This window comes from Mobula hypostoma, chromosome 2 (genome assembly GCF_963921235.1).
Source record: "Mobula hypostoma chromosome 2, sMobHyp1.1, whole genome shotgun sequence".
Lineage (NCBI taxonomy): Eukaryota > Metazoa > Chordata > Chondrichthyes > Myliobatiformes > Myliobatidae > Mobula > Mobula hypostoma.
The window spans coordinates 229,868,430-229,940,518 of record NC_086098.1 but is presented as its reverse complement, the minus strand read 5'-3'; positions in this window follow the sequence as shown (position 1 = coordinate 229,940,518).

Below are 72,089 nucleotides of genomic sequence, written 5' to 3'. Positions count from 1 at the left end.
TGAAGGAAAGTAACTGTTTATGAACGTGGTGGTGTGGGATTTCAGGCTTCAGTATCTTCTGCCTGATGGTAGCTGCAAGAAGATGGCAAAACCTTTATGGTGGGCTTCTCTGATGATGGATGTTGCCTTTTTGAGGCACCACCACTTGTGGATACTACCAGTGGTGGGGAGGAATAAGACCATAGCATATAGGAGCAGAATTAGGCTATTTGACCTATCGAGTCTGCTCCACCATTCAATCATGGGCTGATCCAATTCTTCCAGTCATCCCCACTCCCCTGCTTTCATCCCATACCATTTGATGCCCTGCCTAATTAAGAACCTATCTATTTCTGCCTTAAATACACCAATAACTTGGCCTCCACAGCTGCTCATGGCAACAAATTCCACAGATTTACCACCCTCTGACTAAAGTAATTTCTCCGCATCTCTGTTCTAAAAGGACGTCCTTCAATCCTGAAGTCGTGCCCTCTTGTCCTAGAATCACCTATCATGAAAACAACTTTGCCATATCGAATCTGTTCAGGCCTTTTAACATTCGGAATGTTTCTATGAGATCCTCCCTCATTCTCCTGAACTCCAGGGAATACAGCCCAAGAGCTGCCAGATGTTCCTCATCTAGTAACTCTTTGATTCCTGGAATCATTCTCAGAATATACCCATGATCTATTTGGCTGAGTCCTCCAGTCTCTTCAGCTTCTTACATTCCTGCACATTTGATTTTCCATCCCAGACCATGACACAACTAGTCAGGATAGTTTCAACAGTACATCTGTAGAAGTTTGTTAGAGTGTTTGGTAATATACCAAACTTCCTCAACCTTCTAGAGAGTGCTCTTTGACTTTATGTTGTCTCTCTGTGCATTGGCTGCTACAGGTCTCCCGCAATCCAAAAACTGCTATCAATTTTATAAATTAGCTGGCTGATGATTATTTGAAAAGAGAAATAGAAGGTTGCTTCTGTTCAAACTCAGCTAATCCACTGAGGGACTTTTCTATTCTCAATTTGATTTACTCTATTCAAAATGTTTGCTCTGTGAAGATTGAACAAGTCCAAAATGGCTTCAGTTGGGGGGATGGAGGAATTTAAAAAAATAATTCAGTCTGAAGTAATTTCACTAGAAGCAAGCTGACAATGAATACTTAAAAGACAAGGGATTAGGATTGAAGAGATTTAACACAGAGCCAACGGAATCAGAATGAAAACTGGTATTAACGAAACCAAGAGCTTGAATGATCAACCGTGAACATATCGAGATGAAGGATAAGCTTATAATCTTTCTGCAAGGGTTCATTTTAAATTTGACGGAGAAAAGGGTTGAATTGATGTGGAATTATGAATTGCTTTTTATTTTCAACCGCTTTTTGCCGCAAGACCTTGTATCGGTAAAATCCTTCATCAAACACCAGGAAATGTCTTCAGGTCCTGGCTGGAAGATGTCCTCTGAAAGTCATAAACATGGAGAAACAAGAGAATGGTGATATGGATTTCTTCGCTGTGTCACCAAATTGACTGGATTAACCCTGGAATTTTCCAGTCCACATAAGACTGAGAGCAAGATGATCACAATTGTTTCATTGTAAGCAAACATTTCAGCAGCTCACAGATAAAAATACAGATTTTTTTTTCAAGGATGGAAGGCAAATAATCCTCGTGACAAATAATAGGAAGCAGTCAGCCATTCTCCCTCCAAGCTGTGTTCTCATGCCTCTCAAGGAAAATGAAGAGCGGATGCTGAGCTGTTGATAGCCTAAGGCTGAGTCACCTAATAGGTATCCCTAGTCCAAGTACCCAGCTCAGTGTGCTGAGAATTCAGGTAACACTCACAACACGCTGGAGGAACTCAACAGGTCAGGCATCATCCGTGGAAATGATCAGTCAATGTTTTGGGCAGGACTGAAGAGGGAAGGGGCAGAGGCCCTATAAAGAAGGTGGAGGGAGGGTGGGAAGGAGAAGGCTGGAAGGTTCCTGGTGAAAAACCAGTAAGGGGAAAGATAAAGGGGTGGGGGAGGGGAAGCAAAGAGAGGATAGGCAGGAAAGGTGAAGCAGGAATAGGGGAAAGCACAATGGGTAGTAGAAGAAGGCGGAACCATGAGGGTGGTGGTAGGCAGCTGGGGGAGGGGGCAGAATGAAACTGGGATCGGGGAAGGGAGGGGGAGTAAATTACCGGAAGTTGGAGAATTCAGTGTTCTTACCAAGGGGCTGGAGACTACCTAGATGGTATATGAAGTGTTGCTCCTCCAACCTAAGTTTAGCCTCATCATGGCAGTAGAGGAGGCCACGTATGGACATATCCGAATGGGAATGTGAAGCAGAGTTGAATTGGGTGGCAACCGGGAGATCCTGTCTGTTGTGGAGAACTGAGCGGACGTGCTCGACGAAGCGGTCCCCCAATCTACGTCGGGTTTCACCGACGCACCGGGAGCACCGGGTGCAATAGATGCCCCCAACAGGCTCACAGCTGAGACTATGCCTGGACACAAGAGATCTCAGTGGAGATCCGATAAAAATCCATTGGCCCATGAGGACAGTAGAAGTTTTACTGCACTTGAGAAGAGCAAGGATATTTAGTAGGGTGTATGCAAAGAATAGGTTCTGACAAGTTGAGTTTGATGAGGAGGGCTCACATTTAATCTTTCAACACAGCACTGAGAAGGCAACATTGAAGTGGGGCATTGCTTGGAATAAACACAGCTCCAGGGGCATTTCAGCAAAGACTGGAGGCTAAACTATTCTCTGTGGTGTGAAGACCACAGCAGATGACATGCATGATGGCTTTTGGAGAACATAGGGCATAGGACAGTACAGCACAGCCCATAATTTTGTGCCAACCTTTTAACCTACTACAACCAACCTTCCTTCTTACATAGGTCTCCATTCTTCTTTAATCTGTTTGCTTATCTGAGTCTCGTAAATCTTCATAGTATATCTGCCTCCACAATGGCCCTGAAGCCATGTGTTCCACGTACTGGGCTCTCTCTCTGTAAAAAAACTACTTCTGATATCCTGCTTATACTTTTCTCCAATTACCTTGAAAGTATGTCCTCTTGTATTAGTCATTCTCAATCTGGGGAGAAAAGGCTGCCTACTATATCTATGCTCTTATCATCTTATACACCTCTATCATGTCCCCTCTCATCCTTCTTCACTCTAAAGAGAAAAGCCCTAGCTCATGTTGTCTAATTCAGGCAGCATCCTCTGTCCTCTGACTATCCATCCACTTCCTTCCTATGATGAGGCAAATACAGCACTCCAAGCACAGTCTAACCAGAGCTTTACGGAGCTTTCAGCATTACCTCGTGTCACTTGAACTCAGTCCCACAACTAACAAAGACCAACATACTATAGCCTTTTTAATCACCCAACCGACCTGAGAAGCAAATTTGAGGGACCTATAGATATAGACCTTATGATCTCTCTGTTTCTCCACACTGTTAAGAATCCTGCCATTAACTTTGTACTCTGCCATCTACTTTGACCTTCCAAAGTGTATTAATTCACATTTTTTTCCATATTACTCCATCTACCACTTCACATCCCTGCTCTGCATTCTGTCAATGTCCCATTGTAGACTATGACACTATCCACGACATCACCAACCTTCAAGTCATCAGCAAACATACTAACCCACCCTCTACTTCTGAGTCCAAGTCATTTATAAAAATCACAAAGAACAACGGTCCCAGAACAGACCACTATGGAACACTACTGTTCATTGATGCCCACAGAACATGCTGCACCTACAACTGATCTCTGCCTTCTATGGGCAAGCCAATTCTGAATCCACACAGCCAAGTTTCCCCGGATCCCATGCCTCCTGACTTTCTGAATGAGCCTACATTGGGGATTCTTATCAAAAGCCTTACTAAAATTCATATACTCCACATCCACTGCTCTACTTCATTTATGTGTTTTGTCACATCCTCAAAGAATTCAGTCAGGTTCATGAGACATGACCTGCCTCTCACAAAACCATGCTGACTATTCCTAATCAGACTATGCCTCTCCATATGTTTGTAAATCCTGTCTCTAAGAACACTTCCCAATAATTTGCACACCACTGGTGTCTCACTGGTCTATAATTCCCAGGATTATTCCTATTACCTTTCTTGAACAAAGAAATACCATTTACCAACCTTCAGTCACCTGGTACTACTATTCTCGTGCCAGTGAGGAGTCAGAGATCATTGGCAATGGTGCAGGAACCTCTCCCCTCACTTCTGGTAGTAACCTGGGGTATATTCCATTCAGCTTCAGGGACTTATTTTCCCTAATGTTTTTCAAAAGTTCCAACACAGCCTTTTTCTTAACCTTGACATGTTCCAGCAAATTAGTCTGTTCTCATTTGCATCCAGGTCCCTCTCAATGGTGAATACTGAAATAAAATATTCCTTAAGGACCTCCCTTACCTCCTGTCACTCTAGGCACATTTCTTCTTCTATCCCTGATCGGTTCTGCCTTCATTCTATCATCCTTCTGTTCTTCCTGCACACGTAGAACATCTCGGGTTTTTTCCATAATCCTATTTAATGAGACCATCCATTATCCCCTTTTAGCTCTCATAATTCACTTCTTAAGCTCTTTCCTGGCAACAGCTCTCAAGAGCCCTGTCTAATCTTTGCTTCCTAAACCTTAAGCATGCGTACTTCTTCCTCTTGACTAAATGTTTCACGTCTCTTGTCAACCACTTCATGCTTTCACTGCCTCAATAAGACAAGCCTATACAATACCTCCGCAATTTCTCCCAAAACAACCTCCACACTTCCTTTTTGCATTTCCTTGAGTACACTTGCTTCCAGTCTATGCTCCCAAGTGCTTGCCTAATGATATCATAGATAGTTTTCCCACAATTACTTACTTTTCCATGCTCTCTACTTCTGTCGCTGTCCAAGGCTATGCTAAAGGTCAGGAAGTTCTGGTCACTGTTTCTGAAATGCTTTCCAACCAAAAGATGTATCACTGACTGGATTTATTGCCTAGAAAAAAAAATCCAGTTTGGCTTCTCTAGCAGACCTGTCCATATATTGTGTCATAAATGTTTTCTGGACACATATAACAAATTCTGTCCCAACTAAACCTCTTGGCACTAAGGAGGTGTCAATCAATATTAGGAAATTTGAAGTCACCTATGACAAAAACCCTACTAGTTTTGTACCTATCCAAAATCTGCCTACTGATCTGCTCCTCAGTATCCCTGTTGCTTTTGGGAGACAAGTAAAATACTCCCTTCCTGTTTGGTTGATCCTTTCCTGTTTCTGATTTCTACCTATCATGACTCTGTAGATGATAACTCCACAATGTCCTCCCTTTCTGCAACTGTGGATTATACATATCTCCGATTATCAATGCCACTCCCCCACTTGTTTTATACTTCCCTCCCTCTTCCTTTTGGAACATCAAAATGTTGGAGAATCCAGCAGTTATTCATTCTTTGTGACAGATCTCTCTGTAATTATCATAGCATCGTAGGTCCATGTACTGATCTATACTCCAAGTTCATCTTCCTGATTCCTGGTACTCCTCTCATTAGACACACTTAAACCCATCCAACTGACTGTATTTATGTCCTAAACACTGCTCATCCTTCCTCACAGCATCTGTCTTTGGCACATTGAATCTCCCTTTAAGAAGAAGCAACAGTAGAAGGGACAGAGTTGGACAATGACCGGATGCTCAGAGCCTTGAGGAGGGTGAACAAACAAAAGAGCAAGTTTAAGATGAAGGAGATCGCTTTCCTAGGTCACATGTTCTTCAGAGAGAGGTTGAAGGTAGATCTAGTCAAATTCTCCAGTGATAGTTTGAAGGTAGGTCCAGTCAAAGCTAACTCAGCAAAGAGATGCTATGCTGGAGGGTCTTGCAGTTGTTAAAATATGTGATAAATGGAAAGATTTGTGTGGTACACCATTAGTCATGTGTTTCCAATCACAAAAGCAACCCTCAAACTTTCAAAAACACAAACACAAGGAAATCTGCAGATGCTGGAAATTCAAGCAATACACATAAAAAATGCTGGTGAACGCAGCAGGCCAGGCAGCATCTATAGGAAGAGGTACATAGAAACCATAGAAACCATAGAAACTACAGCACAGAAACAGGCCTTTTGGCCCTTCTTGGCTGTGCCAAACCATTTTCTGCCTAGTTCCACTGACCTGCACACAAACTATATCCCTCCATAAACCTCCCATCCATGTATCTGTCCAATTTATTCTTAAATGTTAAAAAAGAACCCGCATTTACCACCTCATCTTGCAGCTCATTCCATACTCCCACCACTCTCTGTGTGTGAAGAAGCCCCCCCTAATGTTCCCTTTAAACTTTTCCCCCCTCACCCTTAACCCATGTCCTCTGTTTTTTTTTTCTCCCCTTGCCTTAGTGGAAAAAGCCTGCTTGCATTCACTCTATCTATACCCATCATAATTTTATATACCTCCATCAAATCTCCCCTCATTCTTCTACGCTCCAAGGAATAAAGTCCTAACCTATTCAACCTTTCTCTGTAACTGAGTTTCTCAAGTCCTGGCAACATCCTTGTAAACCTTCTCTGCACTCTTTCAACCTTATTTATATCCTTCCTGTAATTTGGTGACCAAAACTGAACACAATACTCCAGATTCGGCCTCACCAATGCCTCATACAACTTCATCATAACATTCCAGCTCTTACACTCAATACTTTGATTAATAAAGGCCGATGTACCAAAAGCTCTCTTTACGACCCTATCTACTTGTGACGCCACTTTTAGGGAATTTTGTATCTGTATTCCCAGATCCCTCTGTTCTACTGCACTCCTCAGTGCCTTACCATTAACCCTGTATGTTCTACCTTGGTTTGTCCTTCCAACGTGCAATACCTCACACTTGTCAGTATTAAACTCCATCTGCCATTTTTCAGCCCATTTTTCCAGCTGGTCCAAGTCCCTCTGCAGGCTCTGAAAACCTTCCTCACTGTCTACTACACCTCCAATCTTTGTATCATCAGCAAATTTGCTGATCCAATTTACCACATTATCATCCAGATCATTGATATAGATGACAAATAACAATGGACCCAGCTCTGATCCCTGTGGCACACCACTAGTCACAGGCCTCCACTCAGAGAAGCAATCCTCCACTACCACTCTTTGGCTTCTTCCATTGAGCCAATGTCTAATCCAATTTACCACCTCTCCATATATACCCAGGGATTGAATTTTCCTAACGTTTGACAAAGGGTCTCGGCCTGAAATGTCGACTGTACCTCTTCCTATAGATGCTGCCTAGCCTGCTGCGTTCACCAGCATGTTTTATGTGTGTTCCTCAAACATTCAGTTTTTTAACTTATTATTATCAGGTCATTTTGATTACAAACAGCCTTTGGATGCTATCAACTATAAATTTCTGGACCAATGGAGGAGATTCTCCTCGATTGTATCTCATAGCAGCCTAAAATACATCTCATTATACTCTGTGAATTTATCAACATTTACTACTGCGATGATATCTAATACTTATTTGAAAATAAGCTTTTAGACTATCCACATTCCCCTCCCAAAATTCTCCAACTGCTATGCTTTTCTTTTTAGTGAATACAGATGAGAAGTATTCATTTAAGTCTTTGCCTTCCAATTCCTAAATGGACTTTGAACCTATGGACACTACCTCACTTTTCTTTTAATATACAGTATTTTTGTTTTTGCATATTTTTAGTCTATTCAATATAGATAATTGATTTACTTGTTTATTTATTATTCCTAAGTTTGATTTTATTTTTTTCTCTCTCTGCTGGACTGTGTATTGGATTGAACCGCTGCTGCTAAGTTAACGAATTTCACGTCACATGCCGGTGAGAATAAACCCGATTCTGATTCTGATCCTGATCACATCTGGCTCCAAACACAGATTAACCCTTTGGTTCCCAGTGGGTAATGGGTCCCACTCTTACCCTGGTTATCTTGCTCTTACTATGTTTATGAAATGCCTTGGGATTTTCCCTGATGTTATCTGCTGGAGGTACTTTGTGGCTGCCTTTGCCCTCCTAATTTTGTTTTAAGTATCTTTCTACACTGCCTGTATAAGGCCCCACCTTATTTACATTTATCAGTTCCCTGTTTCGTATTTCTTTATCAAACCCCCCATATCTCCTGACATCCCGAATTCCCTACATTTGACCGTAAGACTATAAAACTGTAGGAGTGGAATGAGACCACTTGAACCACTGGGTCCACCATCCATCATGTCCAATTTATTATCCCTAACCCCATTCTCTGCCTTCTCCCTGTAACCTCTGGTACCCTTATTAATCAAGAATCTATCACCCTCCTCTTTAAAGATACCCAATGACATATGTTCACAGCTATATGAGGTAATGATTTCCACAGATTCTGCACTCTCAGACTAAAGAAATTCTTCCTCATCTCTGTTCTAAAGGCTGATCTGTGCCCTCTGCTCCTAGACTCCACCACCACAGGAAACAGAATTTCCATATCCACTCTATCTAGGCCTTTCAATATTCAATAGGTTTCAGTGACTGAATCACCCATCCTTCTTCTAAACTCCAGTGAATACAGGATCAGAGCCATCAAAGGTCCTTATATATTAACCCTTTCATTCCCAGGCTCATGGTCGCGAACCCTCTCTGGAACCTCTCCAATGTCAGCATATCCTTTGTTAGATAGCGGCCCAAAACTACTCAGAATACTCCAAGCGTGGTCTGTGCAATGACTTGTAAAGCCTCAGCATTACACATTTGCTTTTATATCCTCGTTCTCTGGAAAAAAATGCTAACATTATCCTCATTACTGACTCAACCTGCAAGTTAGCTTTTAGAGAATTGCATGGGGACTCCCAAATCCTTTTGCACCCCTGATTTCTGAACTTTCTCCCCAGTTAGAAATTAGTCCATGTTTTTATTCATTCACCAAAATGCATGACCATATGCTTCCCTACACTATATTCCATTTGCCACTTCTTTACCCATTTTGCTAATCTGTCTAAATGTTTCTATAGACTATCTGCTTCCTCAACACTACATGCTCCTCCTTCTGTCTTTGTATCACCAAAAAACTTGACTTTTTATGCATCTTAATTGATGCTGCCTAAGTTGCTGTGTTCTTCCAGCATTTTGTGTATGTTGCTCTGGATTCCCAGCATCTGCAGCATCTGTACATCTGTACACCTGTTTGTTAATGCAAATTTTTAAATAGCCAATCATGTGATGCCAATTCAATGTATAAAAGCATGCAGACATGGTCAAGAGATTCAGTTGTTGTTCAGTCCAAACATCAGAATGGGGAAGAAATACGATCGTAGCGACTGATCGTGGAATGATTGTTGATGCCAGACAAGGTGGCATGAGTATCTCAGAAACTGCTGTTCTCCAGGGATTTTCATGCACAACAGTCAGTAGAGTTTACAGAAAATGGTGCAAAAAACTAAAAGAAAAATTAGGAAGCAGTAGTTCTGTGGGCAAAATTCTTTGTTAATGAGACATGTCAGAGGACAGTGGTTAGTCAGAGTTCAAGCTGCTAAAAAGGCGACAGTAACTCAAATAACCACGTGTTACAACAGTGGTGTTCAGAAGAGCATCTCTGTATGCACGACATGTCAAACCTTCAAAAAGATAGGCTACAGACACAGAAGACAAACAGACACTCAGTTGCCACTTTACTGGGTACAGGAAGTACCCAATAAAGTAGCCACTGAGTTCAAAGTTAATTTATTACCAAAGTACATATATGTCACCATATACAATCCTGAGTTTCATTTTCTAGTGGGCACACACAGTAAATCCAAGAAACATTTTAGAATTAATGGAAGGCCACACCCAACAGGGCGGACAAACAAGTAGTATGCAAAAGATAACAAACTACAACTACAAAATAAAAATAAATATCAAGAACATGAGACGAAGAGTTATTGAAAGTCGGTCCATAGGTTGTGGGAACAGTTCAGTGATGGGGGCGAGTGAAGTTGAGTTCAGTTAACCCCATTGATGGTTGAAGGAGAAAAAGAGAAATAACACAGAAATCTAAGAAATATCTAAAAAAAAAATAGGAGGATATTTTCCCAGGATTGGATGAAAGAGGAAAGAGGTGTGCCAACATGGAGCATAAATTCTTGTGTGGACCTGGTAGACTGAAGGGCCTGATTCTGTGTTATAAATCTATCATTAACCTGCCACTGTCTACCAACTCCATCCCTGCAAACCTACTCTACCTGCCACAACCTGCCAGTCATCTCACACTCCTCCTCGGTCCATCAGTCACCTTTCTCACTTCTCTCTTTCCTCTTTTTATGCTGGCCATCTCGTTTCTCCACTCTCAGTTCTGTTGCAGAGTTTCAACCCAAAACTTGAATAGTTCCTGTAGATTGTTTGTTGCTCTAGATTTGAATCCCTTGTGATCTTCTATATTTCTGATCCAACTTCAAGTTCCCCAGAACTACTACTTGCTGTAGTCAGATCCACCCTCTATCCATAATTTATAGCAAATTTATTAGTGACTACCTTAAATTTATTGAGTCTAGTATGCTGAAGTTTTGCTTAATTATCTTTCTTAAAATAAAAAAAACACATTTACAGAATCCATTTATGCAATTAAGCTTGATCAGTTCTTAAATATAACATTCAGCAAATTAATATGAAATCAAACTGTAAACTCAGGTGTTTCTGCAGATACTGGAAATCCACACAAAAATGCTGGAGGAATTCAGCATGTCAGGCTGCATCTATGGAAAGGAATAAAGAGTCAATGTTTCAGGCTGAGACCCTTCATCAAGACAGGAAAGGAAGGGGTAAGAAGCCAAAATAAGAAGGTGAAGGAAGGGGAAGGATTACAAACTAGAATGTGATAGGTGAAGCCAGGTGAGGGGGGAAGGTAAGTGGGTGGAGAAGTGGGGTATGAAGTGGGAAGCTGGAAGTTGATAAGGAGAAAAGGTACAGGGTTGAAGGAGAACAAATTTGATAGGACAGGAGAGTGGACCATTGGGGAAAGGGAAAGAGGAGTGCCATTGGAGGAAGGGGATAGACAGGTAAGAAGAAATTAGGAACTTAGAACTTCAGAAAAAAAGAGAAGGGTGGGGGAGAATTTACCAAAGGTTAGAGAAATCTATGTTCATGCCATCAATTTGGGGGAATATGAGGTGTTCCTCTTCCAAACTGAGAGTGACAGCATCTTGGCATCTCTGCTAATGCCATCTCCACTTGACATCCTGTCCTGATGAAGGGTCTTGGCCTGAAACATCAACCCTTTATTTCTTTCCATAAATACTGAGTTCCCCCAGTGTGTTGTGTGCATTGCAATAAAATCAAATTGAAAACATATTTGCTTTGTTTGTACAGTATACATCAGTAATTATGTTCTACACTCAGGATTTCAGAAAGGTAAACCAGCTCATTCTTAGGATTCTGCCTTCAGAAACTGATGAGTTCACCAGATTAATGATAATTGGGACAATGGGTAGATGAAGCTAAGAGCCCAACACTCTACATGCAAGAAATCTATTCTAAACATGGTTCAACTGTGGTAGTCAGAGCACTGGATATTTTTGAACGAGATTCATCTGAGCTAATCTGATATTTTCATGGCTCCACTGAATGACTGACCTTCCTGTTATCATCCATTTCTGGCATATGAAACTTTGTCAACTGGATGTGAAATTGACTTGGCCACAGAAGGCAGAGGCTGGTGATGGAGTGCCTGCAGAAATCAATGTTGAGACTTCTTTGCGACATAATAATGATCTGACGCACACTGTATGTCAATAATAGAATCAATGAAAGACATCCCAACTAGAGTGGTCAACTGGACTGCAGAAGGCAACAAATTGTAAAAATACAAAAAGAAGAAAAAATAATAACAAATAATTAAGCAATAAGTATCAACAACATGAGATGAAAAGGCCTTGAAAGTGAGTCCATTGGTTGTGAGAACATTTCAATGATGGGGCAAGTGAAGTTGAGTGAAGTTATCCCCTTTGATTCAAGAGCCTGATAGTTGAAGGATAGAAACTGTTCCTGAACCTGGAAGTGTAAGTCCTGAGGCTCCTATGCCTTCTTCCTGATGGCAGCAGTAAGAGTATGTCCTGAGTGGTGGTGGTCCTGGTGATGGATGCTGCTTTCCTGCGACAGAATTTCATGTTGATATGCTCAACGGAAGGGAGAGCTTTCCCTATGATGGATTGGGCCATACCCACAATTTTTTGTAGGATTTTCTGTTAAAGGAGATTGGTGTTTCCATACCAGACTGTGATGCAGCCAGTCAATATACTGTCCTTTACATCTCCATAGATGTTTGTCAAAGTTTTAGATGTCATGCAGAATCTCGGCAAACTCCTAAGGAAGTAGAGGTGCTTTTTTCATAATTGCAACTTTTGGTGTATAGGAGGGAAACTGAAAAGCTGGCTGAGTGGTGACATAACAACAATCCTTCACTCAATGTCATCAAGACCAAGGAACTGACTAGGAACTTCAGGAGAGGGCAACCAGAGGTCCAAAAGCCAGCCATCATCAGAGGATCGGAGGTGGAGAGAGTTAGCAACTTTACATTCCTAGGTGCTATTATTTCAGAGGACCTGTCCTAGGCCCAGCATGTAATATTGAACTACAGGCATTTAAGCGAGCAATCCATAGACTGGTCACTGCTGATTTCACTGATTTTTCTTAGAATTACTCTTTGTGGAATAGTTGCCATTTCCCTACACGTATGTCATTTAGTTTAGAGTTTCCACATAGCTGCATGGCAACAATAAACCCCAAACTTATTTGCAACAAAATCCAAAAACCTCAAAGTCAGTAAAACTAAAGAGATGATTGTTGATGTGAGAATGGAGAAGGAATAAAAATAGTTGGAAACCAGAAGACCATGGAGGATGGTGAAAAGTTGCACATTGCCTGGAGAGTCTATGTCAGTCACGTTAGGATAGAGGAGGCCACATCAGAAATACCTAATTCAATAAATACGGCCAGAGGATATGCATGGCATGGCTGCCACTTCATGTAATCCTTTGCTGCTCTGGGATTCCAGTTTTCTCATTACAGGCAGACACTCTTTGCTCTGCTGCCTGATGCACGTCAAATATTGTTTTCAAAATGCACGCAAAATCTAATAGGATATAAATTTACACTCCTACTGTTTGGAAACTCCACCTTAATTAGCAGAGTGGCTACTATACCCAGGACGTCACCACTACTCCTTTCCATCTTGGCCTTCAACATGAGGGAAGGCAGCATGCAGACAATAGACTGGCCACTTCCACAAATCCATATGTGAGATCTGTCCAGCCTGATACCCTAACCTCAGTCTCGCCTGCAGGTACCTCCTCTTGTTTGCAAAACATAGTGTGAATAATGCTGAATCTTGCTGATTATGCTAATTGCGTAACAAAAATATTTTAAAATGTTTTCTGTGTTCTTTTCTTGATTCAGCAAGGGGTATTTGTCTCTGCATTTGCAAACAAAGGGATCACTATGCTCGTGCTGAAGGCTACAAGTAATGACTTGATTGGAATTATAAGAAATGCAAACATAAGGGAAAACAAGTGATTACTGAAGTAGCAGTACAGGAAGCAAACTAATACTAATCATCCACTTAATGAGCTGATCTGCAAGATGCTGAAAGGAACCACACAAGGAGGGTATCTGCATAATGATTTCACCTTCCCCAGAAAAACATTTGTTCATCATTATCTACACTCAAGACTGTACACTTGTACTCTTAACTTTCTCAAAACAATCCCACTCCAGAATAACACTATTTTGTCTTCTAGACTTCCATTTTATTTTAGTATATACCAAGGAAGAATCACATTTAACTCATTCTTTATACCCACCTGATACTGTTGTGAAGCTTGAAATCGAAAGAACTCTCAATTGCTCCCAACCTGGGCAATGGAAGAACAGCTCCATTGATTTCACTGGAGAAGAATGGCTGCAGGGAACCAAGGTAGGCTTGAGTTAATTTACAGCAATTTTGAATTATCTATTCCAAAGTTAATTGTTCTTTAAGGGTCCAGAGATTTGTTTTCATTCCTTTTTTATTTACTTATGTCTCCTTCAGTTGATTAAGTTTAACAAACTTTGAATGATTTTGAAATCACAAATGGTAGAAACTTTCTGCCAGGTTTCATTGCAAAGCTAATGCTCTTTGGGGTTTGGTTGCATTCCCTCTGCTGCCATTGTACGTGTGTACTGGGCTTCACCCCTCACCACTCAAGGTGGGGCTGCCACTTTGCATGACTTTGGTAAAGCTAAATTTATATTAACTTTTATAGATAACAGCTAGTAGAGGAGAATAAATGAGCCCGACAATTCTTGGCCAACATTTAAACCCTACCCACTCCACTCCACATTATTGAAATAAATATTTCTTTTTCTATAGCTCTCTTTGATCATGTCTTTGAGTCTAGTTCTGCTGCAGGATGTGTTATGAAATTTCACCTTCTCACCACACAAAGGAGATTTTGAGTTTTTTGCTGCCTGTTTATAACGTGCCCCCTGTTTGTCTAGACATGTTCCCTTCTTGCATCTGTTGGATCAGTTTTATAATGATCATAATTTACTTGCTTAATTATCAGTTTTCCAAGAAAGAAACTAGCCTGCGGCTTTCTTCCCTTTACTTTCCAGCAATGCGTGCTGCAACCCTCCTTATGATCAGCCCTATTATATGTCTCTTGTGTCAACTCAAGGACCTTCTTCTTGCTCTTTTGTTCAACTAATTTTGAACATAAGTACCATAAATCAAACATTTCCTAGCTTCCCTTCAGCTGTTTTTAATGTCCAAATTTCAAGCATTAGCTTTTTTTTATTTTCAAAAAATAAAATATAAAGAGTGCAGAGGATGTTGCCAGGTCTTCAGGAGTTGAGTTACAGGGAAAGATTGAACAGGTTAGGACTTTATTCCTTGGAGCGTAGAAGGATGAGGGGAGATTTGATAGAGGTTTACAAAATTATGAGGGGTATAGACAGAGTAAATGTGAATAGGCTCTTTCCACTTAGATTAGGAGAGATAAATACAAGAGGACGTGGCTTTAGGGTGAAAGGGGAAAGGTTCAGGGGGAACATTAGGGGGGATCTTCTTCACTCAGAGAGTGGTAGGAGTGTGGAACGAGCTGCCACCTGACGTGGTAAATGCGGGCTCACTCTTAAGTTTTAAGAATAAATTGGATAGGTACATGGATGGGAGAGGTCTGGAGGGTTATGGACTTGATTCAGGTCAATGGGACTAGCGGAATAATGTTTCAGCACAGACTAGAAGGGCCGAATGGCCTGTTTTCTGTGCTGTAGTGTTCTATGGTTCTATATTAAAATATGTGGATAAAAAGGATAAACAGTGCAAAACTTTTTGAATTTTTCATGTGATTTGGTCAATACATCCAGTAGTGTTAATACATTGTGTTGTACATAGTATCATTATCCCTAATGTGGCTCCCCAATTGAAACACTCTTTCGTTTTTTTGAGGGGTTTCCCAAAAAGACTGAAACCTTCGATGTCCACTAGTGGAATGGCTATAGACAGTATTCCTTCCCCACAGAGGGCTGAACTGAGCCTCAGTGCATTCCTCAGCGTGTTCTCCTGCAGCCTGGAATGTGCCAGTTGTTAGCATTCCCTGAGAAGACCACCAAGTTTTGGGCAAACCAATGAGCATCTTCACTGAGTTCACAATCTTCCAGCAGCGCTTGATGTCTGTTTCTGCTTGTGTCCCCGGGAACAGCCGGCAGTTCAGTCCTCTGTTACCCAGCTGCTCACGATGAACTGTGACAAGGACCCTTGCCTTCTTCTTCACACTCCCTTAGCAAATATGCAAAGAGATGGGTGACCATGTCCTCTTCAGCAGTCACCCCAAGGGCAGCATGTGTTGGGACTGATATTCTGACTGTACAGGAAGGATCTAACTGAGAGGTGTCCCATCGCAGCCAGCCAGGCAAGTTCGTGGTGTTTATTGCTGATGTTTATGTGTACAAGGGAATTAATGAACGTACTTCATATTATTGGTTAGATTTTATAGCCACTTAGCAATCCTTTTCTGTTTTTAAATGTAGGTTTTGCTGTCTCTCATTTTTCACCAGCTGATGTTAATCAGAATGCCCTAGTAATTAGGTCTATACTGATGAATTATGTCCACCTCTTTTTACAGCTCAGACAATAAAGATTCAACAGTTTGTTGACAACAGCTATCCCACCATTTAACTTTGTACAACCTGCCCTGTAGACAATTTTAACAATGGAATCCGTGCCTGCAAAACATTTTGCATTCTTGTCCCTTATCTCTTGCAAAGCAATTACAGTCATTCCATTAAACAGATCAGGTTTATTCCAACTTGAAAGCTGTAATTTTATTTGCGGCTTTGCTCAGTTCGGGTAGCTCAACGTGTTAAAGTTGTCTCTGAATCTCTTTTTTCTGAGACACTGAAAAATACTTGGCATTTCAAGCCAACGATGGGAATACTTCATCAAAATAAAAAGAAAGCTCACTGTGTAAAGGCAGAATTCTTCTTGCTGCAGATTTCCTCACGGATACAGAGTGACCCTCTGCCATCTCCCGAATAAACAGTGTTGTAACAACAGACAGCAGCTGTTCACATAATGCACTCACCAATGTTACATAAAGTTCATTTTAATAACCCTAATAGTTAAATATTGGCAGCTGGAAAAGCGTTGTACTTCCTGTTAATGGATTTACAATGTTACATTGTGTAACTAACCATCAACTGTGAAAAAAAGATGTATGGTAATATCAAAACAGCAGGATACTCCCAACTGCCAATTGTACATCGGTAACCAAGAGATTGAACAAAAGACCAGCTTTAATTACCTTGGTAGCTTTATATTACAAGATGCTAGAAGTAAAGTAGAAATAAAAAGAAGAATTGCCATTGCCAAAACCAACTTCCAAAAAATGAAACCCATTTTTACCAACAGTCACATTTCTATAACAACAAGGCTTAGGCTGCTAAAATGTTACTTGCTACTAAAATGTCAATCTTGCTGTATGCTTCCAAAACATGGACTATAACACCAGAACTCCAAAGAAACTTAGAAGCAACAGAAATGTGGTTTCTTAGAAGAATGCTGAAAATATCATATAGAGATTGGGTAACTAATGAGACAGTACTCCAGCGTGCCCATACAAAAAGATCTTTAATGAGAGCATTAAATGAGAGGAAACTTAAATTCCCTGGGCCATGTCATCAGAAAGGGAGAAATAGAATGCCTAGCATTACAAGGCTGTATGCCTGGGAAATGCGGAAGAGGAAGGCAAAGAAGGGAATATATGGACACTGTGAAAGAACTAACAGATCTAAGTGTGCGAGATATCATTGACACTGCGTGGGATTGTTTGATGTGGAAAGCCATGATTGCCCAAGCATGTAATGCACAAGGCGCATGAAGAGAGAGAGACATTGTATAAGGTGAATACTTCCCAGTGTCTGGGTGATCGGTATTTGTCACTGGCCACTTCAGTTTCTGACAGGTTGCTGCAATTCATTCATTGGGAGTTGCTGAAGCAGGGAAGAAATTGTGGGAAAAGAAACAGGGTCTGAAGAGGAACTGAGTGCATTGCCACATTAGCATCACATTAGCTGCATTGACAGAATCTGAGCTGGAATGTTCTTGTAACCTGCGACCCCCCCCCCCCCACCGACCCCACACACCCTGTTTGTAAGTAAGTCAGAACAAGACTGTTGAACATCCTGTTCTCGGAATATCCGGTCATGCAACTTTATCCACAGCCTCATTATAAACTTCTGCCAGGATTTGTCTTTAACACTTCTCTACACTATTAGTCATGCAAGCATCGTCAATGCACACATATCCTCATTACAGGTTTCTCAGTTATCACTTGGGCTTTGATATTCTGTTCATAACCTTCAACGTGATGAGACCGTGCATTTCCATTTGTTAACATTGGAAGTCTTTCTTTAAACTTTCCATAAGGCCATAAAACCATAAAGATATAGGAACAGAATTATGCCATTCTTTGATGATGGTTGCAGCTTTATCCACGACGTACTGGGCCAAATCCACTATGTTTTGTAGGATTTTCCACTCAAGGGCATTGGTGTTCCCATAACACAGACAATACACTTTCCACAACACAATTATGGAAATTTGTTGAGGTTTTTGATGACATGCCAAAACTCCACAGACTCCTAAGGAAGTAGAGGTGCTGTTGTGCTTTTTTTGTAATTACGTTTATATGATGGGTCCAGGACAGGTCCTCTGAGATAGTGTACCCAGGAATTTAAAGTTACTGACCCCTCCACCTCTGATCCTCTGAGGAGTACTGGCTCATGGACTTCTGGTTTTCCACTCCTGAAGTCTACAATCAGTTCCTTGGTCTTGCCGACATTGAGCCACAGGTTGTTGTAATGACACCACCCAGCCAAATTCTCAGTCTCCCTCCTGTATGCTGATTCATCACCACCTTTGATATGGCCCACAACAATGGTGTCATCTGCGAACTTGAATATGCCTTTGGAGCTGTACTTGGCCACACAGTCATAGGTGGAAAGCGAGTAGAGCAGGGAGCTAAGCACACAGCCCTGTGGTGCATCTGTGCTGGTGGAGATTGTGGGGGAGATGTTTTTGCCAATCTGAACTGAGCGGGGACTGTAACTGTTGAAATCCAGGATCCAATTAAACAAGGGGGTATCGAGGCCCAGGTCTTTGAGTTTACTGATTAGTTTTGAGGGGATAATGGTGCTAAATGCTGAGCTTTAATTTATAAATAGCAATCTGATGCATGCAACTTTGCTGTCAGATGTTCCACAGTTGTGTGAAGAACCAATGAGATGGCATCTGCTGTGGACCTGTTGCTCTGGTAGGCAAATTGGAGTGGATCCAAGTCACCACTCAGACAGGAGTTGATATGTTCCAACTCCAACCTCTCAAAGCACTTCATCACTGTGGATATAAGTGCCGGGGTGATAGTCATTGAGCAAGGTTCTTGCGCTCTTCTTGGGCAGTGGTATGATTGAAGCCTGCTTGAAGAAGGTGGGTACCGCACACTGCTGAAGCAAGAGGTTGAAGTTCACACCAGCCAGTTGGTTGGCACAGGGCTTTATTACTCTGTTAGGCACTCCATCCAGACGGACTGCTTTCCTTGTTTCACTCTCTTGAAGTTAGCCTGAACATCATCTTCAGATACTGAGATGAAAGGATCATTGGGAGATGTGGTTATATCAGGAGGTAAGTCACCTGGATGAGATGTAGTACACCTCAGGGAGCTAAAGAGATTGTGGAGGCATTAGTAATGATCTTTCACGAATCACTATACTCTGGAATGGTTCTGGAGGATTGGAAATTTGCAAATGTCACTCCACTCGTTAAGAAGGGAGGGAGGCAGAAGAAAGGAAATTAGAGACCAGTGAGCTTGATATCAATGGTTGGGAAGATATTGGAGTCAATGATTAAGGATGAGGTTTTGAGATACTTGGAGGTACATAACAAAATAGGTCAAAGTCAGAATGGTTTCATTCAGGGGAAATCTTGCCTGACATATTTGTTAGAATTGTTTGAGGAATTAACAGACAGGTTAAGCAAAGCAAAGTCAATGGATGTTGTTTATTTAGATTTTCAGAAGGCTTTTGACAAGGTCCACATATGAGTCTGCTTAACGAGATAAAAGTCTATGGTATTACAGGAAAGATTCTAGCATAGATAGAAGATTTGCTGACCGGCAGGAAGCAAAGATTAGAAATAAAAGGTCCTATATGGATTGGTTGTCTGTGACGAGTGGTGTTCTGCAGGGGTCGGTGTTGGGACCGCATCATTTCATGTACTATGTAAATGATTTGGATGACGGAATTTATGGCTTTGTGGTCTAGTTTGCAGATGATAGGGAGATAGGTGGAGGGGCAGGTAGTGTTGAAGAAGTGGGGAGTTTACAGAAGGTCTTAGACAGATTGGGAAAATGGGTAAAGAAGTGGCAGATGGAATACAGTGTAGGGACATGTATTTAGGTCACTTAGGTCGAAGGGTTTTTGTGACAGAATTCTCATTCTGTCTCTCCGCAACACCTCATATTCTATATGGGTAGTCTTAAAACTCATGGCATGTTTATTTAATTTCTTGATCCTACGGTAAATTCTCCGTCCTCACGCTTTTCTTATTCCGTTCAAAGTTCAAAGTAAATTTATTAAAATAGTACATATATGTTACCATTCACTACCTTTCTTGCAGACATTCACAGTCAATAGAATCAAAGAGAAACTATACACAAAGACTGACAACCAACCAATGTCCAAAAGAAGACAAACTGTGCAAAACCAAAATAATACTAATAATAAAATAAGCAAATAAATGACACTGATAACATGAGTTGTTGGTGTACAGGTTGAATGGGATACGGGATCAGCCATGATGGAATGGCAGAGCAGACTCAATAGGCTGAATGGCCTAATTCTGCTCCCATTTCTATGGCCTTATGTTCTTATAAAGTCCTTGGAAGTGAGTCCATAGGTTATGGATATAGTTCAGTGATGAGGTGAGTGAAGCTATCCACACTGGTTCAGGAGATTGATGGCTGAAAGGCTATAATAACTGTTCCTGAACCTGGTGCTGTGGCACTGAAGACTGCTCTACCTCTTTCCTGGTAACAGCAGCAAAAAGGAATCATGGCCTGGATGATGGGGGTTCTTGATAATGGATGATGCTTTCTGTGGCAGTGCTCCTTGTACATATGCTTAGCGGTGGAGAGGGCTTTACCCGTGACTGACTTGGCTGTATCCACTATTCTTGTAGGCTTTTCTGTTTTTCGTTATTGGTGTTTCCAGACCAGGCCATGGTGCAACAAGTCAGGTTACTCTCCGCTGTGGATTTGGATGATGTGCAGAATCTACACAAACTTCGAAAAAAGTAAAAGCACTGTTGAGCCTTCTTTGTAAAACAGTTCCTCTGATATGATAATGCCAAGGAATTTAAAGTTACTGATAGACAAAAGAGATTCTGCAGATGCTGCAAATCCAGAGTAACACACACATAAGATGCTGGAAGAACTCAGCAGGTCAGGCAGCATCTATAGAGAGGAATAAACACTCAACATTTCAGGTGGAGACCCCTCATTAGGACTGGAAAGGAAGGGGAAAGAAGCCAGAATATGAAGATTGGGGAGGGAGGAGGGATACACCCCAAAAGGTGATAGGTGAATCCAGTGAGTTGGAAGGTAGTTGGGTGGAGGAGGGGGGAATGAGATGGGAAGCTGAGAGGTGATTGGTGGCAAAGATAAAGGCTGAACAAGAATGATAGGAATGGAGTGTAGACCATGACAGAAAGGGAGGTGAAAGGCAAGTGGAGAGAAGAGAAGTGGTAATAGGGGAGCCAGAATGAGAAATGGAAAAAGAACGAAAGGGAGATATTAGCAGAACTTAGAGAAATTGATCTTCAGGACATCAGGCTAGAAGCTACCCAAATAGAATATGAGGTGTTGCTCCTCCAACCTGAGTATGGCCTCATTGTAGTAATAGAAGAGGACATGGACCAACATGTTGGAATGGGAATGGAGAGTGCAAATCCTGTTACCAGGTTCGGATATGACCCAAGTGCAGAGCGAGAGACTCTGAAGCAGGTCGATAGTTCACAAACTTTAATGTGAACAGTGTTAAAGAGAAAATAAACAATAAACGCTGGGCCAAATCGGGCCGTTAACTAAAACTCTCAAATAGGAAATGAAGCCTACACTGTGGCTGAAAAGGAAGTCTAAACATTAAACGAATACCAATTTCTCAGGGAAGGCCGAAAGCAAACAGGCAGCGAAGCATTGCTGTGCTCTGTCCAAATCTCGACAAGCTCTACGATGACAAGTATGGAGTTAAATACTGTCATGATTAAACAATAACTAGCTGACACGTGCAAGTTCACAAGTGCAATTGCCTTATCTACTGTGCTGCCGAATCCCGCCTGTTGTAGGCGGAGTGAAGGTGCTCGACAGAGCGGTATGTTAGGTGTTTCTAATCTACAGTATGATAGGTCTCATGGTGTAAAGGAGTCTGCCGTGGAAACACTGGATATAGTAGATGACCCCGACACACTCACAGGTGAAGTGTTGCCTCACCTGGAAAGTCACTGAATGCTAGTGAGGGAGGAGGTTAATGGGTCGGTGTAGCACTTGTTCTGCATATGTGCCAGGAGCGAGATCAGTGGGGAGGGATGAATGGACAATTATGCCATGAAAGAGCGATCGCTGTGGAAAGCAAATAGTAGGAGTACAGTAGGTAAAGATGTGTTTAGTGATAGGACAAGAACTATTATGGAGGCAGGAAGAGGGGCTGAGAGAAGATGTCTGGGATACGGAGGAAATACATCTGAGGGCAGCTTCAATGGTAAAGGAAGGGAAGCCCCATGCTTTGAAGAAGGACTTCTCAGATGTTCTGGAAAGGAAGGCCTCGTGCAGAGAACTGGTGCGATGGATACTGAGGAACAGAGAAAAGGGAATGGAATTTTTACAAGTGACAGAGTGGAAAGAGGTATAGTCAAGATAGCTGTGAAAGTCAGTAAATTTATAAGTGATACGAGTAGACAGTTTCAAACACAAGAGATTTTGCAGGTGCTGAAAATCCAGAGTAATACACAAAATGCAGGAGACCTGATGAGGGATATTCTGTAGATATTACCTTACTTGTTGAGCTCCTCCAAAGTTTTGTGTGTGTGTTATTTTAGTATACAATCTGTCTCCAGAAATGGAAACAGAGAGATTGAGAAACAGGAGAGAGGTGTCAGAGATGGACCAAATGAATTTAAGGGCAGGGTGGAAGCTGGAGGTAAATTTGATGAACTTTTCTAGCTCAGCATGGGTGTATGAAGCTGTAATATAGTGCAGAAAGAGATGGGGAGCATCACCAGTGAAGGCTTGGAACATGGACTGTTCCACATAGCCAAAGTTACTGCCTCTCTTCAGCTCCAATACCTAATGAGGACTAGTTCATAGACCTTTGGTTTCTCCCTCATGTAGCAGTCAATAAACAACTCTTTGGTTTTGGCTGATGTTGAGTGAGAGGTTGTGAAATCATTCAATGAAATGTTCAATCTCTCTCCTATATGATGATCTATCATCGCTCCTTTGATTCATCCAAGAACAGTGGTGTCAACAGCCTGCTTTAGTGTGTAGAGCAGGGGCTAAGCATGTAGCATTGTAGTGCATAGAGTATAAAGTGCGTAGAGCAGGGGCTAAGCATGTAGCATTGTAGTGCACCTGTGGAGGAGATGTTGTTGCCAATCCTTACTGACTGGGGTCTTCAAGTGAGGAAATTGAGGATCCAGTTGCACAAAGAAGTCCAGAAGCCTAGTTATTTGGGTTTAGCGATTAGTTTCAACGGGCTGATAGCATTGAATGTTGAGCTGTAATCAATGAAGAACATTCTGCTGTATGCTTCTTGGCTGTCCAGGTGTTCCAGAGGTGAGTGAAGAGCCAATAAAATGGCATCTGTGTTTGACCTGTTGTGATGATAGGTAAATTGGAGTGGATCCAGTTCACTCCTCAAGCAGGAGTTGATGTGATTCATGACCAACCTCTCAAAGCACTTCATCACAGTGGATGTAAGTACTACTGGCTGATATTCATTAAGACAAATTATCACATTAGTTTCGGGCACCAATATGATTGAAGCCTGCTTGAAGCATGTGGGTACCTCTGACAGTTAAAGATGTCAGTAAACACTCCAGCCAGTTGAATAGCATAGGTCTCCAGTGCTCGGCCAGGTACACCGACTGAACTAGATGTTTTCTGTGGGATCACCCTCTCAATGCGTGCTCTCATGTCAGCCTCAGAGACTGAAATCTCAGGGTCATCATGTGTTGTAGGAGTTTATGAAGTTTCCTCCACGTTCTGTCAGTCAAAGTGAGCATAAAATGCATTGAGTGAAACCTTGTTGTCACAGAAGTTGCTTGGTTTTATTTTTTATGAGGTGATAGCATTCAGCTGTTGAGCATACTTCTATGATTGGTCCGGAATTGCTACTTCACATGTGAGATGGTTTTCCGGAGGTCATACCTGGACTTCTTGTATTTTCCTGTGTCATTAGTCCTGAATGCCACTGATATAGCCCTCAATAGATTTCAGATCTCTTCCCCATTCTGATTCCCCCTTTCACCCTTTCTCTTCTCACCTGCCCATCTCCTCCTTCTAATTCTGTTCCACCTTCCTTTTCTCCACTGTCCTCTCCTTTTAGACTGCTTCATCTTCTGCCCTATATCTCTTCCATCCATCACTTTCCCACTTTTTATGTCAACATCTCTCACTCATCCATCCACCTTTCCCCTCACCAGGTCTCCCCAATCACTAACTCCTCCTCCCCCCCCCCCCACCACCTTTTTATTCTGACTTCTGCTCTCCTTCCTTTCCAGTCTTGATGAAGTGTTTTGGTCCAAGTGTTCTTCCAGCATTCCAGCATCTGCAGAATCTCTTGTGATTTGATACCTACAACAGGCTACTCACAGTTCTTAACTCAAATATATCAAGCATGGTAAATGTTCATAGAATAAAGCTCTTCTGCTTTTTGTTGCATTATATAATTATCTCCTGTGAGTTCTAGCATTTATGAAAATGCACATTTTTCAAGCTCTGTTTTGATTAATTGAAAACATAAAGCAGGTACTTAGAAATCATTTTGGCCAATTTTGAAAGCAGTGTAAATGGACCATGTCCATATGAGGTGCTAAGTGTTCGTAAAGGTAAACAGAACTACTGGGTGTGAAATAAAAGTTTTAGTTTTGAAGAGCACTAATGACAATGATTACAGTAATCTGCTGCTGAAATTTGTTTCCATTTTGGTGACACACTTATCACATTGGTTCTTTGCTGTTTCCAAACAAACAAAGGGAAAGGTAAAGAGAATAGAAGGAGGAATTTGGTGAAAAATTATTAAGTCACGCATGAGTAGGGTGCATCGGATCTGGAAATGATGTTGTCCAGAATGTTCTTTGGAAATCAAGAATGAGGTGCAAATCTTACAAAGGTATGTTACAGCTGTCTTATTTGATGTTCATCAGAGTGTGGATCAAATAAGGCAGCCTTCAACAGCAGGCAAAGCAGAGAACTAACAAAGGAGCTGTAACTGTACATACTCCTGAGTTCTACTGAAGGGTCTCAGCCCAAAATGTCTAATGTACCCTTTTCCATGGATGCTGACTGGCCTGCTGACTTCCTCCAGTATTTTGAGTCTGTTGCTTGGATTTCCAGTGCCTGCAGATTTTCTCTTCTAAATGGCTATGCATGGCTATAATTGTGACTGGTTGTAACTGACTGCCTGTAACATCAAGTTGGAAAAAAAGACATGAGAATACTTTTAAAACTCAAAACAGTTTAGGCAAGTTAAGATAATAAATCACTTCAGCAGGTATGACTAAATCACAGTTCAGCTTTGCAGACAAATAAGTATTAAACCAAGTGTATGACAATTTACTAAAAGTTTACAGACAAACAGCTGAGTATACAAACTTACAGATAAGCAAAAAAGAAAGCTAAAGCTACAAGGAAAATCATAATAAAAATAATTGTTTTTACCTAGCATGAATGCCTTCAGAAAATATTTCAATTTTCTGTATACTGGACAGACTAATCAGGAGTAACTACCACTTCTGGCCTCTAAAACCCTTCTGCACTGTCCAAAAAGATCTGCTGTATATTACAAAACATATTCAAGGGTATGATCAGACTTTGATCCACCTCCTTGTACCTAAAGTACAGCCTTAAGAAAAGATAAACTGGTTTCTTTGCTTGGCGGGCTACACACCACAGAATATCAACACTCTCGGACCAGATGGTAGAGCTGTGATTGCTTTTGGCAGTAGACCTGGGTAGTCTTCGTTATTCATGATTTATTTTCCACAATTCTATGCCAGACTTGGTAAATAGGCTGTTAATTTTCTGTGTCCATAAATACTTGAGGTGTTTATGTTCATAGCATGAATCCTTTTCCTTGATGCATATCTGAGCTCCTATAATTTGTATTGGGAGGCGTATTGATCTGTGTTAATTGCCTAAACTCTTCTTTTATTGCTACATTTATTAAATATTTCGAAGTTCCACATTTTTTTCTTTGTCTTACTGTATCACATTTTAGTTGTTGTGAAAACTTCCGTATTTCTAGAGGAAAGATGAGGAATGAACCCTCTCACACAGCACTATCTTTTTGACTTTGTCCAACCTCACGTTCAAGATCACTTCCAAGCTTTGCTTCCTTCAGGTTTCTGGTCTGTAAAATAACATCACAAAGGGTAGCATCACTACCCATCCCTTGCTAATTGCTTGCTTGACTAATTATAAATCGTCATCATGGAGGGACAAGAGACTGGAATCGGTAGCAATTCACAAGTTGCTGGATGAATTCAATGGGTTGGCAATATTTCTGGAGGAAAACACACAGTCAATGTTTTGGGATGAGTCCCTTCACCTGGACTGGAACATTAACATATTGGACTCAAACGTAACTCCGAGTAGGTAAACATGACAGAAGATATTGTTACGTACCCCGTAACTGGGTTGCCAAACCAGCAGAAATGGATCACTCAGTTGGAGTCTGGATTACTAGAACTAAGAAAGTTTTATTAAAGAAACAAGCAACACAGTACTCTAATCAAAAGGATAATAAATGCAACAGTTCAGCAATGATAAACATACATGTACACAGAATTAAGATAACAGGATCAATCAAGCTCTATCGTTGTCTAGGGGTAAATGACCAATTTCAAAGTGACGCAAAGTTCAGTTCAATTTAGTTCAGTTCAGTTCTCAGACAGTGGGGGGAAGGAGAGAGAGAGCAAAACAAATGAATATTCAAACGGCTTCCACACACAGACCTTCACAGTCAGCTTTCGTGCGAGCCCTTTGTGATGTCATCTGAGGTCACCGACCGTGACCCCTCAGTTTCCAGATACGAATCGTTTCCCTGCGGTGAACCTGGCACCCAGGCAAGGGTGGACACACACCAGGTTCCCGCCGATTGTGCCTTTCCACCCTGAGCGTCTATGGCTTGATCCCGCGATCAGCCGTCCAAAAGCTTCCCACCGACTTGTGAGAGGCGCACCGCTTCCAGGGTCTCGTTACCTCGGGTGTCGTGTGTGTCTTGCCTTAGCGAACCTGTCCCTTTTTATCCCCCTGCTGGGGTATCGCCTGTCCATCACTTCAAACAGTTCAGGGTTCAAAGGGGGAGCCGCTCTTGACGGCTCCCTCCTTCTGTTACTCTCTCTCCCGTCCCTTCATTACACATCTCCAAATGCTGCTCCATTGTTTTCCTTATCTCTCTCTCTCCTGAAGACAGGTGGCAGACCAACTGCTGATCACACAGGACAGCTAACATCTTAATCTATGTGTATTCTTGTCACAATATGGATAGATCATTTTGATTTTCACAATAGTCTAACAACTTCATGGCAAATTTAATAACACCAGATTTCTTGATTTTGCTCTAAAGCTGCTCTGGTAGCATATGAATAATATGTTCCTGCAATTAACAGAAGCTACTTGATTATTCTTGTCAATTGCTTCTGTACCACTAATTTTTATTATGATTTAATCCATTTTTCTGTTGCGTGTAAGGCAAAGCTGACCAGGAATAAGAATATATAAAGTACTTAGATTAATTTCACGAGGATTATCTGGTATATATACTAAAGAGGATAAGAAACATTTCCAATACATCCCTGAAAGATAACTAATGAACTAAGCACCCTATCCAAACTTTGCCATTGCTTTAGCGCCTTACATTAGTTTATTCATTTTTGGCTCAAATTGAAGAGTTCATTCATTACCCTAGATTTTCACAGAAAGGAAGCCAAGAAGTTTCAAGATATTTCAGAGAAATAACAAGCATGGTCACTTTGACAAGCTGCTTAAAGCTTCTGATATACACTCACTGGTCTACTAGCCAGAAGTGTGCGAAGTAAGGTGCCCACAGGAGTGGAACCTGGTGTGGGCTTCTGCTACCGTAATCCATCTACTTCAACAATCAATGTGTTGGGCGATCAGAGATGCTCTTCTGGACATCACTGATGTAACACATGGTTATTTGCATTAAAGCAATCTGGTCATTCCTTAACATCTCTCATTAACAAGGTGTTTTCACCCACAGAACTGACACTTACTGGATGTTTTGCGTTTGTTTTTTTTTTAAGCACCATTCGCTGTAAACTCTAGAGAGTGTTGTACATGAAAAATCCCAGGAGGTCAGCAGTTTCTGAGGTACTCAAACCAGCCCAGCTGCCACCAACAACAATTCCATAGTCAAATTCACTTAAATCACATTTCTTCCCCATTCTGATGTTTGGTCTGAACAAAAACTGAGCCTCTTAACCATGTCTGCATGTTTTATGCTTTGAGTTGCTGCCACATGACAGGCTGATTGGATATTTGCATTAACGAACAAGTGTACAGGTGTACCACTGAGTAGCCACTGAGTAATTCCTGCCAAGGTTAACTAGGGAGCACCAGGATAATTCCTTGCAGTAAGATGAACTGTTTCCAGTTGAAATGAACCTTTTCAAGTTGCTTCATAAAAATGATTGTACGTGAACTAATGAGTCTCGATTATACTTATTTCAGCAGCACTTGACACTGACAATAGATGTACCACTAACTTACCTGATAAATGATGACTTCAAATGAAAATCTACCTCAGAGATCATCTGTCTAATTTATAATTTAGGATCACAGTATTAGCTGAAATTGCCCTGAATTTATAAATTAGAATTAATAACCATTTACATCAAGAAAGCTATATTTCTGCAGCAAATTGTCAATGAGATATAGTCCTGTGTCAAAATACTGAGAGAAACTATAGGCTCGTTATCACTGGTAAACTGCAAAGATGGATTGGCCATTTCAATATTAGAGCATGCAAGAAACAATGGTTTAGTTTTCCAGTACAGGCATGAGATCGTGGCACAATAGTCAGCCCTACTGCTTTGCAGCTTCAGAAACCTGGCTTTAATCCTGACCTTAGCTGTTGTTTGTGTGAAGTTTGAATGTGAGGCCATCCATTTTGGTGATCAGGGCCTGAGAGCAGAGTGATCTGTAAATGGTTACAGACTGGGAGATGTTGATGCTCAAAGAGCTTTGGGTATCCTTGTACACAAGACAATGTAAACCAGCATGCAGGTGTAGGAAGCAAATTATTAGTCAAATCAAGTCACTTTTTATTGTCATTTCAACCATAACTGCTGGTACAGAACATAGTAAAAACGAGACAATGTTTTCCAGGACCATGGTGCTACATGAAACAATATAAAAACTACACTGAACTACGTAAGAAAAAACACAAAAACTACACTAGACTACAGACCTATCCAGGACTGCATAAAGTGCACAAAACAGCACAGGCACTACAATAAATAATAAACAAGTCAATAGGCACAGTAGAGGGCAGTAGGTTGGTGTCAGTCCAGGCTTTGGGTATTGAGGAATCTGATGGCTTGGGGGAAGAAATTGTTACATAGTCTGGTCGTGAGAGCCCGAATGCTTCGGCGCCTTTTGCCAAATGGCAGGAAGGAGAAGAGTTTATATGAGGGGTGCGTGGGGACCTTCATAATGCTGTTTGCTTTGCGGACGCAGCGTGTGGTGTAAATGTCTGTGATGGCGGGAAGAGAGACCCTGATGATCTTCTCAGCTGACCTCACTATCCGCTGCGGGGTCTTGTGATCCGAGATGGTGCAATTTCCGAACCAGGGACAAATGGTGGGTCTTGCTTTATTTTGAGAGGATACGTATGGGAATAAAGGTGTTTCTCTGCATTTGAATGGAACTGTGGTGACTCTGCTCCTGGAAAACCTGATGAATTTCACAAAGGGAAGATATAGAGCACTTGCTATCAAGGGAGAGCAGCAAAGATTCACTAAGTTCCATTTCAAGTTTATTGTCATTCAAGCGTATACATATATACTGCCAAATGAAGCAACATTCCTGCGGCACAAGGCGTACAGCACAGTACATATAACTCACACACAACACAAAGGTAATATTACCAGAAATAGCATGACAAATAATAAGGCTTATTTACAACACAAGCCAGAATGTAAACAGCAATATTCCAATCTCACCAACAACTTGTACATTGGCAATATGGCAGTCCCAACTTCTGTACTCAGTGCCCTGGCTGATGAAGGCAAGTGGCTCAAATGTCTTCTTTTCCACCTTTTTACTTCTGCTGACACTTTCAGGGAATTGTGTTCAAAGTTCAAAGTACATTTATTATTGAAGTATATTTACAATATACAACCCTGGAATTTGTCTTCCATGCAGCCAGTCATGAAACTGAGAACCATGGAACTCCTCCCTTACCACCATTCAGGGCCCCAAACAGTCCTTCCAGGTGAAGCATCACTTCACCTGTGAGTCGACTGGGGTGATATACTGCGTCCGGTGCCCCCGATGTGGCCTTTTATATATTGGTGAGACCCGACGCAGACTGGGAGACTGCTTTGCTGAACATCTACGCTCTGTCCGCCAGAGAAAGCAGGATCTCCCAGTGGCCACACATTTTAATTCCACATCCCATTCCCATTCTGACATGTCTATCCACGGCCTCCTCTACTGTAAAGATGAAGCCACACACAGGTTGGAGGAACAACACCTTATATTCCGTCTGGGTAGCCTCCAACCTGATGGCATGAACATCGACTTCTCTAACTTCCGCTAAGGCCCCACCTCCCCCTCGTACCCCATCTGTTACTCATTTTTATGCACACATTCTTTCTCTCACTCTCCTTTTTCTCCCTCTGTCCCTCTGTATATACCTCTTGCCCATCCTCTGGATCACCCCCCCCCTTGTCTTTCTTCCCGGACCTCCTGTCCCATGATCCTCTCGTATCCCTTTTGCCTATCACCTGTCCAGCTCTCGGCTCTATCCCTCCCCCTCCTGTCTTCTCCTATCATTTTGGATCTCCCTCTCCCCCTCCAGCTTTCAAATCCCTTACTCACTCTTCCTTCAGTTAGTCCTGACAAAGGGTCTTGGCCTGAAACGTCGACTGCACCTCTTCCTAGAGATGCTGCTTGGCCTGCTGCGTTCACCAGCAACTTTGATGTATGTTACCATGGAACCAACCCGCTTAAGCAAAAACACTATATATCAAACCTCCTCCCCCCACACCTAAAAATGCACAAACAGCAAAAAAAAATAGATGCACAGAATATAAAACGTAAAAAAGCATATTTCAGTACAGTTCTGCACTCCTAAGTCTCTGTTCTTCAATACTCTCAGAATCCTATCATTTGCTGTGTAAGTCCTGCCCTGACTTAACTTACCAACATGCAACATCTCACACTGGTCTGAATTGATTTCCTCTTCCATTCCTTGGACAAGTTTATCTAGATCCTTTTTGAATCTTAGATAATCTTCTTCGCTGACAATCAAACTGACCTTTGTCATGTCATCTACAACCTGACTAAATATATTGACAACATTTTCATCTCATTTATTAATAAAAATGAAACCAACAGGACCACTCTTGTGAGAAACCACTGCTCACATACTTCCAGTCTGAATAATAAGCCTCCTCTCCCACTCCCTTCCTTCTTCCACCAAATTAACTTTGTACATGATTAGCTAGTTCATCCTGGATCTCCTCCTTGCTGACGATGAACGCTCGCGCACCTCAAGGATGCATGCTTAGCCCACTGCTCTACTATCTACACCCACGATTGTGTGGCTAGGTACAGCTCAAACCCCAACTTTAAATTTGCCGATGACACAACTATAGTGGGCAAAATTTCAGATGGTGACAAGGAGGCACACAAGAGTGAGATAGATCAGCTGGTTGAGTGGTGTTGTGGCAACAACCTTGCACTCAATGTCAGCAAGACAATTGAATTGATTGTGGACTTCAGAAAGGAGAAGTTGAGGGAATACACACCGCTCTTCTTCCCATTGCTTGCATCGAGGAGGAGATACAGGAGCCTGAAGATACACACTCAACCTTTCAGGAACTCCACTCTGCCATCAGATCTCTGAAGGGACAATATTCCATAAACACTACTTCAGTATTTTTCCCTCTTTTTTCCACTTTTCATTTAATTTATTTTTTTATATACTGTATACATCTTATTGTAATTTATAGCTGTTATTATTATGTATTACAATGTACTGATGCCGCAACACAACAAATTTCATGATATATGCCAGTGTTGGTTTTCGTAAATGAAATGGCAGAGACATTTTAAGTTTAAGGGAAACCGTAACAACTCCTTTATTGTCAACCAAATGCATATCATAAACTGTGGTAAAAAAAAACTTCATGTCATTTGGTCATCACATCAGACCAGCGTCTTAAAGAAAATGTTAACTCAAATGTTGATGGTTGTGAATCACGCACAACTACTTTACATTACCCTACTCCAGTGATACTAATCCTGAATCTGATACCAATCCAAGCCCCTAAGTTACAAAACTATGACACTCTTTCAATAACATTTCTAACTCAAGCAGGTACTTTGTTAATTTGCCCTAAGTTACAGAACTACAAACACTAAATATTCAATAAGGTATTCATCCAAGTGTGCGTGCGGGCTCTTCTTTCCGCAACACACTTTCTCAATGGTCCTTCAGCCCTGGTTGAGACCCAGTCTGAAGGGAAGCCCCTAACAAAAAGAAACAGAGGGTCTCACATGTGCTACCCTTATACCCTGCATGCATGGAACCGTAAACTGGTGATGTGGGCAAAATCCAGCCCATGGGAAAGAGCTGCTGCATCCAATCAGTGACTGTGGAAGCTTTGGACTGGCAGGTAAGCTAACCCTTCACGTTACAGAATGGTGGGAGTTAAGGGTTAATGCTGTGTAAGATACAGGATTAATGCAAGTGGCTTTTTTCACCAAGTTTGGGTGAGACTAGACCTAGTGGTCATAGGTTAAGGGTGAAAAATGAATTATCTAAGAGTAATTCAGTGCCAATTTCTTTACGCACGGGGTGGTGATAGTGTGGAACAAGCTGCCAGTAGAATTGGTGGATGCATGTTAAACTTCAACTTGTTACATACACCTGTTAGGGTGCATTCTCCAGTTACCTTATAAGTTAACCGTAGCCTTCAGCCAGGAGCAGATGTCATCAGGCGGTTCCCAACATTCACCGAGTGTTTCGACCCTTAACCATGACACTCTTCAGTTGGTGGGCCAGCAGTGGTGGCCAAATCACTGCCCATCTGCTCCTGGCTTCCAGCTTCCCTCCTCTCGCCTACTCCAAGTCCAACAAGAGGCTCGTTCTGCCTTTCCCCCCATCCTACTAGCTGCTTGTTTTTTGCTCCTTTCGTCCAGGCCCAGATCTGACAACAACCGCCATGCTGATTTGGCTGGGAAACCTCTGCAGCCGATCTCCACAGGGAACAACCATGCCTGCTATCCCTTGTCTTTACACTCCTGTACTAAGGGCTAGTACTTCAAGGGCTTTCTCTCGTGGGCCTCTTCCCATCCTTCCTCCCACGGCACAGTCAGCTCAACCAGAATTATTTTCGGTTGACCACAGTACAATGTCCGGGCGTTGGGTTGTGTGCACCACATTCGGGAACTGCAGCCTCCTTCCCACATCGACCCTCATCTCCCAGGACCTGGCCATTAGCAGCAGATTGGGCTTTGGTTATTTGGTTACAAAAGGCCTGGCTCCCTCTTTAATGAAGGTGATGGCCTTCCTCAAATCTGTGCCAGCCATCCTCTTCTTGCATCTCTCCCGCTCTAGTGTGTCAGCAAGAGCCAGAAGCACCTTATCATGGCGCCACCTATACCATCCTTGAGTTAGAGCTGTTTTACACCTGGACAGTATATGAGCCAGTGTCCCCTTTTGACCACAGAGCTTACAGTTCGGGTCCTCTCTCATCTCCCATGTGTACAGATGTAATGGTGAAGGAAGGGTGTCATACACAGATCGCAAGAGGAAGGAAATACGGAAGGGCTCCAGTCTCCATACTCTGCCCATGAGATCTTGCGCTTAGGCAGATCCCATTTTGTCCAGGTACCCTGGGATCCTTGTTCCACTGCCTTTGAAATCCGCTCCTCTTCCTCATGGATCCGTACTTCTGCCTGTTTCATGTCTCGCCTGTTCCTTATGCTTGCGTTTCCCCACTTCTGGAAGTGAACTGAGCCAAGGCCTTTTACCTCTAAGAGAAATTTGGATAAGTACATGGGCATGCTATGGTCTAAGTACAGGTCAATGAAACTAGGCAAAACAATAGGTCGAGGGCTTACTTCTGTGCTGTATGCAATAAACATCAGTGTGAGAGTGAAATTCATTTATCAAACTTTCAGAATGTTGACAAGCACAAAAATATGCCCATTAATATGTCTTTGTTATACTTAGTGCTTGAGCATTAGACCTTGGAAATCCTTGCAAAAGTATTGAAGGGGAATACAAGTCAACTAAATTGTCACATGAGTGATTATTGCATTTGAAAATGAGGTGGGTAGGTTCAGAAAAGTCTTTGTCAGCTTGTTGATAGCCGCAGATAAGACAGATCCCTGTATATATTACTCTTGGCTATGCATTATGTACTGAGTCCATTGCTGTACACTCTGCTCACACGCCTGCACAGAAGAACATCCAACATGCAGATGACATGACAGTGGTGGGGCTCATCGCCATGGTGGGTTGTTGGAGCTCCGCTAACGTGCGGCCATTTTGCTCGGCGCCCACGTGACTCCTCCCCGGTTATCTTTTTAATCTTTTTTGGCTGTCTTTTTCCTACCTGCAGTCGAGTGTTCAAAGCCTTTGTCTTACCTCCGAATCTCTTCAGTTTATTAGCAGGATCAATGCTAGCCGATCGACTGCCGGTACTTTCCATTTTTCCTGTTTAGGATTTTAATTGCAGTTAAGAAAGCACGACGTTTCTTTATAAACACTATGTACACAACGCTCACTGAATCTCCATCTACAAACCTCAAAGTCCCCTCTTACTTTTTTCCCCATAACTACGCTTTTCTTTTCTTTTTTCCTTCTCTTTTTTTCGTAGCCCTAGCTTGTTTCCTTTTCAGGTCTTCTTCCAGCCTCAGCTGTGCAGGTGTCTTGGTTTACTCTTGAGTCACCATCCGGACACTAAGCTACCGACTATCTTCCCTTCTGCCAGGGATGTTTTTGGCAACTACCCCCAATTCAGCTGGAGCAGTTCCATTCAGACGCTATCCCCCCTTCAGCTAGGGCAGTCCCTTTATTTTAATCTGGACTCTACCCCCATTTCAGCTAGGGCTGTCCCTTATTTTAATCCAGACTCTACCCCCATTTCAGCTAGGGCAGTCCCTTATTTAACTCGATTCTCTTAGTTAGCCTTTCTTCGGATCTCACTCAATGGAGATCCCATCCTCGTCACCAGTTTCTGTCGTGGAAACACTAAGAACACCAGAGTGACTTCGAGTTTCATTTTAAGAGTTTATTAACATGATATCATGGAGAGACTGCAGCAGTCTCCACCACCACCAGAACCGTGAATTCTAGTTTATACAGAGCTCATATTTATACAGCAAGACAAACAACTTCACATAACTTTGTTTGGCATCCCACGGTCAGTACAATATCAATCGCTTAAGAGACATGTAAATTATTCTCTTAGCGCGAGTCTAATAGTCCTCTTTGTTCCCTGATATCATAGATCATAAATTACCCCCAGGCGCATTCTCCCTCCTGGTTCCAGGGGCTCGTATTGTATTAATTGGAGATCCTGGTACTGCGCTTATCATCCAAGGTTATTCTCGACACACATCAGAAGTCTTAAGCCCAACTGTTCCAGAATGGTCAAGCATCCCGCCAGACACTAGTATCCCACAGACACTGCACTGCAGTGGACAGGAAGGCTCGGCAACAGGTGGCTATAACTGCCAAATGCACAATCAGCAGCAGCCTACCCACCATCAAGGACATATTTTCAGAAAGGTGCCAGTAACAACATGAAGAATCCCACCCACCCAGCTCATGAACTGTTTGTCCCACTTCAGTCAGGGAGGAGACTATGCAGCATCCACACCAGCACCACCAGACTCAAAAACAGTTACTTACCCCAAGCAGTAAGGCTGAGCAACACCCCCACCACACTAATTTATTATTTCCTGTCAGAGTCACCTTATATACAGATTCTCCTGTGCCTAGCATCACTTTATGGACATATAATCAATCTATGTATATATCATCCAATGAATTTATATTTATTGTATTTTAATTGTTATGTTCCTATTGTGCTTTTTTTTGTGTTTACAGTATATGTGCTGCATCGGATTCGAAGTAATAATTATTTCATTCTCCTTTACACTTGTATATTAGAAATGGCAATAAACAATCTTGAATTTTGAAATGGAGAATGAGTAATTTTAAAAGTTAAAGAAAAGCAGCTTTCAGGGAACTATGGGCAGACTTGATCACATGGACAAAATCAGAGACAAGTATATTGGAGTAGCTGTCATAGATTCCAGTTAAGGGTAAAAGCTGTGTTAGGCACAGAGTAGAGAGGTCAGATTGGTGCACAATAGTTTGCATAATTTTATTTCTTAATGTATTTATACATTCTTTGGAGAATTCATGGAATATTGTATACCATATTGCTTGCTGCATTAAAATGATTTTGTTCATGCTATTTGCTAAAGTTGCAATAGAATTCTGGGTTGTGTTGTACTGTCAACCTCAATGAGCTTTGCCCTCCCTGGATGGGTTCAGGTTGAAGTCAAAGGATGAGAGTCAGAGTGCACTGCCAACGTCTGGCACTGGCTGATGGAAGGTGGAGGAGGGGAGAGCATGACGGAGCAGTACCTGAGAAATTGGCAATGAAAGAATGAGTGTGTGTCATTCGAGCTGTGAATGAAGGTGAAGAGGAGAGAAACTCCTGTGGCTAAGGAAAATTGAAAATGGAAGAGATGTGTGTGGCTGTTAACATACAGGGCAGAGAACAGAGGAGTTGGAGCAAGATCATCAGAACAAAATGAATACAGCTGCGAGAAAAGGATGAAAAGCTTCAGTGAAAGGATAGAGAGCAGCACAAAATGAATGAAGTGTGCAGAAGGATGCAGTGAGGGTAATGAAAAGGGTTGTCAAAGATTAGACAATAAGGAAAAGAAAGGAATGGAGATTAAGTGCAGATATTTAGGACTTCTGCGAGGCAAATCATGCAAAACAGAGCTGATGCAGTAGAAGAAGATAGCTGAGAGTTTTTGGTTTTAAAGGCAACTTTCTTGATGTTGTGAGATGGGGGATTAGGAATCTGAACCTCTGAGGCTGGGAGGAATTGAACAGAGGCATCACAGAGAGGTTATAGAGGCACAGTTGTGGCCTGTGCTGTGAAAGAAGGGTTTATTGTAGACATCAAATGGGGAAGGCTAGAATAGAAAGCAGTAGAATGAGACAGGTGTGATATGAAGAGTGAGGAGTATTGTTCCAGTCAGAAGTTCAAAAACATCTTTACTAGATGGGGGAGATTTGCTGGTGTCATTTTATGATGAGACTCCAATTCCTCTCAGGTAAGGGAATTCCACAGATAGGATGGAGATGTGGAAAATCACTTTTTGTGTTGGGAAATAACAAATGCAATGCAGAAATTTGAAAATGAGGAAAAGGGTAACTTGTTTAGTTTATAATGGGCTGTTCTCGATAGACTGCCTCAAGACACTGAGAGTGCCCAACTCAAGATTATTTGGGAATATATTATTTAGATGGTAACACGGACAGAGAAATGGCAAAAAGAATTTACTCCTGAAGAGTATGAGGTATGGCACCTATGGGAAAAATAATAAGACATGGAATTACACAATGAATGGTTGGACCCTAGGAAGTATTAAGGAATAGAGGGATGTTGGAGTACACAGGACCATAAGCCCACGAATCATAGGAGCAGAATTAAGACATGGGGGAGGGAACAGTCGGAGGAGTGTGTGGGAGACAGATGGAGAAGATGGGGAGGGGAAAGAAGAGAAAGGGTCATGAGACCACTGGGATAAAGAAATAAGAGGGGACTGGAATGATTACCATGAGAAAAATTGATTTTCATTCCATCATGTTGGAAAATACTGAGGTTGAATTTGACATGCTGCTTATCTAACCTGCGACTATCCTCAACTTGGCAGTAAAGAAAGAATACCTAAAATTATTTGTTAATAAACCACAATGTATTTAGAATGAAACAAAAGGAGAGAGGACAGACCGTATCAGTTGACTGGATATACTCTCCATAAATGGTTAAATTCCCATGAGCTTATTACCAAGGAAGCTCTTACATTAGTAAATTGAAATGAAGAATATTAGGACCAGGCTGTTTGGGAGGAAATGCCTTTGCTCACGAAGGGCAATGGAAGGTACTGGGTTCTGTACGAAGGGTGAGGAAGGTTATACGTTGTTTTAGGAAAAGGAACAGATGACTGGATAGACATCAGTGAAAAAGTCTGGAGTGGAGCAAGAGAGAGGGGTGCCTGACAGAAATACAAAGATAAGGAAAAGGGATGGAACTTGAGGGAGAGTGTTAGCCTCGCGGAGATGATTTAATTTAGAGGTTAGAGTCCCATGTGAACCAAGGGGTTTTATGACCTTCAGCTATGCATAAACTTGGTGATTTGGTCTGCTCGGACACTGGGTGGATAATGGAGAATGATAGATCATTAGAATGTTAAGCTAAAACATTCTGGCATGTATCCCGCTCCCTGTCACTGTGGTAAAGCTGATCAAAAGGACACTAAACTGGGTGGCATTGCACACAGTGTTTGAAATCTCTAATGGGTTTTATTCCTATGGGGCAAGAAGATCAATGGAAATATGCCTGAAAAGCGGCAGTGCAGTTTTCTTTTATATTTCAAAAACAAACTTTAATCTCAAAAATTACACATGAAGCACTAACCAGGGCATGACTTTCCTTGCATTCATACTGTTGCCAAGTCTACTGAATATATTCATGGTGTTGTTCAAGTATGAACATTCCATCTATAAAACACCAGCACACTCATGTGATTTCTCTGAACAATACACCCTTCAAGTGTTAGTGGGGCTGTTACATTGAATTCCACATCTCAGTGCTCAGTGCTGGCAGGACTTTGGTCTGCAATCCTTCTCTGCAAAGCGTCTTCATTGGCTACAATAAGCTTCAGCGCATCTCCCACCATGTACCTCTGCAGACTGAAATGTACCCGGCATCAATATTCCCTCATCAACATCTTGTTGAACTGGAAGACCAACAAGTTTCAGAATGTTTGAAGTGTGTTTTTCACCTAGCTGATGATCTTCCAGCAGCACTTGTACAGCTTAGAACATCTGCAATAATAGGGCAGCAACATTTTATCAGTAAATCTGGACTTCCTCCAAATGGGAATCCAGATGAAAAGTCAAGCAATAGCAAGGACGCAGACTTGCAGTTACCCCAAAGACTACATTGTTCACCCGATAATTCAACATGCTGCAGGCTCTCTCTCTCCTAATAAGGGAGAAAGAGGTGACTCCATTTTTCAACAAGCGGGGAGACGTAACAAACTATTCACTGGTTTACGATGTTAAAAGTCCATTACGTCGCTTTTTTTGAGCACTGTGCCTGAAGATTGCAAAGATCCCGGGTCCACAGGCGCACAGCAGAAGTTCCAACTCCCCCAGTGATGCATGGGTCTCGTGTGGCAACACCGACCCTTGATCCACCGGTCTCCAGTTCCTCGAGATCCCAGGATTCGGAATCTGTGCCGAAATCTTGGCCATGTCGAATAGCGGCCGATTGTGGAGCTCCGAGAGTGGGTCCCATTCCTGCAAAGAACCGTAGTCAGCGTGTAACTCCAGGTCAGGGTCTTCAAAAGAACCTTGTAGGGAAAAAATAGAGATATTAAAGATGGAAATAGAACTATTTGCGAAGATGCCAGCAAAGGAGTCGCTGTTGGGCGCCATAACTACTTAGCTCTGTCTTCTATTTATGTTTGATTTCTTGCTCATTATGGACATGACTAGGGAACAAGTTGTGTTGCTACTTGTGTTGCTACTAGTACAATGTGGATGAATAGTGAACCTTAAAAAGGCTGACAAAAGGCAAAGGGAAGTCAAATATATGTCCCTCACTCTGAGACAAGGAAGATGGAGCACAGATATCGACAGAGTAAAACAGTACAGAATCTCCCTATATCAGGGAATAATTTCGAGGACTTCTATTATATTACAGTGAATCTATGGAGGATTATGTATGCACAACTTGACCTTTGTATATGCTAATAGGGAAGTCAGTGGTCCCGGCATCAGTTATGGAAGTACGTGTAACATGAAAGCCAACCGTCCCAGCATCAGACCCAGATTGTCCTCATGTTCACTCCAGTTTTACCCTCTCAAGGATTTAACCTCCAACACCTGCCCAGCCGCTTCACAGCCTTCACTTGTTTCCTTTCGAGTTCTTTGCTAACCTGAAACTTGAACTTTGTTTCCCTTCCCACAGGTGCCGCCTGACCTGCGGAGTATTTCCAGCATTTTCTGTTCATCACTCTCAGCCTCTCAGGAATTTGGTGGTGGTAACATGTCAAGGAAACTTGTATACATATCATTTAAGTACATAAGCAGCTAAAATAGCAGGACCTTGGACAGCTACATGGATAGGAAAGTTTTATGGGCCAAGCATGAGCAAGTGGGACTATCTTAGATGGGAATTTTGGCTGGCATGGACCAGATGGGCTGAAGAGCTCTATGATCTGTAACCTAAAAATGGACTGGTGTTGATCCCAACAAATCAGATTCTATATCCAGATGAACTTCTTCAGACTATTCCAGTTATTTTAAATTTGACCGGGCAGCAGGAAGGAAATATGGAAATGAAGGGGTTATGAACTTACAGGAAATCTGCGCAACCGGCAGATAGAGCTTTTTGGGCAAAGACAGGATACTTGTGGGAATTCAACTTGGAAAGCCAGTTTGAAACATTGTGAGGATGTTAATCCTCATTGGCTGCTGTGGTCTCAACTCAAGCCCCACAGGGAAACAGGAAGCAAGGTAATCTGCCTAATGATATAGTGTTGGGAGTTAGCACAGTGAGAAAGGCTTAGAATAGAACAGAATTAGGAACAATGAATAGCGAATTAAAGACAGCAAGACAGAATGTAAATACCTTAGAGTAAAGCAATATTTTAAAATAGCAAGAGCTATGGAAAGATGATTTAATACCATTTCTTTTAGAAAATATCTTCCACCTTATTTTACCTATTCGGGAAAAGGTATTATAAAGACTGCCATACCATTTCTGTGGCAGCTCAGAATAATTTGTGCACCATGTATAGTAACTAGAAATTCAAATAAATACCCACATAAGTTCAGAGAGACTGGAGGACGGACATGCACTTGAGTGGACTAATGATGAACATTTAACACTACAATCAAATTATCAACATCACCTGGTGTGAGCTTGTGTAAAATACGAAGTATAGTTAATGCTGATGTAGTCTATCATACATGTGATAATTCTACCAAAGAAACACTACTGGAGGCCGTATTAAAGTCTTCTCTAATCACGAGCATGCACTAGATTTTATTTGTCTGGGACAGGCTAAGTGAACATTGAACATTGTATATAACAGAATGCAAATAATGATGGAAGATCAAGATAATACTCCTTATATATCTTAGAGTCTGTAGTTTGGGTGGATAGGTGGGTTCCCAAAGACCTAGTGAGATATCAGCAAGCACAGGATATGTCCCTTCATAATGCATGATGATGGGGAAATCCATATGTGGATTGTTGAGAGAGTAGGGAGATAAAGAATTCCCATTTGCCTTGCAGGGGAATGAGTTGCACTGTGTAATCAGAGCTGAGCAGATTTAACGGTGGAAATAAGCAGCAAGCCCAGTTACATAGCTGCTACCGGAGGTGATTGGAGAGATTGAGGTGAAGGAACCCTTAAGGAGGCAGTGATCATAACATGATTGAGTTCACTGTGAAATTAGAAAAAGAGAAGCCGAAATCTGATGTGTCGGTGTTTCAGTGGAGTAAAGGAAATTACAGTGGCATGAGAGAGGAACTGGCCAAAGTTGACTGGAAAGAGACACTGGCGGGAAAGACAGCAGAGCAGCAGTGGCTGGAGTTTATGTGAGAAATGAGGAATGTGCAAGACAGGTATATTCCAAAAAAGAAGAAATTTTCGAGTGGAAAAAGGATGCAACCGTGGTTGACAAGAGAAGTCAAAGCCAAAGTTAAAGCAAAAGAGAGGGCATACAAGGAAGCAAAAATTAGTGGGAAGAGAGAGGATTGGGGAGTTTTTAAAACCTTACAAAAGGAAACTAAGAAAGTCATTAAGAGAGAAAAGATTAACTATGAAAGGAAGCTAGCAAATAATATCAAAGAGGATACTAAAAGCTTTTTCAAGTATATAAAGAGTAAAAGACAGGTGAGAGTAGATATAGGACCGATAGAAAATGATGCTGGAGAAATTGTAATGGGAGATGAGGATATGGCAGAGGAACTGAACAAGTATTTTGCATCAGTCTTCACTGAAGAAGAGAGCAGTATACCGGACACTCAAGGGTGGCAGGGAAGAGAAGTGTGCACAGTCACAATTACGACAGAGAAAGTACTCAGGAAGCTGAATAGGCTAAAGGTAGATAAATCTCCCAGACCAGATGGAATGCATCCTCGTGTTCTGAAGGAAGCAGCTGTGGAGATTGCGGAGGCATTAGCGATGATCTTTCAAAAGTCGATAGATTCTGGCATGGTTCCGGAGGACTGGAAGATTGCAAATGTCACTCCGCTATTTAAGAAGGGGGCAAGGAAGCAAAAAGGAAATTATTGACCTGTTAGCTTGACATCCGTGGTTGGGAAGTTGTTGGAGTCGATTGTCAAGGATGAGGTTACAGAGTACCTGGAGGCATATGACAAGATAGGCAGAACTCAGCATGGATTCCTTAAAGGAAAATCCTGCCTGACAAACCTATTACAATTTTTTGAGGAAATTACCAGTAGGCTAGACAAGGGAGATGCAGTGGATGTTGTATATTTGGATTTTCAGAAGGCCTTTGACAAGGTGCCACACATGAGGCTGCTTAACAAGATAAGAGCCCATGGAATTACAGGAAAGTTATATATGTGGATAGAGCGTTGGCTGATTAGCAGGAAACAGAGAGTGGGAATAAAGGGATCCTATTCTGATTGGCTGCCGGTTACCAGTGGTGTTCCGCAGGGATCAGTGTTGGGGCTGCTTCTTTTTACATTGTACATCAACGATTTAGATTATGGAATAGATGGCTTTGTGGCTAAGTTTGCTGATGATACGAAGATAGGTGGAGGGGCTGGTAGTGCTGAGGAAATGGACAGTCTGCAGAGAGACTTGGATAGATTGGAAGAATGGGCAGAGAAGTGGCAAATGAAGTACAATGTTGGAAAGTGTATGGTTATGCACTTTGGCAGAAAAAATAAACGGGCAGACTATTATTTAAATGGAAAAAGAATTCAAAGTTCTGAGATGCAACGGGACTTGGGAGTCCTCGTACAGGATACCCTTAAAGTTAACCTCCAGGTTGAGTCAGTAAGAAAATATTGACAGCTATTATTGACGCTATATACGTATTAACACTAATATGACATACAAATTGGATTACAAATTTGTCTTGTCTAATATGACAGACAAATTCCCTCCAAATTGTATGTCAAAATTTGACATACAAATTTATCTCCCTACTCTCACAAGAATCCACATATGGATTCCCCCATCATCATGCGTTCTGAAGGGACATATCCTGTGCTTGCTGATATCGCAAGGGCAATTGTCAAATTTGAACTTGGAGGGAAATGCATAAGCAAATTCATCCATGTTGTTAACTTTTTTGTAGCTTTTCCCAGACTAAAATACTTAAATTAATCAACTATCTTGTTGCACAGTGGTGTAATATGCACTGCTGCTGCCTCCAAATACCAGAGGCTCAGGCTCAATCCTGACCTTGTAGTCTGTGTGCAATCTGCGTGTTTTCCCTGTCACTATGTGGGGTTTCTCTGTTTCTTTCCACAACCTAAAATTGTGCAAATTGGCACTGTAAATTGCCCCTGGTGTGTGAGTAAATGGGAGAATCTCAGGGGGAGATCAATGTGAATCTGAGAAGAAATACATTGCAAAGTTATAGGAGACCAGAGAAAGATGTAATGGGAGTAATGGAACCATCTTCCTTGGAGGCAGCTTGGATTTCATGGTCTGAATTAGGTGTTGATTTTAAGTATGTTAGAAATTCTGTTGATAGACCACAAGATAAAATAGTACATAAGACAATATTTTGCTATACAGCCCATTGAGTCACTGTCATTCAATCATGACCAATTATTATCCTTCTCAACCCCATTCTCCACAGATTCACCACCCTCTGGTTGAAAAAATTTCTCTTCATTTCTTTTCTAAATCGACTTCTTTCTATTCTGAAGCTGTGCCCTCTGGCCTCAGACACTGTTACGGACCAGCAACAATAGATGTAGAATGGAGTCGGGGAATTAATACAAAACAACTAAATTTATTAACATTTACGCAGAAATATAGAAAATTAAACAAATGGCTAACTTAAACAGAAGTTAATGGCATTATGCGTCTATAGCTCCCAAACAGTCAAACTTAGAAACAGTTCTTAACAAAGTCTTACTCAAGCACAGTCTTTTCTTTTTAAATCTTTTTATTAAATAAGTATACAAAAAGGTAAGCCATATAGACACTAATACACTGTTAGAATATAATAAAATTACAGAAGATATTAATACAAAAAAAAATACTACAAACAATGTAACTTAAACATAACATACCAAGGTAACATAATAGTATACTAATTTTATATATATATCAATAGAGAAAAGGAAAAAAAAACCCCAAAAAAACCCACCGTGCAACTAACTAAAAGCAAAGCAAAGCAATGGGCTAACTTGAAACCAAACAGAGTTAAACTTAAAATCACGTCCTCAATCCCGACCTCCATTAAAAACAGTAAAAAAAAACAAGAAGGGTATATATTACATTAAATGAAAATATTGAATAAAAGATCTCCAAGTCTGTTCAAGCACAGTCTTAGGAAGTCCAGGTGATTCATGAAATAAGTGAGAGGAGAGACTTGTATATTCACAAATCAACGAAGAGACGACTTTGGAGATACACATTACAGCGGAGAGGCGATCTTGAAGAAACAGTTACTGGAGTTTGCAGCCACGGAGTACCTTTTTCAAAGAGTCCAAGAAGAGCGAGATTTCACAGAGTAATTGACAGGGAATGTCTCTCTTGCCGAAATGGTCACCACACAACACCCGAGACCATGCAGGGTTTAACCAAAAAGTGTGCGCCACAATCCACATATGGATTATACGAAATGTCAGTCACAATCGAAGTGCACGGAGTGCTACCAGCTAACCCAATCCTTTGGGTTCATTCGAAGCCTGCAATCTCCACTCTCACTCTCTTGCCATCGATTTCTTAACGACTCCTGACCGAACGACTCCCCAATGAGCGACTGTCCACTAAATGACTGTGACTCTTTTTATACCGTCGGGAATATGTCATCACATGACTCTCACAGATACAAAGTCATGGATTCCCAGTAAACCATGTGGCACCCCCAGGAATCGAAACTACAAGCTTCCAGCAAAACAAGACTATAGATACATCACACTTACTAAATGAAACTAATATCACGTGACATCCACAGGAATCGAAACTGTGGACCTACGACAACACCTCCACTATAGGAAACATCCTATCCACGTCCACTCTGTCTAGGCCTTTCAATAATCAATAGGTGTCACCTCATTCTTCTAAACTCCAGTGAGCACAGGCACTGGGCTATCAAAAGCTCCTCATTCATTAACCCTTTCATTCCAAGGATCATCCTCATGAATCTCCTCTGCAACTTCTCCAATGCCATCACATCCTTTCTTAAATAAGGGGCGAAAAATTGCTCAGATTACTCCAAATGCAGTCTGATTAATACCTTATATTGCCTCAGCATTACAACCTTGCCTTTATTTATTTATTGAGCAATACATTGCGAAGTAGGCCCTTCTGGCCCTTGAGCAGTGCTGCCCCAGCAACCCCTGACAACCCTAATTTAACATTGATCTAATCACGGGACAATTTACAATAACCATTTAACCTCGGTGGTACATCTTTGCACTATGGGAGGAAGCAGGAGCACCCAGTGAAAACCCATGCATTCCACAGGGAGGACATACAGACTCCGTACAGAGGACATTGGGATTGAATTCCACACTCCAATACCCCGATCTGTAATAGAGTCAAAGTAACTGCTATGTTACCACGGCACCCATTTATATTCTGGACCTTTTGAGATAAATGCTAATATCTCAACCTGCAAATTAACATTTAGGAAATCCTGCACGAAGCCTCCAAAGTGCCTTTGTACCTCTGATTTTTGAACTTTCTGCCAGTTTAGAAAATAGTCTTAGTTTTTAATTCTTCTAACAAAGTGCATGGCCGTACATTTCCTGCATTATATACCATCTGCCAACTCTCTACCCATTGCCCTAATCTGTCTAAGTCCTTCTGCAGACTTGCTGCTTCCTCAATACTACCTGTCCACCAACTATCTTCATATAATCCTCATACATGGCCACAAAACCATCAATTCTTTCATCCAAGTTATTGGCATATACTGTGAAAAGAAGCAGACCCAACACCAACCCCTGCAGTACACCACTAATCTTCTTAATTTTGGCCTCACTAGTACAGTATGTGGCATGGGTAACAACCCTGAGATCAGAACCTTGGAGGTTCTGTCTTTAACTTAGCACCCAACTCCCTGAACTTACCTTGTAGAACATCATCCCTGTTCCTACCTATGCCACTGGTACCTATATGGACCATGACCTCTGGCTGCTCACCCTCCCACCTAAGAATGCTGTGGACTCAATCCAAGATGTCCTGGACCTAGGCACTCAGGAGGCAACATACTATCAGGAATCTCGTTCTTGTCCACAGAATCTCCTTTCTGTTCCCCTAACTCATGAATCATCTATCACCTCTACTGCCAAGCTGTAGTCAATGAATAGTTTCCTGATATATGATTCTTCACTGTCCAGATGTTTCAGGGTTAGGTGAAGAGCCAATTAAATGGGTTCTGCTGTTGCTCTGTTGTGAAGGTAGCCAATTTGGTGTGGATGCAAGTTGTTCCTCAGGCAAGAGTTGGTATGTTTTATCACTAACCTCTCAGATCATTTTATCACAGTGAATATAAGTCCTACTGAACGATAATCTAAAAGGCAGGTTTCCACATTCCTCATGCACCAGTATAATTGAAGCCTGCTTGAAGCAGGTGATAACCTCTTACTGCTGAAGCAAGAAGTTAAGGATTTCAGTAAACACACCAGCCAGGTCTTTAGTACTTGGCCAGATACCCCATCTGGGCTGGATACTTTCCATGGGTTCGCTCTCCTAAAGGATCATCTCACGTCAGCCTGAAAGACTGAAAACACAGGGTCATCTGGGACTGAGGGAGATCATGAAGGTGTGTCCATGTTTTGACAGTCAAAGCAAGCATAAAAGGCATTGAACTCTTTGGGCAGTAAAAACTTTTTGTCACCTATGTCACTTAGTTTCCCTTTGTAGGAGGTGAGAGCATCCAAATCCTGCCACAGCTGTTGAACAACTTTTAGTGATTCAAGGTTGGTCTGAAGTTGCTGAGGTCCGGAGGTCTTGTATTTCACTCAGTGGCTAGACCTGAGTGTCACTGATCTAGCCTTTAGCAGATTCTGGATCTCTTGGTTTATCCAGGACTTGGAGACAACTCTGAATGATTTAGTGAGGACACACTCGTCTATGACTACTGTAAAGTCTGTGACAACCTGGCAGAATTGTTCAGATCCTCTGATGATCCCTGCACACGGCCCAGTCCACCGACTCGAAGCAATCCTGATAGCAGCTCCTCTGCCTCCAGCAACTAACTGTTTGTCGTACCAAGAGTAATGACAACATCTTTAAGTAGAGTATGTGCAAGTTGGTTTCTGCTGTGCATATTCACTTTCCCCTGGGTAGCCTGCAGGCTGTATTAATTGGGTGTACATTAATCAATTTCACTGGAACCCATCAATCTGGTTTTACATGGAGTGATATCAACCTTGCACATACTGTGTGTTTCATTTATAATACATAAGGAAAGCAGAGTTGCAAGGCCCATTATATGTAATGCATATAAAGAGGTTCCAATACATAATGGTTCCTGATCAATTTTATGCAACAATTCAATTACACGGCACAACTTAAGACCATGTTATTTGAGGGTACAACTACTTGCTTTCACATATCTTTTTCCTTCTTGCTATCTGTTCCACGATGTTTTAATCCTGTTTAATGTTTTACAAAGTTCTGGTTCATTACTTTTCCAGATAGGTTCTCTCCTTTATCAGATGATTTTGAGGAAAAGCTTTTTACATGCAGGGCATGGTTGGAGACTGAATGCACTGTCAGAGTGGGCGGCGGATGCAGGTTAATAGCATTTATGAAGGATCCTAATTGCCAAGGCACACTCAGCAACTGGCCATGTACTGATAAATGGGAAAGATGTGTACTCCATAGTGGGCATGGACATACATGCTGCTATAGTGCATTGCTTTAGTAAGCCTAATGGTATCGTCAACAAAGCTGCCACCGTGGCTATTCCCTATTTATTTTCTTTTACCTTCTGGGAGAAGATAGAGGAGCTTGAAAGCCCAAACTCATGAACAGTTTCCTTCCCATGGTGATCAGACTTCTGAACCAATCCCCTCTTTCATGCCACCTTCCCAGTGATGCTGTTAGCTTCTTTGTCTCTTAATACTACCTCTCTTGCTCATTCTATTACAGTATTGCCAATTTCGGTTTTATTTTCTGCATTACTTCAGATCATGGTATTATCTTTGCGTTATTCTGTTGTTTTACCCTTATTATTGCCATGTATATTGTTTGCACTGTGAGCTTCTCAGGAGCTAGGAATTTCATTGCGCAGTGGTGTAAATGACAATACACTAATCTGGAGCTGTATGATTCCATGACTATAGTAGGCATTCTCTTCATTCTCTCCACCCCTTCCTCTTGTCTAAGTTTAAAACACCTTGCAGTTTGAACATAAGCAAGATGAAAGCTGAGAGGTCATTGTGGGAGCAGCCATTGTGTGAACGAGCCAGGGTTAAAGTGGAAGGCTTTAGCTCAAAGGGCTTTACTGAGAATAGGCAGATATTTAAAGGAAGTTAATAGTAAGTTTTTTCTCTCTTTCTTTGTCTATTAGTACAGAGCTAGTGCAGTCAGAATGGATTGCCGGTCAGTAGCATGTTCTTTGTGTGAGAAGTTTGAACTGCAGAAGACCTCCAGTCTCCATGATAACTACATCTGCACAATAACTAACAATATGTACCATACCTTCTAGCTGTTCACCCTCACTATATTGAATGCTATCTGTCAACTCTTCATTCTCCCATATGAACCCATCCAGCTGCAACCCCTTAGAGAACATGTGAAGGAACTGCAGCTGGATGACCTTCGCTCACACTGGAGAATGAGGAGGTGATTGATAGGAGCTACAGGGAGGTAGTCATCACTATGTTGCAAAAGGCAAATACCTCTGTGACTGGCACAGGAGAGAGAAGGAGAATGGGCAGGCAGTGCAGAGTATCCCTGTGTCTGTTCACTTCACTAACAAGTATACCACCTTTGATACTGTTGGTGGGGGTAGGGGGTGGGTTTGAGAATCACATACCAATGTGAAGCCGCAGCGACCTGGTTCCTGGCACTGAGTCTGGCTCTGTGGCTCAGAAAGGAAGGGGAAGAAGAGGAGTGCAGTACTCATAGGGGATTCCATAATCAGAGCAGTGGACAGGAGATTCTGTGAGCATGGAAGAGACACCCAGATGCCAGGGTCAGGAATATCTCTGATTGGACCATAGCGTTCGATATGGGGAGGACATCAGCGTACTAACCTCTGGATTGCTGCCAGGTTAACATGCAAAAATGTGTCCAGTTCTGGCTGGGCCATGTATATAAGGTTCGTCCATCGTCATCGATGAAGACGTTGACACCATTAGTACTTTTTACGAGGTTGAATTGCTCAACTCGGCACAGATGGAAAGCATGCCCAGAAGCAACCCGACTGGATTCGGACTCAGGAACCTTCACTCTGAAGTCCGGTGCTGATGCCACTGTGCCACCAGCCGGCTGATGGTGTCGAGACTAGTGTTTGATTTGGATTTGAGTGAGGGAGAGTTGCGCAGCGTCAGCCTCACTCTCTCTTCCCAATTCCCATCTGCATCCAGTGGCAAAACAAGAGTCAAGATGGCTGGAGATGGGACTAGGCACAGTGGATGACCAGGACATCTTCTGTGTCTTGTCCTGCTCTACATGTTCCATGACGTTTGCAGAGACTGCCTTCTTGACCGTTGGACCTTCCATTGGTCTCGTCTGCTCAATCTGCCAGAGTCTGTCTTCACATGCTGGGATAGACAACTCACTTTCTCACTGAGGGACTGAGACTCATCGGCTACCCTCACCTGGTTTAGCCGGCTTGTCGAAACCGTTGCCCGGGGTGTGGCCGCTGTCGCATGCAAACAGCTACGAGGAGCCACAGGTGAGAGCTGAGTGCCAGGTGGGGAACCAAAGGTGGACAAACCACCCTGAAAAGGACGCGACATGTTCCCCCACCAGAGGTGCTACCCCTCCCTGACACCCCATACACCCCGGGCCATGTATAGACTGTCCATGGACACGATAAGAAGAACACGCCTGTGAGGGAAAGAATAAGATGAGTTGGCAGATGAATATGCGGCAGAAGAATGAATGTAGGAGGAAGGGTTTTAGATTTCAGGATCATTTTCTGGGGAAGGTAGAACCTGTACAAAAAGAACAGGTTACATCTGAACTTGAGGGGCACCAACATCCTTGCAGGTAGATTCACTGGAGCTGTTGGGGAGGGTTTTACAGGGGGATGGAAACCGTAGTGATAAGGCTGAGCATGGGACAATTGATATACAAGTAGATGCAGTGTGTAGTGAGGCTGTGGGGAAGGACAGGCAAATAATAGGGCAAAATTGCAGTTAGTGGGATGAATTGAAATGGAACATGGAGGCAAAATTGATGAAAACAGGACTGAATACATGCAGTATACTGAATAAGGTAGTTGATCTAGTAACGCAGTTAGAAATTGGTAGGAATTATATTCTGGTCATCACTGTCATGGCTGAAAGATTATAGTTGGGAGCTTAACATCCAAGGATAAACATTATATCAAAAGGATAGCAAGTGTGCAGAGGGGGTGGAATAGCTCTGTTGGGAAAAGAACTGTAATCAAATCCTTAGAAAGAGGTGACATTGGATCAGAAGATGAGAATCCTTATGTGTAGAGTTAAGAAACTGCAAGGATAAAAAAAAACTCTGATGCGAGTTATATACAGACCTCAGAGCAGGAGCTGCCAGGCTCGTTCCATTCTCCACCCAGCTAACAGTAGTCACCTGCTACTCATTCCAAACTCATCACCTGCAGCCTATCTGAACCCAGCCCGCATCCCCAATCCTTCTTCAGTCATACAAACCAGCCAGCCTCAACCAGTTGCTCCTATGCTTCAATTACCTTGTTGCCTTGTCATGTTAAGTATTGTTGCTCTCTTGTTTTGCGGCTTCTCATGGCTTGTTATTTTGTATTTTATTATTAAAGTCATTGCTCAATGCTAAATAGTCTCTGCTGCTCTGCATTTGGGTCAAGCCTCCTCTACATTCCCTGACAGTAGCCAGGGTAATAGATACAAATTTCAATGGGAAATAGAAAAGGCATGTAAAAAGGTCAAAGTTACAATAGATATGTGGAATTTCTATTATGCAGGTAGATTTTAAAAATCAGGTTGGTATTGGAGCCCAAGAGAGGGAATTTGTGGAATGCCTATGAGATGCCTTTTTTAGAGCGGCTTGTGTTTGAATCCACTGAGGAAAAGGCAATTCTGGATTGGGTGCTGTGTAAAGAACCAGATTTGATCAGGGAACTTCAGGTAAAGGACCGCTTAGCAGGCAACAATAATAACATGAAAGCAATTTGAGGGGAAGAAGATGAAGTCAGATGTATCAGTATTACAATGGAGTAAAGAGAATTACAGAGGCATGAGTGAGGAGATGGCCAACATTGATTGGAAGGGGATGCCAGCAGGGATGATGGCAGATAGCAGTGGCTGGATTTTTGGGAGCAATTCAGAAACTTAGACGTCCAGAGAGGTGATGAACTTAAGAAGAAAAAGGAAAAGTGGGTAAAGCTTCAGAAGTTGGGATCAAATGAAGCACATGAGGAGTATAAGGAAGCCAGAAAAGAAATAAGGAAGGGAATAAGAAAAGCTAGTAGAGGCCATGAAAAATCCTTGGCATGTAGGATTCAGATCCTAAGGCATTGTATACATACCTCAAGAGCAAGAGGATAACTCAGAAGAGGGTGAGACCACTCAAGAATAGTGTTTAACCCAGGTAAAAGTGAGGGGTTGCACCTTGTTAGGGCAAATGTAAGGAGACAGTGTGTTGTTAAAGGTAAGATTCGGAACAGTGTTGCTGAGCAGAGAGATCTTGGGATACAAGTTCATAGCCCTTTGAAAGTGACTACACAGCTTGATAATGTGGTTAAGAATGGCCATGGGATATTTACTTTTATTAGCTGAGGCACTGAATTCAGAAGTTAAGAGGTTACATTGCAACTTTATAAAACTCTGGTTAGGCTACATTTGGATTATTGCATGCATTTCTGATCACCCCATTAAAGGAAGGATATTGAGGCTTTGGAGAGGGTGCAGAAGGGATTTATCAGGACGTTTAAGCAATACACATCAAAGTTGCTGGTGAACGCAGCAGGCCAGGCAGCATCTCTAGGAAGAGGTACAGTCGACATTTCGGGCTGAGACCCTTCATCAGGACTAGTGTTAGTCCTGACGAAGGGTCTCGGCTTGAAACGTCGACTGTACCTCTTCCTAAAGATGCTGCCTGGCCTGCTGCGTCTACTAGCAACTTTTATGTGTGTTGCTTGAAATTCCAGCATCTGCAGATTTCCTCGTGTTTGCGTTATCAGGATGTCTGCTGGTTTTGAGGGCATGTGCTATCATGAGAGACTGAATAAACTTGGGTTGTTTTCTCTATAGCACTGGAGGCTGAGGGGAGACCTGATAAAGGTTTAAAAGATTATGAGATGCATATAGGGAGTAGACAGTGAGTATTTGTTTTCCAGGGTTGAAATGTCTAATACCAGAAGGCATGCATTGAGGGGTAAGTTTTTACACAGGGTGGTGGATGCCAGTGGTGCATCCATGGTATGGTGGGAGAGCCAAATGCATCAGAGGCTTTTAAGAGACATTTGGATAGGCACATGGATGCAAGGAAGATGGAGGGACATGGACATTGTGCAGGTAGGAGGGATTATGTTTGGGTGGTTTGAATTAGCTATTTAGCTGGTTTTCCACAATAGCATGAGCCAAAGGGCTTGTTCCTATGTTCTACTGTTCTATGTCCTATGTTCCAAAAGATGAAACATAGCCAATAATTTAAAAGAGGATACAAAAAGATTTTCAGATATATAAAGAATTAAAGAGAGGTGAGAGTGGATATTGGAATGCTGGAAAATGACGCTGGAGTGGTAGCAATAGGCGATACTGAAATGGTTGCTTCAGTCTTAAATGCCAGGAATTTGAGATTGTCATGGGTCAAGAATGAGTTGCAGTTGCAATTTCTATGGAAAAGATGCTTGGGAAGCTGAAAGGTCTGAAAGTAGATAAGTCACCTGGACCAGATGGATGACACCCTAGGGTTCTGAAAGAGCTTGTGGACGCATTAGTGCTCGATGACTCTGTGGCCTTACTCAGTATTTTAATGTTGCATTTGATGCTAGCAAATATTCCAAAATACTTTTGGTTTTTGTGTTGTCTTAAACACACTAAATAACTACAGAGCATGACTCTATGCCTATTATTGTTAAGTCAAGTCAAGTCACTCTTATTTCCATTTCAATCATAACTGCTGGTACAGTACACAGTAAAAACAAGACAACGTTCCTCCAGGACCGTGGTGCTGCTTGAAACAACACAAAACTACTCTAGACTACGTGAAACAACATAAAACTACATTAGACTTCAGACCTAGACAGGACTACATAAAGCGCACAAAACAGTGCAAGACAGTAAAATAATTAATAAACAAGACAATAGGCACAGTAAGGGACAAATTACAACATAATAATAAATGATGTAAATGTAAATGTAAACAGTGTAAACAATGTTTTAGCAGGAATTGAGAAAGAAATTATCAAAAATTGCAAAGATAGTTGAGTGGTGTTCACCCGAGGAATTCTGCAGATGCTGGAAATTCAAGCAATACACATCAAAATTGCTGGTGAACGCAGCAGGCCAGGCAGCATCTCTAGGAAGAGGTACAGTCGATGTTTCAGGCCGAGACCTTTCGTCAGGACTAACTGAAAGAAGAGCTAGTAAGAAATTTGAAAGTGGGAGGGGGAGGGGGAGATCCAAAATGATAGGAGAAGACAGGAGGGGGAGGGATGGAGCCAAGAGCTGGACAGGTGATTGGCAAAAGGGATATGAGAAGATCATGGGACAGGAGGCCCAGGGTGAAGGAAAAGGGGGAGGGGGAAAAATAACCCAGAGGATGGGCAAGGGGTATAGTCAGAGGGACAGTGGGAGAAAAAGGAGAGACAGAGAAAGAATGTGTGTATATAAATAAATAACGGATGGACTAAAAGGGGGAGGTGGTGCATTAGCAGAAGTTAGTGTAGCACTTGTTCCGCTTACAAGGATAAGTGCCAGGAGGGAGATCACTCCTGGCACTTATCCTTGTAAGCGGAGCAAGTGCTACACATGCCCTTACATTTCCTCCCTTACCACCATTCAGGGCCCCAGACAGTCTTTCCAGGTGAGGCGACACTTCACCTGTGAGTCGGCTGTGGCCTTCTATATATTGGCGAGACCCAACGCAGACTGGGAGATTGTTTTGCTGAACACCTACGCTCTGTCCGCCAGAGAAAGCAGGATCTCCCAGTGGCCACACATTTTAATTCCACATCCCATTCCCATTCTGACATGTCTATCCACGGCCTCCTCCATTGTAAAGATGAAGCCACACTCAGGTTGGAGAAACAACACCTTATATTCCGTCTGGGTAGTCTCCAACCTGATGGCATGAACATTGACTTCTCTAATTTCTGCTAATGCCCCACCTCCCCCTCGTACCCCATCCGTTATTTATTTTTATACACACATTCTTTCTCTCACCCTCCTTTTTCTCCCTCTGTCCCTCTGACTATACCCCTTGCCCATCCTCTGGGTGTTTTTCTCCCCCTCCCCCTTTTCCTTCTCCCTGGGCCTCCTGTCCCATGATCCTCTCATATCCCTTTTGCCAATCACCTGTCCAGCTCTTGGCTCCATCCCTCCCCCTCCTGTCTTCTCCTATCATTTTGGATCTCCCCCTCCCACTTTCAAATCTTTTACTAACTCTTCCTTCAGTTAGTCCTGACGAAGGGTCTCGGCCTGAAACGTTGAATGTACCTCTTCCTAGAGATGCTGCCTGGCCTGCTGCGTTCACCAGCAACTTTGAGGAGTGGTATTCAGTTGAGTGTGTGTGTGTGTGTGTGTGTGTGTGTGTGTGTGTGTGTGTGTGTGTGTGTGTTGGTGTCAGTCTAGACTCTGGGAATTGAGGAGTCTAATGGCTTGGGGGAAGAAACTGTTACCAAGTCCGGTCGTGAGAGCCCGAATGCTTCGGTACCTTTTGCCAGATGGCAAGAAGGAGAAGAGTTTATATGAGGGGTGTGTGGGGTGCTTTATAATGCTGTTAGCTTTGCAGATGCAGCATGCGGTGTAAATGTCTGTGATGGCGGGAAGAGAGACCCAATGATCCCTTCAGCTGACCTCACTATCCGCTGCAGGGTCTTGCGACCCGAGATGGTGCAATTTCCGAACCAGGCAGTAATGCAGCTGCTCAGGATACTCTCAATATATCCTCTGTAGAATTTCATTGAAAGATCCAATTTATCGTTTAATTATGGAGGCTCTAGTGAAGATGATTGACTGAACAAAACCAAATACCTGATCTGACTTGTTCCATTCTGTTCTGGAGCATCATTACTGGGCACATTGTCCCCTGCTGTCTGTGCAGTACTAGAGAGTGCTGCATTGCCTTTCAAAGGCATTGCTAAACTTTCCCTCTTGAGGAGTGGGGGTATAAATGAGTCCTCAACTGCTGATTTAAAGAGGGGAAAGAACAGCTCTTTGGTTCTCTGCCCCAACTTTATTTGCCAGCCTTGGGGTACAGCTGCCACTGAACTTTGTGCTGGTCATTTAAAATATCTCTACATAGTTATAGATTCATCAAGCTATACAGCAAATAAACAGGCTGTTTGGCCCCACTGGTTCATGCTGACCAAAATGCCCCATCCAAGCTGTCCTATTTCAGTTTTTGGTTCATGTCCCACTTAACCTTTCCTATCAAATAACCTATCGAAAAGACCTTGAAATATTATTGTACCCACCTACGTCACTTCCTCACATCACTTTGTCCTTTTTTTAATACCTGTTATCTTTAGTCCTCAACCCCAGAGGGAACAACTTCCACTATTCAATCTGACAAGACCCCTCATTAAATCTTTCCACAGAAAGCAGTCCTGATCTCTCTAATTCATTCCTGTAACTGAAATTTCTCATCCTAGAACCTAAGGGACTTTGGTGTTGAAATCCAAGATTCTTTTAGAAGCCAGGAGCGAGGTGTAAAATTTATTGCTTCACATTTGCTTTTCTCAGCTGTCATCATGGACTGAATGCTTGCCACAGTATATTTGTCACCATACACTACTCGGAGATCCACTTTCTTGTGGGCATTCACAGTAGAATCAATGAAAAGCTACACACAAAAATGGATAGAAAAACAAATTTGCAAAAGACGTGAAATTATTACGTCCAAAAAGAAAAACAAATTAGTAATAATAATAACAATATTGAGAACACGAGTTGTGGAGTCCTTGAAAGTGAGTCCATAGGTTGTGGAGTCAGTTTAGTGTTGGGGTGAGTGAGGTTATCCATGCTGGTTCAGGAGCCTGATGTCTGAGGGGTAATAATTGTTCATGAACTGATGGTGTGGATAGCCAAAGGCTTTTCCCAGGGCTGAAATGACTAACATGAGGGGGCATAGTTTTAAGGTGCTTGGAAGTAGGTATAAGGGGAACGTCACAGGCATGTTTTTCACACAGAGAGTGGTGGTTGTGTGGAATGCACTGCCAGTGACGATGGTGGAGGCGGATACAATAGGGTCTTTAATTCTACTAAGAGTCTCTTAGGTAGGTACATGGAGCTTAGAAAAATAGAGGGCTATGTGGTAAGAAAATTCTAGGCAGTTAGTTTCTAGTGCAGGTTTCATAGTCGGCATAACATTGTGGGTCAAAGGGCCTGACATGTGCTGTTCTATGTTCTATGAACTGATGGTCTGAGACCTAACGCTCCTATACATCCTTCACAATGGCATATAACATCTAATTTTTTTGGAAAATCAATAGTTGGAAATCTAAAATTTGCTCTTTTCTACTGATACACTAATGCAGAAGACAAAAAAATAAATATCTAAAATAAAATTTATATAAAATATCCAGTGTGACTAAGATTTTTGCATGGATGAGAGAGGTATTGAGGGCGATATTCTGGCTGCAGGAAAATGGGACTAGGCAGATGACCAGGCTGGCACAGACTAGATGAACTGAAGGGACTACTGTAGTCCACTGTCATGTGCACTTCAGAGATTATTTCTGTACTTTGGTGCTCTATGATTTTAATATGAAAACACTTTCAGTTGTGAAGGAAAAGACAGCTAATATATTCCTTTAAATATACTGGGAATTGTCTTGGATCCTATGCTTTTTCCTCTTTGTTATCAAAATTCTGACCTTGAATGAATCTTTCAGTTTAATTAATGGAAAGTGCAATCCCTCTCTGGAGTGTGATACATTTCAAATAGAACATGGATTCACAGCTCCACAACATGCAGTAACTACACCTTTGGTTATTAATGGGTCTCTGGCCTTGTATAGGGAGCATGAGTGAGATTATTAATTATCTGACTACATTTGTCAATCCAGTGAAAAGCATCCCTCCCTAACAGTCTAGTTCAATAGTAAAAGTCTCATTTCCTCAGGAAGCTATGTACGTCAGATGTTTATTTTTAATTAGTAACCCTGTCCAATGTGGGAGGTAAGGGAGGATCATGGACTGAACCCAGGCTGCAGCAGACAATAGAAACATTATGGATGCTGTGAATAAGGCATATGGTGGATGTCTGATCCAGTCATAATATCATTGAATGACAGAGCAGGTTCAAGAGGCCATATGACCAACCTTCTTCCTGTTCCTTGAGTCTTCACATTCCAACTTGCTTCATTTGGACGCAGTGAGTAAAACAATCACAAAAATCATATCAAGGTTTTTTTTCAGAGTATTGTCATATTGTGTAAACATTGCTAACTAATCCCAAATTATTCTAGGAATGAGAGAAACAGGTAATAGGTACAAGGTTGGGAATTTGGTACAATGTAGGGATCTATGCTATCAGATATTTGGAACAAGGTGTGTTTTGCCTTGTGTTACTGTACCATTTGCGGTAGCTATTATGAAATGATTTTAAAAGACATTTAAAGCCAGTATTGCGTTTAAAAAATTACATCGTAGTGAAATGTCATTTGTTGCGGACTATCGTGCTGACTAAATCCATGTTGGCCTTCAAATATCTTAGTGCAAGATCTGGCTCAGATTGTATATGATAGGTTCATTGTTTAAAAACTGTATGGCTGTTATTTAAAATCCAACAAAAACTTCCTGAGTCATCACCAACACATTAAGGTTTGGAGAGTTTGATAGTCGTCTGAGAGAGTGGAATTGGTTAGCTCATAATCCTATGAACTGAAAATTAAGACATCTATAGTTCTTGAAATAGGTAAAGAACCATGTGGTTTTGTGAAAGACAAAGATAAAAGAAATGCAATATTGATGTTAAGGATACTATCAGAACAAGCTATTCAAGTGCAAAAGGATTTGTTTGTTTGCTTTATCGACTACACAAAAGCATTTGACAAAGTGAAGCACAATAAGTTATTTGAAATATTACAGAAAACTCTAGATCTAGATTCAAAAGACCTCCGCCTAATCAGAAATCTGTACTGAGATTTATTAGGTCACCTCACCCTCTCCCATCATCCTCTTCTGCGTCTGTGAAAACAAGCCAGCCTTTCCATTACTCAAATCTCCCAACACAGGCAATATCCCCTTTGCGTTCTCTCCACTGCATTCTTTTCTTATGAAGACCAGAATTGCACACATTTCTCCAAGTGCAGCCTGTGCAGTATGGTTACCTTCCAGAATTTCCTAGATTCTATCATCGTCCCAGTGGGTAGAGGCATAGCAAATGAATGTAATTTCATTATCCAAGAAAATATTTTAAAGCACAGAACAACTTCTCGCTCAGCTTGAAATCAGTTGTCAGGAAAAAGCTTGAATGCATCGGTAAGGAGGTGTTTCAATCTGTGGAAGACATCGGGATTTTAGAGAGATATTCAGTCAGCAGCCAGAAAGACCTTGGCTTACAAAAAACTACAACCATTTTAAGTTGTGAGGTAAATGTTAGACTGGATACAGGATTGAGCAAAGAATAGAAACAGCAATAATAAATTGCTCAGCCTTCAACTCTAGCGCTCCATACCCCTCCCGACCGTGTAACTATCTAAATTTTTCTTAAATATTGATATCAAGCCCACATCTCCGCTGTCAGTTTGTTCCCCACTCTCACCACTCTCTGTGAAAAATTTCCCCTCATGTTCCCCTTAAACATTTCACCTTCCACCCTTAATCTATGTCCTCTAGTTCTCGTCTCACCCAACCTCAGTGGAAAAAACCTGCTTGCATTTACCCTATCTATACCCCTCATAATTTTGTATGCCTCTATCTGATCTCTCCTCAAACTTCTACATTCTAAGGAATAAAATCCTAATTATTCAATCTTTCCCTGTAACTCAGGTCTTCAAGTACCAGCAACATCCTTGTAAATTTTCTCTGCACTCTCTCAATCTTATTTGCATCTTTTCTGTAGGCATGTGACAAAAACTAGACACAATATGTTGTCCTCATTAACATCTTACTCAATTTCAACATAGCGTTCTACAGTAATTCCTGTATTCAGTACATTGACTTGTGAAGGCCAATGCACAAAGAACTTTTTCTTTGACCCTATCTACCCGTGATGCCATTTTCAAGGAATTATGGATCTGTATTCCCAGATCCCTCTGTTCTACTGCACTTCTCAATGCCCTATTACTCACTGGCTAAGACCTACCTAGTTGGCCCTCCCAAAGCACAACACCTCGCACTTGTCTGCATTAAATTTCATCTGCCATTTTTCAGCCCATTTCACCAGCTGGTCCAGATCTGCTGCAAGCTTTGATAGTCTTCCTCACTGTCCACTACACTCCCAATCTTGGTGTCATCTGCAATTTTTCTGATCCAGTTTACCACATTATCATCCAGATCATTGATATAGATGACAAACAACAATGGACCCAGACTGATCCCTTTACCACACAGCCATCCAGTCAGAGAGGAAACATCTACAACCACTCTTTGGCTTCTTCCACGAAGCCATTACTTAATCCAGTTCACTATCTCATCTTGAATGCCAAGCTCCTGAACCTTCTTGACCAACCTCACATGCAGGAGCTTATCAAATGCCCTGTTAAAGTCCATGTAGACAACTTTCACTTCATCAGCTTTCCTGGTAATTTCCTCAAAACACTCTGTAAGATTGGTTAGACTTATCACGTACAAAGCCATTTTGACTATCCCTAATCATCCCTGGTCTTTCCAAATACTTACAGTGTAAATCCAGTCCTTAGAATACCTTCTAATAACTTTCCCACTGCTGATGTCAGGCTCACCAGCCTATACTTTCCTAGCTTATTCTTAGAGCCTTTCTTAAACAGCGGAACAATGTAAGCTATACTCCAGTCTTCCAGCATCTCACCTGTGGCTTAAATATCACTGTTAGGGCCCCTGCAGTTTCTGCATTAGCCTCCCATAGGGTCCAAGGGAATACATTGTGAGGTCCTGGGGATTTGTCTCAAAACAACAAACACATTTTCCTCTGTAATCTGTATAAGGTCCATGACATTGCTGTCGCATTGCCTCACTTTGATACACTCTGTGTTTGTTTCCCAAATAAATACAGATACAAAAAAAATCTTTTTAAGATCTCACCCATCTCTTTCAGCTTCAGCCATAGATTTCTATTCTGATCTTCCAGAGGACCAAATTTGTCCATTGCAATTGTTTTGCTCTTAACATACCTGCAGAATCCTTGGGATTCTCCTTCACCTTGTCTGCTAGAGAAACCTCATGTTTTCTTTTAGACTTCCTGATTTCTTTGTTTAGTGTTGTCTTGTATTTCTTATATTCTTCAAGTACTAATCTGTTCCTGCCAGCCTATACCTGCTATGCACCTCCTTCTTTGTCTAAACCTCAATATCTCTCAAAGACCAAGTTTTGCTCAACCTGTTGTCCTTGCCTTTTGATTATATCTCATGTTTCAGCATCTGAGACCCACGTTTATGCTCAATGAATCCTTCCTCTCTACGCACATGTAGACACACCAGAGATGACTTTTATATCGTATACTAATAGTTTTTTGTCATCCTATTTTCTCTGAGCCGAGTTCTGGGTTGTCATTTCCTGGTCACACAAGGCTGGAGCTAAAACGTTCATCAGCACTGGAATGAGAAAATGATAAACTGCTCTGATTCTGTGCTTTCAGATGTGTCAGCATAGCTTAAGTCCAAGACATAGCACACTGGATCACAGGTTAAAATACCATGCACAACTAAGCTTACAAGAGATTTAAGCTCCATTTACAGCAACTCAGCAACTATATCACCTGCATTTTTTAAATGGATCACTGTAATAATGGCCACTGTTAAAATCCTTCATTTATCATGCCATCAGAATGCAGTTCTTTGCAAAGTGGAGGATTTTATCTGGGTTTGCAAGACACTCTCCCTTTCACCAAATCAAACTCTATTCTATTTATTGTTCCTTCCTTTCTCCTAAAACTATCAATTCCTTTGTGAAATTTTGATTCAGAGATGTAGGACGGCCTGTGACACCTCAATCTGCAGGCTATTATCCACTTATGGGAGCCAAGCTGTTATTTTACCAATGGGACTTAAGTGATCCCAATCCTATCATGGCCAGTAATTGAAAGCAGAAGCACTGTCTTATGTTCACGGCTCTCAGCAGGGAGCAGACTGCTGATCAATCTTCTCTTCTGCAGCATTCCTTTGGTAAGATCATAGGATCATAAGGCATAGGAGCAAAATTAAGCCATTCAGCCCATTGAGTCTGATCACAATTCAATTATGGCTGATTTTATTTCTCCCTCAATCCCATTCTCCCATCTTCTCCCCACAAACCTTTTACCAGTCAGGAAACGATCAATCTCTGCTTTAAATACAACCTGCACAACCCTCTAATTCACCACCCTCTGGCTGAAGTAATGTTCCTCATCTCAGATTGAATGGGACATCCTTTTATTCTAAATCTGTACCCTCTGATTCTTGACTCATCTAGTAACAGAAATACTGTGGATTCCAGTTAATTAAGCAATCAGTTAATGGAGGCAGCCATTTATTTGGGACAACTTTAGAAGAACAAAAACTAAATTGAGAAAATAGCTGGGATTCCCTTTGTTTATGTGGAACACTATGCAGCTTAATTGGGAAAGGAGACTTTTGATGAACAGTTTCTAACTAGCATCAGTCACATGCACTTTGATCGCCGTTAGAAACTACACCAGACTTAGAGCGAACAGTTTTTATATAGCATCAGTTGCTTCTGTTCGTGTTCAAAAAGCAGCAATTTTGATCACTGATTGTTGAAGAGAAATAAACACTAAGATAAATCTGAAAAGTTTTGCTCACTGTGGTTCTTTACATTCAGGCTTAGAGATGCCAGAAACGGCCAGAGTGAAAATGAAACAATTTCACTACTTCAGCAAGTTAGGAATTATGAGGATATCGACAATCATCTTGAATGTTACACTGAACATGAAGATTTGGAGGATGCAATCTTCTAAAGCATTGTATGGAGGCAATGCAATGCAGTCGGTGTCTGCACTGGTTTTGTACATTTACAGTCAATCGTAAGAACACAGCAGATGAATTCCTCTGTCGATAACTATTAGACGCTAATAAACAGTTTTATAGTACTGTAGAGGATTTGGTAGTGTTCTGATTTGTTCTGTATTTCATTTAAGTTCATAAATTGTTACTCATAAAACTGAGACAGCTACACTGACACACATGTTTTGGTCTTGTTCTATACTGGAACAGTTCTGGAAGTCAGTTTTTTCGACAATTTCTAAAGCACTTAAAATTAATTTACAACCTAAGAAATTATCTGTGCTTTTTGGAATAATCCCTCAAAATATCCATGGTATCTCTGTGCCTGACCAACATGTTATTGCATTTGTTACATTGATAGCTAGGAGGGCCATTTTGTTGAAGTGGAAGGATACATCAGCTCCCACTTTGTCACAATGGTTCTCTCAAGTGATGCTACGTCTTTATTAGAAGTCGAACCTTTAAACCTATATTTGATTTTGAGAAAAGATGGGGTTCATTTGCTTATTATTATCATTTGAGTTAATAGAGATTTCCTCCACGATCTAATTGTAAATTTTTGGTACTTTTTTTTTCTTGCTGGCGGTTTGATGTTTATCTTTAGAAGATTTTTGTGTGACGCATGGCTCCGGGGTTGAACACCTAATGGGTTTTCCCCCCCCACACACTTTTTCTTGCTTAGTAGGATTTTTTTTATTATCACCAAAAATTTTTTAATCTTTAAAATAATGTTTTTTTTTTCTTGAGACATTGTAAGTGTTGCTTACATCGATGTATTCGTGTTAATTTTGGATAATAATAATAATAAAAAGACTTGAAAAGAAAAAAAATAAATTGTTACTCAGTTCAACAGTAGTTCGTCTTTTTTTATACCTTTTAACTATTTTCATGAAACTTCAGCTAATTGGGAAAGCTGCTTAATTAGTCCAAAATGTATTGGTCCCAATGTGTCCTAATTAACCGGAATCCACGATATTTCCCCACCTCCACTCTGTCTGAGTCTTTCAGTATTTGGTAAGTTTGAATGAATATTCCTCCCATTATTAGAAACATAGAAAACCTACAGCACAATACAGACCCTTCGGCCCACAAAGCTGTGTCGAACATGTACTTACTTGAGAAATTACCTAGGGTTACCCATAGCCCTCTATTTTCTAAGCTTCATTTACCTATCCAGGAGTCTCTTAAAAGACCCTATCGTATCTGCCTCCACTACCATCACCGACAGCCCATTCCACACACTCACCACTCTCTGCATAGAAAAATGTACCCCTGACATCTCCTCTGTACCTACTTCCAAGCACCTTAAAACTGTGCCCTCGCGTGTTAGCCATTTCAGCCCTGGGAAAAAGCCTCTGACTATCCACACCACCAATGCCTCTTATCATCGTATACACCTCTATCAGGTCACCTCTCATCCTCCACCTCTCCAAGGAGAAAAGGCTGAGTTCACTCAACCTATTCTCATAAGAGGATGTTCTACGAGTCTGTGGTGGCCAGTGCTATCATGTTTGCTGCTGTGTGCTGGGGCAGCAGGCTGAGGGTAGCAGACACCAACAGAATCAACAAACTCATTCATAAGGCCAGTGATGTTGTGGGGATGGAACTGGACTCTCTCACGGTGATGTCTGAAAAGAGGACGCGGTCTAAGTTGCATGCCATCTTGGTCAATGTCTCCCATCCACTACATAATGTACTGGGTGGGCACAGGAGTACATTCAGCCAGAGACTCATTCCACCGAGATGCAACACAGAGCGTCATAGGAAGTCATTCCTGCCTGTGGCCATCAAACTTTACAACTCCTCCCTTGGAGGGTCAGACACCCTGAGCCAATAGGCTGGTCCTGGACTTATTTCCTGGCATAATTTACATATTACTATTTAATTATTTATGGTGCAACTGTAACGAAAATCAATTTCCCCCGGGATCAATAAAGCAAGACTATGACTATGACTATGACTATAAGGCATGCTCCCCAGTCCAGGCAACATCTTTGTAAATTTCCTCTGCACCCTTTCTAGAGTTTCCACATCCTTTCTGTAGTAAGGGGACCAAAACTGAATACAGTACTTCATGTGGGGTCTGACCGGGATCCTAAATAGCTGTAACACTACCTCTCGGCTCTTAAACTCAATCCCATGGTTCATGAAGGCCAATGCACCGTATGCCTTCTTAACCACAGAGTCAACCTGCACAACAATTTGGGTGTCCTATTGACTGGGATCCCAAGATCCCTCTGATCCTCCACACTGCCAAGAGTCTGACAATTAATACTATATTCTGCCATCATATTTGACCTACAAAATGAACCACCTTACACTTACCTAGGTTGAACTCCATCTGCCACCTCTTAGCCTAGTTCTGCATCATATTGATATCCCACTGTAACCTCTGACAGCTCTCCACACTATCCACAACACCCCCAAAATTTGTGTCATCATCAAATTTACTAACCCATCCCTCCACTTCCTCATCCAGTTCATTTATAAAAATCACAAAGAGTAGGGATCCCAGAACAGATCCCTAAGGCACACCACTTGTCACCGACCTCCATGCAGAATATGACAACTCTACAACCACTCTTTGCCTTCTGTGGGCAAGGATCCACAATTCTGGATCCACAAAGCAAGATCCCCTTGGATCCCATGCCTCCTTACTTTCTCAATAAACTTTGCATGGGGTACCTTATCAAATGCCTTGCTGAAATCCATATACACTACATCTACGGCTCTACCTTCATCAACATGTTTCATCACATCCTCAAAATATTCAATCAGGCTCGTAAGGCATGACCTGCATTTGACCAAGCCATGCTGACTATTCGTAATCATATTATGCCTCTCCAAATGTTCATAAATCCTGCCTCTCAGGATCTAATCCATCAACTTACTAACCACTGAAGTAAGACTCACTGGTCTATGGTTTCCTGGACTATCTCTTCTCCCTTTCTTGAATAACGAAACAACATCTACAACCCTCCAATCCTCTGGAACCTCTCCTGTCCCCACTGATGATGCAAAGATCATTGTCAGAGGCTCAGCAGTCTCCTCCCTTGCCTCCCACAGCACCTGGCGTACATCTTGTCCGGGCCCGGAGACTTATCCAGCTTGATGCTTTCCAAAAGCTCCAGCACATCCTCTTTCCTAATGTCTATATGCTCAAGCTTTTCAATCTGCCGTAAGTCATCCCTACAATCGCCAAGATCCTTTTCTGTGCTGAATGCTGAAGCAAAGTATTCATTAAGTACCTCTGCTATCTCCTCCAGTTCCATACACACTTTTCCACTGTCACACTTGATTGGTCCTATTCTCTCACGTCTTATCCTCTTGCTCTTCACATACTTGTAGAATGCCTTGGGGTTTTCTTTAATCCTGCTCACCAAGGCCTTCTCATGGCCCCTTCTGGCTCTCCTAATTTAATTCTTAAGCTCTTCCCTATTAGCCTTATAATCTTCTAGATCTCCATCATTACCTAGTTTTTTGAACCTTTTATAAGCTTTTCTTTTCTTCTTGACTAGAATTTCAACAGCCTTTGTACACTATGGTTCCTGTACCCTACCATCCGTTCCCTGTCTCATTGGAACATACCTGTGCAGAACGCCACACAAATATCCCCTGAACTTTTGCCACAATTCTGCTGTACATTTCCCTGAGAAAATCTGTTCCCAATTTATGCTTCCAAGTTCCTGCCTGATAGCTTCATAGTTCCCCTTACTCCAAGTAAATGCATTCCTTAACTTGTCTGTTCCTATCCCTCTCAAATGCTATGGTAAGGGAGATTGAATTGTGATCACTATCTCCAAAATGTTCTTCCACTGAAAGACCTGACACCTGACCAGGTTCATTTCCCAACACCACATGAAGTACAGCCTCTCCTCTTGTAGGCTTATCTGCATATTGTGTCAGGAACCTTCCTGAACACACTTAACAAACTCTACCCCTTCTAAACCCCTTCCTCTAGGGAGATGCCAATCAGTATTTGAGAAATTAAAATCTCCCACCAAGACAACCCTGTTATTATTACATCTTTCCAGTAACTGTCTCCCAATCTGCTCCTCAATATCTCTGTTACTATTGGGGGGGGGGGTCTATAAGAAACATTCGGTTGAGTTATTGATCCCTTCCTATTTCTAACTTCCACCCACAGAGACTCAGTAGACAATCCCTCCATGAAATCCTCCTTTTCTGCAGCCTTGACACTTACTCTGATCAGCAGTGCCACGCCCCCACCTCTTTTGCCTCCCTTCCTGTCCTTTCTGAAGCATCTGAAACCCGGCACTCCATTCCTGCCCCTGAGCCATCCAAGTCTCTGTAATGGCCACAACATCATAGCTCCAAGTACTGATCCACGCTCTAAGCTCATCTGCTTTGTTCATGATGCTTCTTGCATTAAAATAGACACATCTCAAACCATCAGTCTAGCGTTTCCCTTCTCTACCACCTTCCTATCTTCCCCCTCGCTCTGTCTCCAAGCTTTCTCTATTTGTGAGCCAATCGCCTCTTCCTCTGTCTCTTCAGTTTGATTCCCTCCCCCCCAGCAATTCTAGTTTACACTCTCCCCAATAGCCTTAGCAAACCTCCCCACCAGGATATTGGGGAGAGTTATTCTTTCTGAACTCCATCAAGTACAGGCCCAGAGACATCACACGCTCCTCAAACATTGAACTTTTCATTCACAGGATCATTCTTGTGAACCTCCTTCGGATTCTCTCAGATGCCAGTACATCTTTTCCTTTGATATGAGACTCAAAATTGCTTTCACTGCAGTCTGTGGGTTCTGAGGTGTCTGATGAGGGATCACAGAGTGTCTTACAAGTGGTCTGGTTGGTAGGTGGTATGTGGTGAGGTGGGTGGCTGGGCAGTTTGTGAGGTGGGGTCCTCCTTCCATTATTTGTGCTGAGCTCTTGTTGAATGGTGTTGAGATTCCAGAAGACACTTTCTCCATTTGTGTGGTCAAGGTGCAGGGATTCTCAATGGGAATGCTTCAGGTTTCTAGGAGACTTTGAACACGTTCTTGAACCTTTGCCTCCATCCACTTTGTAATTTCTTCCTCGTTTAGAATCTGGGTGAGGATGTCTCTTTCAGAAGTATAGTGTCAATATACCCAACAAAATAGCCTGCCAGTGTGACTGGCTAAGGGTATTTAATACTGAGGAAATTAGCCTAACAGAAGTCACTGACATCGATTCACTTGTCCTGCCAATGAGCTTGTTGGATTCTATGAAGGCATCCTTGGTTGTCTTCCCCAGTGCTTGAGCTGCTTCCTGTAGATAGTTCAGGTCTTAGAAGCATTTTGTAGGGCAGAAATCAGTATTGACCAGTTGAAACTATGTTTGCCATATGTCTGAGATCTGGAGTATTAAAGACCGTTTTCCTCAGTCAATGAAAGAGCATGCTGATGCAACGAAAACTATGGTAAATTTCACCTTCGAAGTTTACCTTCATGAAGAATTGGTTCCAGAGACAAATGAAGATGACCACGTATTCCAGACTTGGCTTGTGGATCTTCATTATGACAAGGCAGTGAAATATTGCTTCCTAACTGCTTTTGCAGCATGGAATTCAAAACTCAGCAGACATCCTGAGTAGAATTCCCTCCTTAACTGTGTTGAATCAATCACTAAGGATGCCAACAAACTCTGCCAGTTTGAGGTGGTTTTGTAAAGACTAAACAAAGTACCAGTGTGAAAAAATGTTCATAGGCATACTTGGAACAGGAGCACATTCTGTTATGTTTTGTAACTCCAAAACATTAAACTAATTTAAATAAGACATGAGGGTCTGGAATGTCAGTCTAACTTCATGATTACTTTAAGCAAGGGAAACACATCACGTTGTGGCGTGATAACATATACCATTAATGTACTTTTACAGATAACCTGTAGTGCATTATGTAAACAGCAAAGAATGCTTAATCAAAAAACATATTTACAAAATTATTCAAATGTTACTGAAATATAAAAGCACAACACTCCTCCCTGCTTAGCTGTAAACTCCAGCTCAATGTAGAATGCATCTTAAGTATACACAGTATGTTATATAATTCAAGCACTATACAGACAGAAATCCACAACATAGTAAATTTTAAATTGTCCCATTCTGGTCAAGATTTAATCTCTGTGGAGACTTCCTTACTCTTGTGGGATTAAATCTTCCCGGACAAGTGGGATCCCTCTGCTTGGCAGGTGAGACTTGTGGCTGTCAAACAATCTCAGATTCTGGGTCCTCCTCCATGGTGGTTGTAGGAGTTCACTCTAAGACTGTAGAAAGTGGTTCTGACAGCTCTGACCACTTTAATTCTCTAACAATTGACTCTGCTCCCTTCAACTGACCAATGTGTCTTCTCCAGAGGACATCAGACACAATCTCCACACTACAGGAGATTGGTCCAGTTCTGTCCTTAATCTTTCCATGTACCCACTTTTGATCAGCTTTGCAATCCCTTGCCAGGACTGCTTGTCCAGGAATGAAGCATTAAACCTCCTTATTTGAGTAGCTTTTAATTTATCTCAGCTGCTTGTCCAGCATACTCCTTCTGAGATTGGGTTTGAGAAGATCCAAGCAATAACCCGGGAGCAGCATCATTTGTGAGTTGTTGGTGACAACTCATTATTGCCTGCCTCCTGTTAGTTTTCACAATTTAGATCTCAAGGCTACCCAGTCCTGAGTCACTCTTGTCATTATGAGATTTTTCATCAATATCATGCAGATTAGTACACTTTATGAAACTGCAACTTGACATTTTATCTTTAATTGTTCCATGTGCAATCCATTTATTTTTGTCTGCTTAACATGCTCTTTCATATGTGTCCTATTTTGTTGCATTTTCTGCAGGTTTTGCCTTTAAATCTGGATTTGTCTGGTGTTTGTGAGCCACTGCCACAGCGGTAACACAATTTGTTCAGCCAGACCGGTTTCTGCTTAGCCACTGCAATTTTGTTCATTCTCACTTTCATTCCAACTGCAACTCAATTGTGTCTCCGTCTGCTGTTTCCATTGAAACAACAATTTCAATTATGCTTTTAAATTTAAGTTGCTCTTCAGTTAAGAACTGTTTTTGAATGCTTTCTTGTAAAATTCCACAAACTAAACAATCTGTCAATTCATCATTACGCTCATTACCAAACTGTCAATACTCAGACAACGTCATTTCAGTCACATATGCTGAAATGGACTCCCCTTTCCCTTTGAATTCCACTAAGACCTAAAGCATCCTGCAATCACCAATGATTCTAAAAGTCACTTCTAAATGTCCCTGCATTACTTTCACAAGATCAGCAAAGATCATTTCAACAGGCTTGGTTGGAGCAGTTAATCTTTGAAGCAAACTGTGCGCCTTTAAGCCCAATGCATGCAGCAAAATTGACACTCATTTTTCACCGGTTATTCTAATTGCTTGAAAACGCTGCTTAATCCATTTAGTATGCAAAATCCATTTATCTGTTGTATAATGGAATTTGTCTATCTTTCTGATGTAGCCAGTCACTCCTGCTTTTTTTTTAATGATTATAATCACCCAGTATTCGTTGTTTATAGAACCATGATTTTTTTCCTGTTTCTGTCCTTTTTTTAACTTGATCATCTTTCCTTTTGTCAAGAAAGTGCACCGCTCCGATGAAAATAAAACGCGCTGTGCTTTCCTTTAACTTGACCATTTCTCACTGCATTTCTTTTTATTCGAACTTCCACGGTTAGTGTGGGTAGTCATCTCCAGTTCGTTTTTAAAATACCTTGTTGCCGCTTTTATGTTTTTTAACTCCAAAATATTAAACTAATTAAAAGAAAGTCACAGGAGTCTGAAATGTGAGTCTAACTTCATGCTTACTTTAAGCAAGGCTCACATATATTATGTGGGTGGCATGATGACATATGCCATTAACAGAGTTTTACAGATAACCCGCAATGCATTATGTTAGCAACAAATAATGCTTAATCACACAATATATTTTCAGTATTACTCAGGTATTACTGAAATCTTAAATACACAACATTTTAATAAGCCTCTTAAGCCTGTCTCGCATCTTGCAAGATTATAGCATTTTGTAAGAGTGTGGGTCCAATCTCACTGATAATTCCCACCACTACACCAGCTCTTATTTTAAAATTCCATTCAGATTTTTAAAACTAATTAAGCTGTTAATGTTTTCCATGATCTTCTGGTGGAATGTTTGTTTCTGCAGGTTTGATAGAAGATAAATGTGAGATACAGGGCTAACTGGACAGGGAATAGCAAATTTTACATGGGATTTATTATAAAGCTAAGCAAAAATCCATGTCCATTCGAAACTTGAAAATGAGGCACTCAGCAGATCAGCAGCACTTACGGAGGCTTTGCAAGCTGTTACTCAGAACTGTAGCTAAATACAGAGGCAGGCTAAATATAGAGAGATTGGATCAAAGGAATAAAGTGCAGGAGCAAAGAACAGAAGTGATCAAACAGCGAAAGAGTTGAGCAGCCTGGTGAAGAGTAGTCCAGGGGGAACTGTAACCACAACTGCTGTTCAAAAACTGGTCTTGTGCTTATGGTCTGATAGTAGTAAAGGTAGAGCAATCACTCGAGTTAAGTATGGCGTCCTTCAGTGGGGATGCCTATAGTGGGTCCTTGGGTGGCAGTAGAGGCTGCTCCACATATTCATGTGCAGTGTAGGCAAGAGTCAGTGGTGGTTGTGACTGGTGGTTGGGTCTTTTGGTTTTTCAGTGCCTCTTTTCACTGCTTGTTCTCTGTGGCACAGTGGAGGCTCATCTCATGTAGCACAGTTTCCCCTTGAACAGATTTATGACAGGTGTAGCTACTCAGCATGATGCCTTCCCAGTTTTTTGATGTAATGTTGGATTTCTTCAGGCTGATATCTTTCAAGCAGTTCCTTTGCCCACCAGGGGTTCAGAGATAGAGCTGACATGATTATTTCCAACAGCCACAGGCTTTTTCTGAATATTAGGACTGTCTCTAGTCAGTGGAGAGCTTCTCCCTGCAGCCCATTCACTTCAATTTTACTCAGGCTCCTCCATGTCATCTTCACTACAAAGCCAACCTGCCTTTCAGATGTGTCTCTCTCAACTCACCTCCGGAG